The sequence below is a fragment of the Acanthopagrus latus genome, chromosome 9 (assembly GCF_904848185.1).
Source record: "Acanthopagrus latus isolate v.2019 chromosome 9, fAcaLat1.1, whole genome shotgun sequence".
NCBI classification, from domain to species: domain Eukaryota; kingdom Metazoa; phylum Chordata; class Actinopteri; order Spariformes; family Sparidae; genus Acanthopagrus; species Acanthopagrus latus.
This window is the reverse complement of record NC_051047.1, coordinates 6130362-6202450: the sequence shown is the minus strand read 5'-3', so window position 1 is coordinate 6202450 and position 72089 is coordinate 6130362. Positions and strand designations below refer to the sequence as shown.

Here is a 72089-nt window from a genome sequence, read left to right as displayed (position 1 = left end):
ACCAACAATGTCAACAGGATTCAGTATTATCATTATTAGTCATTTGATCAAAATTGACGGTAATAAATGTTCAGTGGACTGACAGACGGTGACTTATAACAGTCAACATGTTTCAACAGCTGTTAAAATGAACGGAAATCTGAGATGAATGGCATCATCATTCCTGTCTCCTCACGCACGGTGCTGACACTCATCCAGGCTGACGTAAAATGATTCAAAGGTTGACATTTGCCCAAGGACACAGGAATTATGTTGGACTGAACACTACCTGTTGCTGCAAGTTAAACATGAGACCATCAGACTACTCTGCATATTCCTTTGTCCTTTCCCATACACTCTCTGTCAGAATACGTGACATCCCAAGTGAATGTCACGTTTCAAAACAGCAGAGCTGGACTGACGGAGGTGCAAAAACAGAAAAAGAAAGTGGAACAAATCACACAGAAGGCAACTATGACAAATGTGAGATGCTAAAAGTGAGAGACAGAAAGAGAAACTAGATAGTGTCTGTCAGTGAAGCTGGCTGTGATGTGGGTTGTGAAACTAAAGCGTTTGCTCGCTGTCACCAGCTGAAACCAACCAAGTACCAGAACTGCACCGTATCTTTAGAGATGCAGCTGACAATTATCTCTGTTAAGATATAATCTACAAATTTATTTCTTGATTAATTGAAAACTGGTGGTTTGTATGTCAAAATGTCTGAATAATATCTGTTACAATTCCAAACTGTGCAGAGTGACACAGTTAACTGGCATCCAGCTAAAAACATAAAATCCTAACATTTGAGAAGCTAGAACCAGAAAATAATTGGCATTTGTGCTTTTAGAATCGGTTAAGAACATGAAATGAATGCCTTATGGCTGATCAATGGTTGCACAAAGGCTCTAATGCAGAATATATGGCATAGTCTAAGCAAGTGGCCTCCCCGTTGTCAACATTTATGTATGTGTGCGAGCGTGTCTATGTTACTAGCAGTGGTGAGCAGATTTTCAGCTGTAACTTCCCCAGTAAACACACCGACCCCTTGGGCTCACAGCTGTGTCTCTGGGCTGGGCTGAGAGGACAGACTGAGTGTCAGAGAGAGACTTCAGCAGCGAAGGGTTGATCCAAAGAGCAGCAGTTGGCTTGTCATGTTAGTCGGGGTGTTTGCTGGGGAAACTAGAGCTCACAATCCACCATATTAGTCCCGCCACTAAGCACCGGAGGAGAAGCTGAAAATAAGACACTACCAAGTGGATCAATCACAGTTGTTGCACTTCTGGGAGGGTGTCCTTCATGCTACGGCATAGACTACGGTGCAGAGTATGCATCTGGTTTAATGCAGAAGCACAAATCAAGCTCGAGGCGGACAAGGGCTTTAGGATGGCGTTTTCATTTTCCATTAAAAAAAATTCAATTTAACATAACTTTGGACCACTGTTATAGCCATATCTGTGTACAAAAAGTAACAAAAGCAGACAACAGATAAGTAACTCCAGTAATCTTAATAATTAATCTGTCTGAATAAATCCACTGAGAACAGGCTACAACCATTAGTACACAGTTCTTAAATTAGTTTGGATCTTTTCCATTTTGATAAATTCATCTGAGGTGGTGCCCGAAACGGTTCAGGCTCTGTGCCTAAACCTTGTAATGGTACTGAAAAAAATGTTTATTGTTAATTAACTTAAAATGATTTTCTTTTTGAGTTGTATTTGAGTTGGTTATAATACATTCACTTATCAAATTATACATTACCTACTAAACCAGGCTTAGCAACTAAGTGAGTCAGGCATCAGTGTTTGGATATCACTTAAACTATACAATCTCAACCATCTGATCTGAAATACTTGAGTGCTGAAAGTCTTACTTAAACTTCAGATTTTAATGTCCCCTGCAATGCAGATCTACATCCTGGTTCAACTTAGACCTACTGTACTTATTACTAATGCATGTGTGCACTTTTACATTACAGTGAATGACTATAACGGGTATTTCTGGTACATTCACTTTTGTTCCATCGACTCTTTTATTTGGGGATTACTAGAATGGGCATGTAGCCATGGCAACAAAAGAAACAGGGAAATAAGAGCCAATTTTCAAACGATGTAAACTCAGGTAAATGGAAATAGCATATGTTAAAAACTGACAATGACAAAGGAAAGGGAGATACAAATCTCCTCTAACAAGCCCCAGGACTTAAATCTCAACTATTCAGCGTGAGGAGCTGACTGGACACCACAACCAACACAGAGACATTTCAGACAGTCTCACAGTGGCAGCTGGCGTGCAAAGAGATGGTCAAGATTCAGCCAACTTCACATGCAGAATCTGATTTATCTGCTCATTTTTGTGTGCAAAATAGTCTAAATGTGTTTGAGCATACAGCAAACCAAACCTGGTCAATTCTTGCTGCACGTCAGACTTTTGTTTTCATTTCCAGGGGAGAATCCATCTATCTCCACAGACAGTTCCACTCTTCATAGAACTAAGACTTTATTTTCAAGTGCATACACAAAGATGAGCAGATAAAGATTCACTCTGGGTCCCTGTAGTAGCCAACAGGTATGACTTCAACTGAATTCAGACCTGCCCCGAGTCTGTAAAACAGCACAAAAACAACTATTAAAGTTCACGTCTGGCCAGGACATGACTACATTCTCCCTCTCTGGTCTGGAGCCATGAGATTATTCAACAGGTTACAAAAAATAGCGCTGCTGGGAGAAATCTAAAACCAGCCGTCAGAGGTATCTCATGTCATGATGGTGGAGCCTCTTTCTCAAATGAGTTGTAACTCGGTCCCCGGAGGAGGCGGAGCCGGGAGCAACAGGAGGATTTGACCGACAGGGATAATAGCCAATGAAGTTACTCCCCCTGCCCTAATGAGGCCAATCAGAGGCTCGCTAATTTCCCTGACGCCGGAGGAGCATCTGTTTGTGCCAGATGGAGCTGCCAGCATCATGTGTGGGCGCCTTAATGTATGCGGCTGTATTCAGGACCGCCGTCTACGTAGAAAAGCTGAACTTGTCTGTATTACACACGGTGCGGCTCTGCGTGGTCTCCAGGACGGAGGGTAGAGCCACTTGTAGCCACCCAAAGTTAACGTAGTAACGAGGAGGGAGACACTTTACATACTGTTTACAACCCAGCCTCAGTCTCCTTCACGTACATGCGTGTTTTTCTTTTGCATGAACGAGCGTCCGACCGGTTTCTCACACGATACACGCGAGTTTGTTGTTGTTGTCTGTCTCAAAGTTGAAGCGGTGTGTGTGTGACTTCAGCCGAGACAGACGCAAAGAATAGCGGAATTCTGTATCGACCACAGGTACTTCAGAGAAGCCGGAGCATAAATATGAACAGTGAGAGCCATGACAGCTCCACTGTGACAGCGTGCTAATCGTGTTAGCGGCGGCTGTTTGTTTGCTGCATTGTTGGGGGGTAAAAAAAAAAAAAAAGGCGCGTCGTCAGCAGCGACAGGGACCACGGCTGAAGTTGCCAACGGCGCAGGAAACATTGTTACAGCCCGGAGCGTCACAAAAGAGCAGCGGGGAGCCAACACAACACTGACCCGAGGAATTCCAACTCCGGAGCGAAATAACGAGCCGCGCGAGGCGCGGACACACGTCCGCGGGGCGGCTGCCCGCGTGTACACAGTTGGTCCGAACACCTTTACACGAGAGCTGGTCTCTTACCCGCCTTTTAGCTCGTTCTGGAAAAAGAGGACAAGCATGTAATTACCCCGACTCCTAATGTAAGCCCCGCTCTGTTGCATAACATCTGAAGTGACACACGGCACCTCGGCGCAAAGTGACACCGGTTCACTCACCCCGTCCTCCCGTCCTGAAACGTGCAAAAGAAGCCGGTTAGAGGAGGAGGTGAAGGTGGGGGCAAACTAGCCTCCACTCCGCCTTCAGCCTGCCTGTCAGATAGGTGAGTGTTATATAAAATAAAGAAGTTAGAAGCGCTGCGGCTCGTTAACGGGCCTGCGTAAAAAAAAAAAAATAGAAACAGCGCGCGGCAGCTCCTGGAAGAGAAAATAAATCCCCCACCGCGGTTGAACGGCTTAAAGGAAGCCAAGGCAGAGATGAAGGCGATAAAACTCACCTCTATAGGCTGCGCCGAGGATGTGTCCAACTGTCAGCCCCTCCAGCTGGCAGCCCTACTTTATATATCCACCGCGGGTAAAAATAGAGCTTCACCTCCCCGTCCTCTCTGCGCTGTTTACCGGACACGGTGCGCACCGGCAGGCTTGCGGTGCTGGAGACTCCTCCGCCAGGCAGCAGGCTCCCACGAGCGGAGAAGAGGTACAGACAGTCAATATGGCTGACGAACTTACCGTACCGAGGCGTGGTGAGCCGAGTCCTGCAGATTCACCCCCTCCCCTCCCGCCCTCCCTCTCTCACCCCGTGACTGACGCTGTGCAGAGCAGCCTGCGGCGGGGTGCACCCCGGGGTCCCAAAACTTTAACAGAGCCACGAGGGAGGGAGGGCGTCTGCACCCGCCCCCGAGGTCCTTCTGGTAAATGTGTCAGGTCACTGCCAACCCCACGCTTACTAACCGCCCGTAATGCGCCAGTAATGGTTTATAAAGTGGTCGGGTGACTGTAAAATCGATACAGAGGCTTCACTCAGTGGTTATTAGCACAGCTCTCTCCACATACAATTTGATTTGAACAGTGAAATTCCTCACTGAAGCAGTTGTGGATGCACACAGACCTGCCTCAGGTTGATGAGGGTTCACTCTTCGCTCTCAAGTTATCCTCTCACCTTCAATGTATTGATTAACTGAGTAGTCATCAGTGTAATGGCGGACTGTTTTTCTGGAGTCACTGGTGTAAGTACATTTTGAAGAAACACACGTCAGTATTTTCTGGTGTCAGTAAGGTGGATGTCTTCGGATTGTGAACGCACAAGACGTGAGAATGTCACTCTGGGCTCTGACACACTTTCAATTCTAAACATTATCTGGCGTTCTGTTGGACAGCATCTCACTGATCAATTGAGAGAGTAGCTGACTGTTCAATGGACAGTGAAAATATGTGTTTGAAATTAATCGAAAATAAAACATTGGCTTCAATATTAAAGCACTGTGAAACCGTGACCACGAGGAAGGAAACAGAAGTGGAGTTGCAGCTCTCTACGCAACTCGCTCGCGCAAAAGCCGGAATTATGGGAAGCAAAAAGTTTCTGGTAGTGTTCAGACACTTTCTGTGGGTGAGTTATGATGCTGTTTAGCACCATGTAACACCACTAGTATATTATATCATCAGATGTATTGATCACACATCTAAGAGGCGATTAGAGGCTCATGGACAGCATTGCAATTTAAAGTTACCATGTGGGAAAATCAATCTGACAGGACTCCTGCAAATCACATAGAGGTGGGGACAATGATGATGTGAGCGTGACAGCTCCACCTGTTTCTTCCTTATTGTGGCAGATGATTTTAGATAAATCACTTTAATACACCAATATGCCAATAACAGAGGTGAACAGTAAGCTGCACTTTTAGAAATATAATTACAAATCGATGCAGACCGGCTGCATGCCTCCTCGTGCTGTGACAGGAAAACAACCAGAATTGACAGATGTGTCAATGCCGTGTAGTCCATTCATTTTTTAGGCTTTCAGTTGCATGTGTCGAACAGGGAATTTACTCCAGCGCTGTATAGAAATCATAACCCTTGTGACGTTTGACTGTAAGAATAAACATCACTGAAAGTGGAGGTTCAGTAAACAACTATGTTACCCACACGTGCCTCACCATGCCCCGCTGCTCATCTCCATCTCCTGAAAAAGCTCTCCCTTTCATCACCGCCTGTAAATGAGAGTAGCCGTGTTGTGAAACAGAGCCCATGTGGTTGTGAGGAGGAGAGATGTGTCATCTTTGAGCTGTGAGTCACTGGCATGCAGCTTGCCCAAACCTGAAGTCAGAATGAGAGAACACACCAGGAAACTCCCACCAGTGGTATACAGTGCTGTGTGCGCTCCCTTAGCTTTGGAGCCAATGCTGATGTCAGAATGTGTGCACACATGTAGCATTTACACATTAATGCCACAAAATGTAGCTTCCTGGAGGAAGATGAATAGATTCTCATCCTCAGGTCGTCAGATACTGACACTCTGGGTTAATGACTGACCCGACCTGCTTTAATAGAGGTGGTTGCAATTTTAGAATCAAACATGGCTGATTTTTAGTCAAAATTAGTACATCTCTGCCAAGAAGGGGATCCATTACTGGTATAAATACACTGCATGACACCTCTCAGCAGCACAGCACAAAAATTGGATTTTTATTACCAACCCACACACAGTGGGTCTGTCCCTTGTTTCTTTCTTGTATCCTCAGTGAGAGGATAGGACCCAGAAAGTGAATTCATCATTTACTCCTCTCATTTTACTCACACAGTATTTGAGATGATCCATTTTTAGGACATGTCTCATATTTTCACATCAGAAGTGGTTCATGTCTGGTTCTGAATACAGACAACAGCAGCCCACAGTAGTGTGTGTGCGTGTGTGTGTGTGCCCTACCGTACTGCTACATAGGATTCCAGCCGCTTCATCACAAGCAGAAAGAGAAAGAAGTCAGTTAAAAATGGAGGCTGGATTATGACGGCACATCTCTTGGGAGGCTGATTCGTCTGTTTGGATCTCTGGCCTATTTTAATGTCGCTGACATACATGTGAGACATTTTGTGGAGAGCGAACAATCCTGCATGGTAATGATTTGAAACAGACCGACGGTTGGATAACTGGATGCAGTTATTCCTACACCGTTACTCCAAAACACGCCACATGATGCAGCAGGTGAAAACGCTGACAGAGTTATCATGTTGTGACAGAGAGGACACAGCCGAGGACACTCAGGTTCAACCTGCAAACAGCTGTCTCCCAGCTTAACACCGAGCATGTCCTCATCTCCTCAGCGTGGAGCTGTCTGTTAGAAAAAATAAATGTCAGCTCAGTGCCTCACACATTAACATATTCTTCACATTCCTCCCACACTGGGTTCCTCTTCTACTTTGCACGTCTTCAAGGCCTTGCCCTCGTCACCCTCTAGCGCGTTTTCACAGTTTTAGGAGGTAACGTAGTACATTAAATGGGATTACAGTAATCTCATGGGTGCATTCCAGAAACACAGCTCGTAGCGTAATTCTCTTCCACTAACACAGGTGAACTGAGGTGTTTCTAGTCTTTTAAGCCTTTTGCAAACTCAACTTATCCCTTCATTGAAAGTGTCTTTATGTTTTCATGGAAAAAAAAAACTGTAACAGGCTGCTCATAGGTATCTGCAGCTAAACTTTGATTTCATCAAAATTTACAGAGCTGATATATTTTATTCTGATGTAGTCTGCTTGCAATTTGGGTAATTTGTTTAATTCGATTTTTTAAATTTTCAATTTGATATAGCACCCTGAATTGTATGCATAATGCACTAAAGATTTTATTGTGTATAATTACTTTGTGCTTTATCGAATGATTATGGTGTGGCTGTTATTAAGAGCCTGGGACATGTTCCATCCAGGTTCCATGGGCGCAAAGTGCCTCACAGGGGGTTCGGACACGTTTTTATTATGCGACACTGACACCATGTGGCCACTTACGGACATGACAACAGTTTGTTCTTCTCCAGGGAAACAGGAGATACAAAGGCACTGCAGTAAAAACTTGGTTCACAGCAGAGCATCACTTACTTTTCTCTAACATGTTCCAGCCCATCAGTCATCTATTGTATGTGAATAACTGTAAATACGTATACACATATAATGAATGATTACTACAAAAATCATTTAGAGGTAAAGATCATTTGGTAACAGTTCGGTGTGAACATTTTTTCTTTGGCAGCTAAATTCCTTATTTCTCTCTCCTTCATGAATGCATTACTGCAGCAGTGTGAATGTGTCAAGGGCAGACTGCAAACCATCCCCCAAACAGAGGAGTCCAATCAAACACTGAGAGGCTGTCCCTGAACTGCACACTGAGTGTAAGCTTGTTTTCACACACTGATCATTATGGGAGAATAAGGTAGACAGGTTAGAGCCGTCCGTCTCTGCTCTCTAGTCCAGCTAAACTGGTAGAATAAGGCAGAAATACTGGGATCACGCAAACACTCGAGGGTGTAGTTTGACGCAGCTCCTTCCCATGATCGTAAAATAAGGTGTTCTCTGGCCTCATTCATCATTTTTAAAAGCGTTTAATGAGATTATGTCTGTCTCCAGAACAACTGTGTCCCCGATAGATGTTCATTAAAAAACAAAACAACAACAGCAGCTCCAGTAACATATACACACATGTTTGGAGAGCAAAGTTGTGATGCAAAGTGAAGTCAAACAGATCAGCGACAAAGCATGTGAAGCCCTGAAGTGTGTCTGCTATCAGCACGCACACAAGGCTTCAACCTCACTGCATTACAATCAAAGTAAGGGTTTTGGGAGTAAGTTTGAAGAGAGATAGATCTGCACATAAGAGAACCTTCTGTTTGCAAGCATAGGTGGACATCACAGGAGGGACAGAGGTGTCCGGAGCCCCCATTCACAGGACCAGAGATCTGTCCTCAACAATCTATATCAGCGAAAACACCTCATTAATTATATAACAATATGCATTAAAAACACGCACTGCTAATTCTAGACACAAAACAGTGTGTTTTTTAAAGATCAGTTCCCCCTCCATATGCCTTACAGTGTCAGTGGAGCGGTCTCTGAGTGTTGTAGCGGTGCCTGGCTGGTGGTGGTAATCAGCTTCTTTGCAAAAGTTCGCTGAAAACAAAAGACGATGTTTATCTTTTGTCACTTAGGGTCGGGTTTAAGCACAAAAACTTTTGGAAAAACAGAGCTCCTGGCTTAGAATAGCTGCCTGTTTGGGACGCCACAAACATGACTGCAGATGGTCTGACTTCCGATTCAAAATAACTTCAGAAATATCCACCGTCCCCTCCACCTCCTGACGTGAAAGTCAGCCAGTGGTTTGGTTTTAAACTTTGCCTGCTACTTTGTGATCTCGCACCTGACCCGTGAGGTACAGATATGTGAATGTCTTCTGTGTTGAACTTCTGGAATGTGTCTAATTGTGTCAAAATGAATGCTGAATGCTGCACTTCTTTGTGAGTGTAATGCTGGAATTATTTCACAGTGTTCAATCTGACACATCTGCCTCCAACACTCACATCTGGAGTTGACAAAACAGAGCTCGGCAAATCTGCTCCTGAACTGTGGCTGCATGCATGTGCTTGCATGAAATCTTATCTTTGAGCTGTCCTGTGGCATTACTCAATCCCAAGGAAAGGTTACAGTGCGTTGACCTTAGTTGAACAGTAGTTCAGGCTAATCTTCCCATGTGATTATTATTGTTGCCAGTCTGCAGGTCTTCCTCTTCCTGGAAGAAATATCAGGGCGAGACCTGCAGGCAGACATCCACCTGCCGCCCCTCAGACAAGAGTAAAAGTTAGCATTCTGATCAAACTCTTTTTGACTCCCACTGAGACTGAAATGACTATGTTCAAACACATTTTGTGAACAAAGCAGCATCGTGAAAACATAAAGGTCCCACCAAACGACAGGAGGAAGAGCGGATACACCAGCCTCACTTACTCTAATGTAAGTACTGTCTGTTCAAAAGGAAGAGGTCCAAGTTATCAGTATCATTATTTACCAGTCAGCACTTGGTATTATGGCTGTATTATAGAACAAGGTTACATTTTTGAGTAACTCATTAGAGAAGAGTGCTTAAATGCTTAATTTTTGCAAATTGTTTATTAAAACAGTCAGTGGATTGACCAAAATTTTGTTGATCAATCATTATTTTGGTCAGGCAGAAATGTTCTAATATTCACTCCAGCTTCTAAAATCAAAAAGTTAAATAATGTTTCTGTTTTATACAATTTAAACACGAATGAATGAATAAATAAATACATACATAAAACCAATTTCTTAGTTACTGGACTGTCGATCAAACAATTTTCATGCTGGACTCCTGAAGGGCATTTTTCACTCTCATCCTCTTCTTTTCATGGGCATCAATTAACTGAAAATGAGTTACAATATACATATGAAGTATTTTAACTATTTTATCTTGATTCATTTGATCTGTCTTCTGTATTCATGATGACTTTTATAACTTTGTTGTTCGTGGTCACCACAGGCTAAACTGTTGACACTGTTGTTGATTGTTTTGGTTGGTTTTGGTTGCTTTCGTGTTAAATGGTTGGGCGAAGGCTGTTCTTTAAAAATGGTCAACTAATCTGGACAGTGAAACCTTTTGGAATAAACAATGTTTTTTTGTTTGTCTGTTTTTCCCCTAGAGGTGAATTTTTAATAACTGGGTTTGAACACATTTCAGTGTCCCTCATAAACTCTCACCTTCCCTGACAGAAAAATGAGAACTGCACAAAAGAGCATTAGATTAGATTAGATTAGATTCAACAAAATGATGTGAACAGGTGAGCTATGTAGGTGAACATTATTGTGAAATGGCCTTCTGATTGTCTTCAGAGGGAAATTCTGGTTTAAGATCTGAATCGAAGCCTCCTCTTCAACCACAAGGGGGCAGCAGCTCACCACCAGCTGTTAGAGACACACCTCTGGATCCCTCTGACACCTGAAGCACTAAACAAACACTGTAACCCTGTTTTGCACGTGGCATTCTTCAGCTATTGATCCCTTCAAGTATAAAGCAAACAGAGGCTTGTCGTGTTTGATAGGAAAATCAATAGAGCGCTCAGCTGCCATTATGTCCTCATTATGAATTACAGTACGGTATGTTACAGCTCACAATAGGCAGTGTGTTTACACATGGAGGTGGTGTGATATTGTGTGTTGGTGTGACTGAATGCTCTCTGACCACCATTGAATTGTGTGGCATTTACACAGCAGGTAAAGGTTACAACAGACTAAGACACGTATCGATTCAACTTGTTCTAACCTCAGAACACCTTTTGAACATTTTTACTCTTCATATCAATCATTGATATATTTGCAGGCATCTGTTGTTTTCATGTGGCTATTTTTCTCTGTTTGGTAACACTGACTGTACCAGATCTACATGTCGAACTATGGATTACAACCAGGAACCTGAATTATTGTACTGTCCTTTAAGACGTTGTAGGAACTTTTTTTCTTTAATTATTATTATTATTATTATTTGGCTCTGCTGAAGCAACTAATCAACACGTTTTAGATTCAGACTGCTGATTAGCAGTTAATTACATTGTGAAATCTTAATCCACAAGATCCATAGGTCACCTAGGAGTCCAGCAGTTTGTGTTGCTGGCACTGTTGTCTTTGTCATTTCAGCTGTGATAGCTGCCACTGCCTGGCACAAAGGAGCTGTGGAGAAATAAAATAATCTCCCATGAACAGACCAAAACCAGCAATAAATTAATCCTGTCAACGAGTACTGTTAGTACTGACATAGTCTTTCACTGTTTCTTCATCACAGTGTTTACACGCGCTGTGGTTTATTTTAACTCTTGACCAATCACATATCATTTTTCTGCTGCTAGGAATAAGCACAGAATGTGGATTCATCTCAAAATGTAGCAATGGAAATAAATCAAGCCTTCTGTCACATCATTTTGAACACAACATGAAGTGAATCCACAGTTACCCAGTGTCAGTCCTGAAGTTCCGCTTACAGTGACTCGTGTTGATGGGTTGTTAGGACATTAACACAAACACACAGGAACAAACAGCAGCTCCACCACAATAAATGCTCAATATTTATTAAATACATGCTGCTGTGGGATCATAAAGATTCATGCTGAAGATGAAGGTGACCACTACTGCAACTTTTAAAATTCAAAATCCAGCAACACCATTTTGAAAATACAGCTCTACACATTAATCCTACATTTATGTTTTAGTTTCTTATTCTGATCAGTTATTCCTCATATTCATCTTACAACCTCATGACTTCAGTTCTAGCATCTCTAATATTTCAGTTGCTGGTTGTTGTGCGGACCGAAATGCTGCCCACCACTTCGCAGAAAACAGGCCAAGAAAATAACCCTGCTTTTATTAATTTTCCTCAACTAGATATTTTCAGATAAACGACTTTAACTCTCATCAGATATCCACTCCTCCATAAATCATTTGGACACATTTCATCTTGTAAATATCCGCCACATGAGGTTTGTTTGGGTGTCGGGCTCTGGCAACCAACCTTAAACAGACTTTGATAGTCTACACAGAGTTTGGTTTCCTCTGCAGGGTGACGTGATGTTTTCAGCAGTGTAGTGGAGAAACTGGGAGACCAGCTATCAGTACTCCTGAATGCCAAATGAAATATTATTCAGGTGGAATAATGTGCTGCTGGCTGGAAAAAAAACATACAGAAATCAAATTATGCCCCTAACTGTGATCAGAATGGGAATTGTAATCCTTGTTATCGTTAATCGCTGTAATATCAAACTGTTGAGATGAAAATGTGTCTGGTATAACTCACTCTTCAGCAGGTTGAAATGGATGCGGAAATTAATTAAACAGACAGTTCACCCAAATGACACCAAATAAATAGAAACTATTTGAAATTACTCAATTACTCAATATATACAATTTCTGCTGTTACAAGTCAAAACAATACAAGTGTTGTGTAGGGAGAGCAGGACTTTCTAGAGGAATAAATACCCAGAGACACATCAGATCCTGATACTTTTTAACTTGTGGATTTATCCTCACTGCTGTTTATCAACCTGACTGCAGCTGTGGTCCTCAGAGAGGGGTTTGTGTGCAGCAAGGTTGATTGCCGTCTTGGTAGATGGAGGGCAGATGTACGTCATGTCTGTAATGTTACAGAGAGAAGAGGAGAACAGGGTCAGAGTCTCCGGTGAGTCCTGAGTTCAGTCATTGACGGGAATGAAACTACACAAACACACACACCCTCTGTCCATGCTGTTGCTTGCTATCTTACAGTGAATGCACAGTAAAGTAATCGGGCTGCTTGGGCGAACAAACAGTCGAGCAAATGGTCAAACTTGCATGAGTAACGCAAGGCCAAAATTTGCTTCATGGGTAATGAAAACATGATTAAACAACTACATTTAATGTTGGAAATCTGACATGACTCAACCATGAACACTCACAAACATGGTAGTGTTTTAAAGTTTAACCCTAACCCCCACAACTCTCGTGAATAGGAATGTGTGAATGGAAATTCATTGAAATCGGTCAAAACATTTTTAAAAATGTATTTTTGAAAGACTTGATATTCATATTGCATATTTATACTATGCAATGTATGTATTTATTTTACCATGCAATAATTTTGTATCCTTCCTTATTGCACAGATGCAGTAACACCATCAGGTTATTATACATCATAGTCTTATACCCTTAACAATACTACTACTACACATTACAATAAAGTAAATAACTGCTGTAAATAAACAGCAAACCCAGTTATTCATTGTCAAAGGGCTTTGTGCCTCAGTGTCTCCATGGCTTTATATGGTGGAATCATCACAACATAAAAGAGCAGAGGGCCAGAAACAGAGAGGTGAAGGGGAAGACGGGGGGGTGGGACGAGGACAGGAGGACAAAATGTGAACTGAAGATGAAATGGAAATTCAAAGTGACAAGAAGCAGGAGAGGAGGACAAAAACACAGAGCTGGAGAGTCAGGGAGAGAGCAAACAGCAGGAGAGGAGAGAGTCGGGAAATGAAAGAGGAAGAATAGAGTAATTCAACAACATGGCTCCTGTGGCTTCCTGATACATGTCTCCAAGTGTTTCTCTGATTTCAAAAAGATCTCATATGTCATGTTGTTTGATCGTTAATCGTCTAACGTTAATAGCTAAGACACAAAAGGGGGCAACAAATGTGAGTGGTCAGTCAATCTATTACTTGATGGAAAAAAAAACAAAACGTTTCAGTTGAAAGTTGAAAAGATACAACCCAGCTGCTGGTAAAGTCAGTTTTTCGAATCTCAGCGCTGGCCTTCAAAAACACGTACACAGATGCTGTTACCAAGGTCGTGTGCTTGTCATGTCCTCACCCACCACCCTGCCTCACTGTCCCACAGCTCTGACCTATTTTGGTATGGGGATGATAACATCGTCTTTGCTGGGAATCTTCAGGCAGAGAGAGAGAGAGAAAGAGAGAGAGAGAGGACCTTGTTTCCCTCCAAAGTCAGAGTCAGCCCTTTGTGTGAACCCCCTGGCCCTGGAGTGTATGTTTGCTTGTTTTCATGAGAATTGGATTTCTAAAGAGTTGATTGTAGATGGTAATAACACAAATTTTTTTTTTTTTTTTAAATGTATGTTTGGGGTTGTTAAGTTCAGGCACCCTTGCATGTTTCAGCTTTTTGCCCCTTGTACTCCAGTTTTGATGAGCTCACTGTATTTGCTGGTGAAAATGTTTATTCACGTGCACAGGGATGCTCATGCTCACAGTATGAAGATGTAAACACTGTGGGTGTACACAGCTTAAAAGATAAAATTCCACTCTTGTGAACTGCCAGAAGATAGGCCATGAGCTCAGACTGCCAGGAAACTCCGCTAGAGAAAACGTGACTGCAGACGTAAACCCAGTATTTTTGTTTGGAGTTGTTTAAAACTGGTATCATGGTGTACATATTTGTAAAGGAGGGCGAGATTAACAAAGTCTGGTCAGGCTTCTGTCATGTTTGGTTTACATTTTCTGGAGACACTCACACAGAGAACCACTATAAAGAACTAGATTTACATTACAAAACTTGTTTTTAACAATTCAGCCACAGAGTATTTTCAAAGAAGATGGGAGGAAATATCAAACTACAGCAGTGGTATCTCTAAGTGGGACACCTTTGGGACGTTGGGGACGGGCCAAGGGTGCTGCAAGATTCACCATACCAGCAGTATCAAGTGAAAGACGGTCCCATTTGTCTTCACCTATGCATGCAAAGTACAAATAGTCATTCTGCAGTTAAGTTGACGATAATAAATATGTAAAATCATGTAAGACTTTTAAAATAAAGCTCACCTAGGACCATTTCAGCAAACAGCCATAGTTGGGTGAGGTTTAGGCAACAAAAGGTTCAGGAATTTTACAAAAACATCAGGATCTTATCACAAACTCATGTTTTCAAGCATATTGCTGTTTGAATACTACTTTTCTAAATTGTTTCATCTGCAGGTACGTTGCAGCGAATGACATGACAGGTCACAGCTGCTGCAGTAACACAACACGACTGACTCAGATGTTTCTTTAACATCGAGGTATCAAAGTTTAGTCATCATCAGCAATGTTTGGCCTCTATGCAGGCGACACCATCATTGTTCGACAGATGATGGTAGTGTCATCTGCAAACTTCACGACAGAGTAGAGTCCATGTCATATGTGATTGACGGGGTTTAGCGCTCAGGCTGTATGTGTTGGTGAGCAAGTCCAGTAGTCCAGCTGCAGAGTGTGGTGCTCAGCTTGCAGTCCCTTTTCATCAGTTTTATGGGTGAGATTGTGTTGATGGGTGAGATTATGTAGCAACAGTTATATTTTCAGGTTTGTGCCGACTGAGTGGGCAGTGGATATGGCCTCCTCTGTGCATCTGCTCTGATTGCATACTGGTGAGGGTCCAGCCCTGCAGGGATGTTATCTTTGATGTGCTGAACATCCAGTTCCTCAAAACACTTAAAGGTCCCATATTATGAAAAATACATTTTCTCTGGTCTCTACATATATAAGCTGGTCCTCCCTGAGCGTGCCAACTCCTAGAATGAGGAAAACAAACCAGTGTTACATGGTTTGTGTTACATATACATCCACCATAACATTAGCGCATGCTAATACTAGCGTAAGCGGCATCCTCTCCCTGAGAGGGATACGGAGCAGACAAGTAGGCATTGACAGACGGAGCTCATTAGCATTTAAAGGTGCAGGCACGGAAACAACCTGCTCTCAGTAGAGCTCACGTGAGGGACTTTTAGACAGCTGAAATTCAGGACCATGGGTATACATATTGAATACAGTGTTGTTGGACCTCTGACAGCTGTGTGAAATTGATGAAAAACAGTATAATGTGGGACTTTTAAGACCAGACACAGCAGACTTTTTAGGTACAGGAACAAAATAGCTTGACGGAGACTGTCTTCTGTGAGATTGGCACATGTATGAAGGCTTTACAGCATTAACAAATGTTACCAACTCACGATTCATGTTTGATTGTAACCCGAATCATCAGGCTGCTCCGGCGACCCTAACCGTTGTCAGAAACAAACAGACCCCATGCGGTGTGTTGAGGCTAATGCTTTTCTATCTGTGACCTTTTATTGCTCTCCAGGCATCCCCGCTATTGTTTTTTCACCGAACATTTGGCAACAGGGTTTGTTATTTAAATGTCGTTCCTTTATTTGACTTGGCATCTGTACAGACCCTGCAGACCTCTGTGTTGGCATTTTTTCTATATGTTCATGAAGACAATCCTAGAGATCTAGGCTTGCTGCCAAGTCTGAAAGCCTCTTGGCTGTGCAAACACATGCACACACCTGCTCTCTTACCTGTATCGTATGTACACCTGCTTGTAGGTATTCAAATGAAAACTGAAATGAAAGAAAAGATAAAATGTTGGAAGCTTGGAAAAATGCATCAATCATGCTGAAATTCCCAACAAAGTTTTGAGTCTTTTATCTATCTATCTATCTATCTATCTATCTATCTATCTATCTATCTATCTATCTATCTATCTATCTATCTATCTATCTATCTATCTATGTAATCTAAAATGTTTTGGAGCTGAGGAGTTACTTTCCACAACCCCATACATATAATTTTGGAAACCTTCAAATAGACCAGAGGCTGAAAGTCAACAGTGAATTCTGCTTTCACTCATTTTAATTAGAAGGTTCCTTCTCTGTCTTCCTCCATCACAGTTCAAACTCTAACCTTTGACCTCTCCTCAACCCTGCCAGGACTCAACACTTTGTGCCTTTTGAACATGACAGCTCTTTCACTCTGTGTCTTCCTTTCCATCTGGTTTTCTCAAATTTCTCCTCCTCCTCCTACCCGTGTTTATTTTTTGCTTTCACATGATCCTCAATTTATATCAAAAACATTCCTCATCGCTCCTGATTTCCTCCAGAGAGAACAGGTGTCACTGTTATTTCATAATATTCTCTCCCCACTTTCACTGAATGATGACTTTGTCATTCCTTGTTTAATGATCTTGTGTCTTTTTTTTTTTTCTTCAGTTTTGTGACAGCACATCCAGTTGTACTGTATCTCACATGGGAGCAGCAGAAAGCGATACATGAAGCATGTGCTCCTATTAGATCCAAGATGGCAGATGTTGAACTGGGAGTGATGCCGTCAGAGCTGGCCCCTTCACAGTGACACGTGAGCTGGAGAGAAAACTGAGCTGCGGGGAATAACATTTTAGCCACAGGCCAAAGTGAATCACCTCACTGGAACAGGGAACTGCCTTCACAGCTGACCTCTGTGACTGACTGAACCCTGCGTGTCCAGGCACAGCCTGCCGGGTGATGTCTTGGCTAAATGTTCTCAGTGTGTCATGGTCCTGTCATTTTCATGTTTAATAGGCGTGTTCTGGTCTTGTGTTGTCTTTTGCCCTTTCTCCAGTCTTCTTCTGTTTTCTCTCCCTCTATGGTTTTCCCTTTCACCTGTCCTTTCCCCACCTCGCTCCACCTGCACCTCATTCCTTCATTAGCTTTGTTTGTTTTCAAGCCCGTGTGCTTCAATCTGTCTTTGTCAGTTTGTTCCTGTGTTGCCACACTGTTTCTCTGTTTCACTGTTTCTTCTAGTGTCTCCCAGTGTTTTTTAGTGTCTCTCTTTGTCCCAGGTTTGCTCCTCTTGTTGTTGTTTTTGGTTCTTTCAGCTTTAGGTATGAAAGCTTGCCTTTTGTGTCTTAATCTCGTCTGCCTCCCATGTGCTTCTGCGTTTGGGTCCTCACCTTTTCACAAAGCATAACACATTAATCGTGTTTACAGAAACCATCTGCAATCAGCCACAGTATGTGCTTCTAAACTTTCCTTGGGCTTAAAATCCCCCTTTTCTGTGCACATATTTCCATTCCTCTGTTCATCTCCTGATTAATATGTTTACCAGGCTTGTCTACTGGAGGGACTCACGACGAATATGTTTGGTATTTGGTATGAGAAGGGTGTAACAGAAGATGAGAAGGGAGAAATTTCCCTGTCATTATTTCAGTGAACTCATTCCCATAATCTTTGAAGTGGTTATCAGGATTATTCTGTTGTGTCCTTCGACAGGCTACATCTTCAAGAAGACGTATTACGCCTTGCTATGCTCGCATTTAACTGGTTGAAAAAGACAAAGCTTGAAGGTTCACGCTACATGCAAATTTTCAGATTTAAAATATGACCTGTCATGGAGGACACACGGAGCAGGTGAGAGCGATCAGTTTGCTGACAAAGGGAAATTATCAGTGGCCATCTGTTTATACCATAAGCCTTGGTGATAATTTAGTATTTCATATGGCTTAAATGTTACACTTTCCTCTATCGCCTGGACTGGACAGCAAACTTTGACAAATGATTTTGTCCGTACCAAATAGTTTTTGCACTTTGTAGTTATGCATTATGCCACCAACAGAGAAGGGACATCAGCAGCTTTGTCTCCACCCAGAGTGTAAGTAACAGGTTGATTTTAAAATGAAAACCTGCCAGCTAACTAATGCCACCAGCATTTTCACTATGCATAGTACCCTGTTTGTTAGCATTTACTAGCAAGTGAACCCTGTTTTCTGCAGGCTTGCAGTCAGGTTTCTAGCACAAGTAAACAGAGCCTGTCCACGTCAGAGAAAACTACCATACAGGTCAAAAATGCAAGCATATATAGGCAAGGCCCATATTTAGTGTTTGGTGTTAGGTGGAGATCTCCAGCAGCTGTAGTATTTATTACAGCCCCAAAGGAGGAAGTGAGGAGAAGAGGAATAAAGAGTTCAGGAGATCAGGCTAAACCAGGAACAACACTAGACTGTTATTCAGGTCGCTTCTGTTTATGGCCAGTTTTAAACAAGAAGTCAATGATAAATTATTCTAAATTACTAACACAGTGAAGTCATGTCACATGGGTAATGCGGTGATTTTAACCCAAACCTCTATGTTTTCTTAAACCAATCCAAGCAGCTACTAGAAAAGTAAAGCACACTGATGACGAAAGGTTTGCGCTAGGTCCTAATCAGGAATTATAGTTTGTAATTACGGGGTATCAGTATTAAAGTTAGTATCATGATGTTTAAATGATATACATTTTGAAAGTAAACAAAAATTTGGTTACGAGTTTATTTAATCTTTGTTCCGCAACTTACACCCAAACAAGTTGTTTCCTGTACTTGAGCGTCAAACCTAAGCCTGTATTGACGCATATACTGTGGAAACAGGACTTGTGTAAAAACAGCAGCGAAACACCCTTGCCATGCTTTAAAAGCTGCAGTTCACATTGTTTTTATTAATTTTATTATTAATTTTATTATTAATTATTATTCTTCAAGGGAATAATTAAAATGCCAACAAATGTTTTAAATAATAATCATATCATACTTTGTCACCAGCAGCATTGAAATCAACACTCTTTGCGATGCAGATTTAACCAAATTTGCTGTAATTTAAATGTCCCTCTCACTCTGCTATCCATCTCTTTCTGTTTCCAAAACCTTTTGGACTGTCGGAGGACGTGTCTCGTTTTGTCAGACGAAGGGAGGAAGTTGCGTGAGGAATGTTGGGTTTGTGAGACCAAGCAGGGAGTGCTCTGGTCAAGGAAGTGGGTGGCTTGGCTTCTGGATGACCCCTCTGCACGCATGCTTCTCCTACTTGATTCTTGCTTTCCAACCGGCGCAAAGTCTGGGAGGCTTCGGGAAGAAATTGCTGGTTTTGATGCCAAGCCCGTCTAACGAACAAAGAGAATTTATTTCCAACACCTGTTAGGACCCCCGAGTAGTAGCATATAGCAGTTAATCCACTTTAAGTCGTTTGATTTTGTTTTAACATGATGTTTTCACTTTATGACACAACCTTACATTCCTCCAGCCCTAAAATAGACTGAGAGGCAGGGTATCAACACAAGGTGACATATTTGTGAAAGGATGAGTCTGAATGTGTGGAAGCTAACATGCAGCTGTCTCTCAAACACACGGAGAACCTTTGGAGGAACCTATGACCTTTCCCTGCGCTTTGAATGGAGGAACCAGTGTAAAACTTCAGTTCCTGTAAGATAGGCCTGGGTGTAGATCAGGTCCCCTCTCTAGAGGTAGCTTTTGGCGATGGTGTGAGATTCATTAGAGCAGAGTTTGCAGTGCTGACTGTCACCATCTTTATTCAGAAAATAAGAAAGCCCTGAGTGACTCCAGTATTACTATTGGGATCCGGTGTGGCTGCTTCTTATTTGTTCACCATTCGGCTTTACAGTTACATAAATTTGCTTCTAGATTATCCCTTTACAGTTTTTGGCGGTGCCTCTCCAGGTAGTTCTGTGTAACAAACCATCTGGTGGTGCGTCAGGTGAGTCACCCTCCTGATTAGATAAGAGGAGCTGGATATATAAAGAGAGTGAGCGTGTGTCCCGGAGAGAGAGAGAGAGAGAGAGAGAGAGAGAGGGAGGGAGGGAGCAGTGATAAGAGATCAAAACGAGTGAACACGAGGAAATGAAAATTGAATCTGCCGACTCCTTCATCGTGGTTATGTTCTAAAGCGGAAAACAGTCATGAAGATTTTAGCTGTCTTTTCAACCTCTGCGTGTCTCCAACTTATTTATCAATTAAACCCAACTGAAATATTTAAATTGACAATAGCTACGGGAAAAGGACAAAATGATGACTGTGCTGGTCATCGGTCTAATTGGCCTCAGCTGCATGGTTCCTCAGATGCAGTGGAAACAGTTCCTAAGCCACTCTCTGTTTCTGGTTTTGTCCCTGTGGTTCCACTGTTGCTGAAGCTTCTCAATTGAACGTGGCTGTTTGACTCTGCTGAATAATTTGTAAAAGCTCCTACTTTAATCTTTACCATAAATCAGAGATTGAAATCATTTTCAACACTGTGTCTCTGAAAGCAATATGTACAGTCAGATATGACCCAGTGTGATTGGGCTGGACAAGCTGGACCTGGCCTATAAACCTGTGTGAACTCACACACACGCACACACACACACACACACACACACACACACACACACACACACACACATGGAGGGATAAGCAGGCTGATAATCACAATTTCATCCCAGCAAATAGGCTGGTGAATGACAGCTGGTCTCCCCCGACAACCCCTGGGCTGTAAGCCAATAGAAAATCAGAAAGTGGGTCAGCATGCTAGATTATACTCCCATCAGTGATGGAAACATGGCTGAATTTTAGTTTTCCTCTCTTATTGTTCAGTTAGTCAGATATGAAGTGAACTGAGGCCAAAGCCTCTTAAGGCCACTTACAATGATTATATTAATCAGATTTGAGGGTATTTGTAAATCAAATCCCTCTGAAGGATTAATTGAGCCGATGAAAATTAGAAATTGCACTGTGATAGCAGCTGGAGATGTCATCTGATAACGTGGTAGCCATTGTTCAGATACAATCTATGTATTAATGGGTCAAAATTGTGATTAGTCACTTAACACTGATGCCGACTCAGTCTCCCAATAAACCGATTTATTTATTCTCTATTTGTTAAAACCAAAACAAAATTCCTCAGATTCTCTATTTTTCATTTTCTTGCATTTCCGTTGTTTACACGAAGTTTTGCTCTGTCTGTGGGCCTAAATGTATTCATCGGTTTCAGCTCTTGAATATAATACTAAGAGTAAAACAATTATGTGTCCAAGTTTTATTACAACTTTCTTTTAGTAGAAATGTATTTTGTAGAATGCACACTTTTACTGGATGGTTTACATGATTATATACATATGTGTTGTTGTCTCTATGTGAGGGTAAAGAGGGAACTAACAAAGAAACACAGTTTGAGCCATTAGTGACATTACATTTGTTGTCTTGGTTTTCTTTTTCGAATGATCATTGAAGTCGAGGATGAGAGTTAGAATAAGAGCCTCGATGCTAATCCAGCTTTAAGGCTGCTCCTGGCTGATGTGGGGTCACAGGAAAAGGAAAAAGTCAAAACTGAATTCAGGCTGGCAAAGCAATGTTACATCAGAGACTGTTGTGCCCACAGAGACTCGTCTCCATCGCAACTTTACACAGACCTGTCTCCACTACAGAGCGCAGGACGACAGCCAGATGAGGAGAGGTGGACTCTGTGTTTATAATATTGATGTTTGGTACTCACACACAGTCAAAGCTGATGGACAGTGTTTCCCCGACATCAAACTTTTGAAGTGTTTATGTTTATTTCTATGTATATTAATAGCTGTATATATGTTCTGTAATTTGTGTAGCATGAAGGAGTCAACTTTGTGTTGTGTAATGACAAATAAATTACCTTGTTTCTTGTCCCCTGTCGTGTGCCCTGGATACTGTTTCTCTCTGGCTACACTGACCTGGAACCTTTTTTTGTGATGGCTACACCTGCAGCCTACATATGGAGTGTGCGTCACAGGCAAGACAAGATGGTGAGCTTTTGTTTTAGGGATCCTGTCTCCAGTGCTTGGACACAGCACCCACTGAGTTTGCGTAGTATGGGTGAGTTAACATCTACAGGCCACAGTAAGCTAAATAAAGCTTCTAAACAACCAGCCACTGCTACTTAATTAAATGCTGGCGAAGTTATCACAACCCCAAAGTGAAAGTCAGCGAGAGTCATTTCCAGTTTACAGGTTTAATTTACCAAAATACTGACACTTTCTGATGCATTTTTGGATAATTCAGCACACCCTGCACAAACAACAGAAATAGAAAGCTCATCTATTTTTACACTTTGCACACTGCTCTCACAGCTGGCTCATTGATTGCAGTGGAACAGTAGTGTTGCACCAGCCAATGGACTTGTTGTGTAGCAACGAGGTTGTTGAAAGGTCACCAGTCTGAGGTCACATGCTGCCAACCATTATTTCATGTGTTGCTGGTAAATTACAGAAACTGCTTTGTGTATGAAACCCTATAGATGATGGTGACAGTTCTCTTTTAGCCTTTTGTTGCAGTCAAACCAAACTGACTAGTTATGTAACCATGATGTCATCTACAGTGTTGACTATAACGGCGAGCTGGGGAACCCTAAATCCTCAGTTGGGGTTGTGGGTGGCTGTGCTTTCTTCTTCATTAACGAAAATAATGTTCTACTGAATTGGAGCCAGACAGTGTGTTACGTCAGTAATTACATAACAAATGGCTTTTGTAGTGTATCAAACGGCCCCTTTAGGCCATGGCAGCATGCGATTGCCCTGTTAATAAAATCCTGGAAGACGAACATGGTAACAATGAAAAGCGCACGAGAAATCTGACTCACCTTCCTGAGTGTGACTCCAAAGGGAGGAGAGAGGTTGAGAGTAAAGCAAAGTTCATGAGGGTTACTTTCACATGCTGGAAGACAGAGAGTGAACATAAGGGTGAGGAGGTTGGATTAAAAATGGGAGAAAATATGGAGGGGAGAGAGGGATTTGGCTTCTAAATCCCAAAATGGGTCACTTGTAAAATGGAAAGAACAACAAAGTCGGATAAAGTCTAATCATCAGGATGATACAGCTCAGTATTCAATTTCTTGGTTCTGATTTTTCTATTAAATAAACAACTATTCTGTATATTTTTCTTCAGTCTATTTTTAAATCTGAAAAAAGGAATACATATTTAGTTTAGGTTTAGGAACAATGACTTTCGTAAATGTTAGGTTTAGGGAAAAGATCATACTATTGTAAATAACTTTGTTCAGTCATGTCTCATATTTAAGGTTATTCACAAACGCTAACTTACTTAAGTCACACAAACCTTACCCTCACACACAGGACATGAACCTCCCCCTCTACTGCGGTAGGGTACCAGACTAGCGGGGACACTGGGGTGACTACAGACTAGAGTTAGGGCCACTGACCAGGCTGTGGTGGGAACAGGCTGAAGCAGAGAAAGAGGAGAGACTGTGATTGTGTGACTGTGACTGAGCCACCATTTTCTAAATACAGACATATGGATTACTGTGCCGTTGAGCTCTGCTGAGACCAACATTTAATCCATCCATCATTTTTTGGCACAGTTAAGTCACATCCCCCAGGTCCTCCTGGGGAATCCCAAGATGTTCCCAGGCCACATGAGATGCACAGTACTATCCCTCCAACCTATTCTCAGTCCGCCCTGCGGTCTCTTCCCAGCTGGATTTGCCCAGAATACCTTCAGAAGGACAAATCCAGGAGGCGTCCTTATCAGATCGTTGCACCATTTCATGCACAATCTCATTCTGTGTTCATTACCCCCCATTCTAATACTCAAGTATCTGTACAAAGGCCCTGTTCGTCAAGAGATGTAGACCTTTTCCTTGTTCCTTCCCTGTGTTGGATCCCTTGAAAGCCAAAAGTGAGTCACTTCTTGGATAGCAGTGCAAAATGAGCTGTTATATTTTGGCCATATCAAACGTTTTGAAACTGTAAAGAGGCCTGAGTGTAGTAAACAGAGAGGCTTATGTAAGAGGGTCGGAGGTCGTGAGTATAATGGCCACCCATGACCAGGTAATAGGAAAAAAAACACACGCTCCTCTGAAGTCCCAGCCATGGTTTCAACTATACCTCACATGCACGCCAAGATATTCCTCGGAGGTCACGCTGCTGAATCTCATCCCTCGCACTCACACAAACATGTTTTTATAGTCAAAAGAGAATGTCGTCCATTCATCTATCTATCTCTACTGAGCTTCAACTCTTGGATCGTGGCCTTTATCTTAATCAGCTGCAGAGACAGGCTTTTGAAACATGCTTATACAAGAGTCAAGTCATTCCTAATGTTCCCTCTATGAAAAGTACATTATATGATGACAGTTACATGATATTTGAGTCAAACGCTGCTTGCTGTCAACTTTCTCTCTCTGTCAATCATATGACATCATGTGTTTTGTGGTTTCACTGTAAAAAAGGGTGTCATAGGGGTCAGAGTGCATTATGTAATGTATGTGCATGCGTGTGTGTGTGTGCATGCGTGTGTGTGTGTGTGTGTGTGTGTGTGTGTGTGTGTGTGTGTGTGCAGGAACACATCAAAAGGTGCAGTTGCTAATAGGGGGTAATAAGTGAGACGGATGGTTTTTGTGGTGTAAATTACACGCTGACTGAACAGGGCAGTGACTCTCCCTGTTGCTTTTGTAATGTTGAAAAATGAGTTACATCAGGCATTATGACCGACCTGACCGGCAGCTCGGTATCTGCTCCGGACAGAAAAATGTGCCTGGAGCAGTCCTGTAAAATCTAAATTCTTGGTAACGTTAGCAGATGTTGCTCAGGCAAATACACAAACACACACACACACACACACACACACACACACACACACACACACACACATATGCCTGCACACCATAAGAACAGAGCACTCTATTGATGGTAAAATGTTGAAGCAACTGTGTTGAAGAAAATGTACTCTGCTGTCTGTTGCATGCTGACCAAAATGGCCACGGGATCAAAACATGGCCGACGCATGCACTGGTCTATAAATAGGAACAAAGGAGAGCACTTTATTCAACAAAGTGCATCCTAAATTTACTTCTCTACTGAGCCACACATGAAAACTCCTGGCTGGTGAGGCAAAGAAATCAATGCTGAGGGAAGGGGCTGTAGAGATCAGGCTGCAGGACACTCCCACACTCCCCTCGCTCAGCCATCATAATCCCGATGAGAAAAGCTCCGAGCTGAGGTGAGGGCTCAGCCAAACAAATGCAGTTTTACCTTCTCAGAGGAGCCGTTTGTGAGATATGGCCAGAATTTTAGTTTAAAAACATTTTAAAGAATGAAGTTAGCCCCAGCTAGCCCCAGCCCGTCATGTCTCCTAATACCACTTTGTACCTGTTGAGGTGACTGCTGATAGCCCCCGTAGTTTCACCTGGGAGATGCATGTTAGTAACAGTCGCTTTGTGTATTTATTTAATTCAAGAGAAGCTTTATCACCTCATTAACTCATCATACATCATGCAGTACAACTCGCCAGCACATTGTTAGTTTGTCTTTCAACAATCACCTCAGGTTTGATCGAGGTAAATCCTCAATTCACAGAGTAAGATGTGAAAATTTTGCAGCTCTACATTTTGCCCTTACCCTCCTGCACACCTCTCCCTTAACTGCCTGCTATCTTTTCATCCCTGGAGTCAAAGTCCAGACCAGAGCTGCTGTAAATCACCTCTGTATCATATTTCCTGTCTTCAAATTGACCTCCATGAGTCTCAAGGCCTCGACATCTGTATGTGGGCATTTCTTAAAACACAGCTTTTTGTATGCATTTTTCTGTACACCCTCAAAAAAAGTGAAAAACATTTTGTCTGTGTATCTTTGTGTATGTAAAACAGAGCGTTTCAGCTTCTCCATAAACGTAAGGAAATATGTGTCAAATAACTCGTAAATCAGTAATTTAGCGATTACTGTTACTGACCACTAATGTTTAAACAGCAAAAGGAAAAATATCCACTCTGCATGCTCAGCATGTTCTTCTCTGGGTTTTTGCTGTGTCGGCGATGAAGACTTTATTGACACCTATTGGCTTAGCATGCCTGTTTCAGCGTTTGTAATCATATTGGAGCAGATCACAGCTGACATCGGGCAGGCTGCGGAGGGCATCCTGGACAAGTCGCCATCAGCTGCAAATGAATGACAAGTTTACTGAAGATGCATGTCTTTAGAATGTGGGAGAGGTTGGAGTACCTGGAGACGCAGATGTAGGGAGAACATGCAAACACCGCACAGACAGGCCCTGCCAGGGCTCTAGCCCAGGATCTTCTTGCTGTGAAGCAGTAGAGCTAATCATGACACCAGTACACTGCCTGCTATTAAAAATCATAACATGAAATCATCAGTAGTGTTGAGATAGGATAGCCAGAGTAACGCAAGAGACAAGACAAGGCAAGAGGCATGTCGGTAATGTCCAGTTGTGCCTGTTTACAAAAACTGAAAATGGCATTAAGCCATATTATCACATCATGTTTCTATTGTTTATATGCCACTGTTGACATTTCATCACAAAGTCTTCCACTTGGTGGATTGAAATGTATATAAAAGTATGGAATGACATTCACAGTTTAGTTTCTCCTGACTTCCCCCAATTTCCTGCCATCAAACTACAGAATCATATGCTCTGCATCTTTACAATGATCAAGATCTCTGAATAAAGGGATTTCCCAAGGAATATTCTGGGGTTCCCCTGGTAGAGTGGGGAAAAAGGGATCTTCAAAGCATTTTGGCATTTATTCTAAGGGAACATGGATGAGAGCATCGGTGGTGATGACAAAGAGGTAGATGAAAGTTTGGCCTAATCCGTTTCTTTTAATGCCAGCAAAGGTCAGAGTCATGTGTCCTCCCACCCACCTTCACCGCTACGCACATGAAAGGAACGTGAGCACAAAAGCATCCACAGCAGCATGTGGAAAAACAGCTGGGAAGCCGTCCGGAGGTTTCCCCATGCAAGAGATAGGAGACTGAAGTGTGAATGTGTGTGTGTGTGTGTGTGTGTCTGTATGCGCGTGTCTACATTGTGAGCTTGTGAATATAAAGGTTTGTTTAAGGCAGAGAGCTACTTATTGTGTGTTTGGTTTCTGTGGCTGAGAAAGGGATGTGTGATAATGTGGCTGTACAGAGAAGACGGAGAATAATTGTTCAAAAGCGAGCTGTAGGCAGGAATCCAATAGAGACTCAGGCCTTTGTAGATGAGAGGAAAAGTCCATCTAATGTTGGGACGCTTTTATCCGACGTGGCTCACAGCAGTGGGGGCGTGTGCCGTAAGAGCAAGCCAGGCCAGCTCTGAGGGGAGCGAGTGCCAAACTTTGATGAGGGCTGTTTCATGGGTTGTAGAAATGGGATTTTTTTAATTTGACACAGTGGACCCCACTAGCTATCGGCAACAGAGCAATACGCAGAAATGGAGGACATTAAAAGAGCTGCAGCTACTCCAAAAAGTGTGCAGTATTTGCTCAGCCACTATTTTGGAGGGTTTTCGCTGGTTCTCGTATTTGAACGTGCATTAATTGCCTGTTGCCTCCTGTTTTACTGAGTCAGTCTTGAAGTGGCTGTAGATTAGTTCGAGCAGAGCAGTGAAGTCATGCAAGCTGTCAGCTACTCTGCATCAGCTTGCTTTGACAATGACCAGTCACATTCAAAATAAGTCACCAAGCGAGGGCGAGCACTAAAATCCCATTTCCATATGAGACCCTCAGCACCACACAGCTGTGATTGTGTGTCATTTGCGATAATTAAATGTTTTTTGTGAATGCAGTGTATCTTACACATTGCTGTGTATTTAATGGAAGGACAGCCCAGTATTGTATTTAATCTTGTATATATCTGGTCAGGAAAGAGCGGTCAACAAAGGTTTTCTATTCTGCAGCGAGAACTGGAGGTATTTTAAAAGTACGTTAGCTAACATTCTAGCCAACTAGCTAACTCCTGTAGTGTTATCCCAGCCTATGTGAGACAGCTGCCAAGAGATAGACCATTGTTCAAGAGACAACTTTTCAATAAGACATCAAGACATTTTCCCAGCCATGTTTGTGGCAACAGTAGCAGGAAATTATCTTTTCAGGACCCTGACCGGATGGCTCTTTGTGTCAAAAACCTAGTCAGACCATATACACAGTGTTGTCACAACATAAATCTTAAAACTGAACATAAAGAAACAGAATGTTGTGACACAAAGACGTTAAGGTGTTAACGTATCTGCTGTTTGCAGAAATGTACATTGCCAACATTTATTCTGGCAATTGAGTTCAGAGGAAACATGCAGTCCACACGCATAAAGTACGTGCAGACCTACATGAAGAAATACAATGCATACATAGACACAACCATGCACAGAAAGACACATTTTCATGTTCACAATAGTACAGAAAACATGACCTCAAAGCACACGTATGCTATAGGTATGCACACACACACACATACACACACTGTCTTCATTGTCTCTCTTACAGGTGTCTTTGTCCCTCTGCATACCCTAACTTCAGTTGACTCCATCGTCCCACATAAGTCTTCTCTTCAGTTATGTAACTGAACTCTGTCGGAGGTCTTAAATTCTTCTGTGCTGCGCCTACAATGTGCGGTATTTAGATGTAAAAATGTCAAACAGAAAACTGACATGTTTTTTCTTCAAATGGTTCTGTGCAGTACCTCCACTCCTCAGACTCCTCCAGAGTCCCATAAACCACCACACAATCATATTTTGTGGGTCCCAGCCTGGACCAAAACAATGCTTTAATACACTGGGTTCTTTTACAGCAGCCACTTCCATCATGTGGGATAGGACTGTAAAATATGATGCAAGTTGGCACAGAGATATTTCTCTGTCAGTGCCATTATTCTGCGATATTTTATGCATGGAAACTTAATCAACATCAGATGCAGGTTCCTGTGAGGCTTAAAGGGGGAATTTACTTTTTGCCTGATTTTCATTGCAGCGTAATTGTTTCACCAAAGCTGCGGAATGTGTGTCAGAAAAAACAATATGTGGGAATATCACCAGGGCTGCTGTGAAGGGAGTAACATGCTTTTCAGAGTGGGTCAACAGTATCGCGTAGGGAGGAAAACACGACTAATTGCTGTTTTGACTGAAATTCACAAGCGGGGTAGATCATATCAGCCGTGACCTCATTGCACAGAGAGCTACGAGCTGGCAGAGGAATCTGGCTGAGTGGCCAAGCGGCCCTAAAACTCCCTTAAAATCCTTCTGAAAAACAAAAGCTAATGTAAATGTTGCCAAGAGGGCAGCTGAGGTTCTGAGAGTGTGAACTGCACCTGTAAAACCAGCAACAAGCCTTCAGACAGAAGAGACTCACATGAAAACACACATAAGAAAGAAATGCTGCAGCACAAACCTATGTTGTAGAGGTTGAAGGCAGATCCTAAATGTTTGAAGCTTACCTCTCAGTGGAGGATGGCAGCTGAAGTCAGGTTAGTCTCTCCATCCGTCCTTTGATGCTCACAGAAACAAACCCAGGACTTCATGGCTTAAAGGCTGCGGTGGTTACAAAGGAATGTGAAGGTGACCCAGATTCACAATGCAAGTACTCTGTAGAAAGTTCTTAAATCACTCCTGCAGTGTAATTAGCTTATCTCTCTGTCTATATATCATTGTTTCCCAAAGCCATTCCCATTCCCACTCATTTTTCTCAGTAGTCAAGGGCTGACAGTTTTATACTCAGAACAGGATTTGGGTGTAGAACTAGAAAAGAGCACAAAGAAGTGGCTGCTCCAGATGCAGCTGGTGGAGGTGCATTGCGGATCAGGTACAGGGTTCAGCTGGTGACCTACTCTGCGATCTCAGCAGCACATAATAGGAGACATGGGAATGTTGGTATCTCCCAGTTTATCGAAAGCACATGGTATCCAGTTGTCTTTGGTTTTCGGATACCCTCGGTGGGAATTGAACCCCTCACCCTGGCGCGATTTGCTTTCTGCTGGACCGGCACAGGATGGGAACCAGAGTAGAAACCAGGCGGATGCAGCTGCACGTAAACCCACAGCTGCTGCAGATGCACAGTGTCTCTGTGGATCAGTGTGAAGTTTGATTATTTGGGAGGTGATTGACTGCTCACACGTGCCCCAACACAGGATCCGTGCAGACCTGGTTGATATAAAAGTCCTCACATATGATTTTGTTTTATTCCAGACATACTTTTATGTTTAATGTCTCTTTATCGTTTAGTCATAAATGATATATTAAACTTTTTGTTTTACTACATGACCACTGTGCTTGTTTTAAGTTTGACTGTTTTGGGTTTGACAAATCAAGTTGGTAAATGAGAACTCACAGTGTGTTATAGTGCTGTAATATTTATTGAATCTTGGCTTGCACCATTACTAAAGAGTAGCATTGTTCTAAGTGTGTAAAAGGCCAAGAAGAAAAAGAAAACTTTGTTTAGTGATGATATTTACTGCATATGTGTACAATAATAACCTACAGTATATCTCTGGATATTGGTGGACATGGACCAGCACTGCTACAAGACATGTATGTGTAAAGTCTGTCTGCTGAGAATTTTCTTCTTAGAATATGAAATATATTACAACAACACCTTTGCTGATTTGGCTGTGTTTCCACCTGCTAAACAGAGCCCCAGCTCTGAGGTTTAGGCCTAAAATGATTATATACTCTGCACATCCTGAACCCATCCATAGAGAACATATAACCAAGAGAGCACCAGACTCTTACAATTGATCCTGACATATCGACAAGAGTTTCCTGCAGACCCGTACAGCAGGTACTGTAAACCGCCAGCCAGGTATGTTGAGCTATAAATACCAGCGAAGAAGCCAGTTCCCCTCCCTGCTTACATCATCTTCCAGGTCCCAGGGGACACGGAGAGAGTCGACTCTACCTTAATTGACTGTCTGCAGACAATGTCTCAGAAGACATCTTGACAACTCTGGTACGGTTTGTTCCCGTCAAAGTGTTCCCCTTGAACGACGCAGCAATCCTGTGTAACAGCTGGTTGTTAACGTTTCAAGTCTAGCATTAGATCTGAGGCCCATACATCATGAAAATGTCTTCGTGGTTTGTTTCAGATGGTGTTCCTATAGGTGGAGAGGATGCCCTCAGACTGTGAACTCCATCACCCTGAGGTGTTCAGAGTTCAGAGCAGCAGACTTTTGGGTGTTAAACTTGCGAGGATCCCCGTACTCCCTCCACTTGATGAGCGGTTATTGTCATGGGCCAGAACATCAGTACGGTCCTTGAAACTTCGCTCTAGCCTAAATTGTGCATCGACAATGTGTGGGTTACACCTGAAGGATTCTTACTCCCTAGTTATACAGGAAAATAATCATCACATATACTAAGATCATGAAGTGAAAAAAAAACAGCTCTGCCGTTCATCACATCATTTTTGCCAGTCAGACTGAAAAGACTGCCTGCATGGTCGACATGGTGTTTAAGGTGTGTACCAGTACTTCCTCACCCTCTGTGGATTTTTATACATTTGGAAATCTGCATGTAAAGTGGTGTAAGTACATTTTTGTATGCATGGTTCATACATTTGGCCCCGGGTCCTGCGGGCAAGCTGAAACTACTTTTTTCTAAGAATTCTAGAACTACCATCACCATGATATGTACTCAAGCTAAAAGTTAAAAGCAGGTCACAAAGCAGGTTTCAGAGCAGTTAGGGCAAAGGTTACCTGTGCTACACTTCGGGTACATGGTTGTATGAAGATGATAGTGACAGATGAACAGAAAGTTTATCACACATCATTCCTTCCCTACCAAAAAAAAAAAAAAAAAAAAGAACTCTTTTTATGTGTCTGTTCATTTTGAGGATTCATAACTCATACAATTAAATGACAACATCACCAACATTAACACTTGTGAACACTGTGCTGGGTGCAACAAGTATTATTGAGCTATATAAATAGAAAATCACCTACGACCTGTACACAGTGTGTAGACAATACAGACTCTACAGCAGCTACAGCCCACAAGCACACACATTAAAGTCAAAGGAGAACCTGCACAGTTTCTGCATATCAGGGAGTGCAGGACACACACATTGTTGGTGTCCTCTCTGCCTGTTCCACATTCATCACTGGGTTTGTTACACTCAACAGCCCGAGTGTCACACTTGTGCACTGCAAAGCTTCACAGTCTGCCCAAGGCTGCTTCTCTTTTCCTCATGTTCAATACACAATACATCCAGTCCAGTGTTGATTAAAACCAGCCATGTGACAAATATTGTCATTTTTTCATGAACAACATTTTAACAGCAAAACCAATGAAGATGGAGATTTACAGGTAGATTTATCTGCTCTGATTTGCTACCTCACTCTCTCCTCTGTGAAATATTATTTGCATCACTTACAGGTCCATGTAACTCAAGGGAGACAGGAGGAGTTGAGGTGTCTAGGAGCAGACATACTGTTGTGAGAGGCAGACCCCTCACCAATTATTTAAACATCTCTTTAAAACACATGAGAAATGTTCAATTGTCAGCTGTCTCCCTGCTCAGCAATCAGCTTCACTGCCTTCACCTGCCCACCTGTGATTCCTGCCTCTCCCTGGACACCGAGTGAGATCACTCCGCTTCGGCTCCCAGCTAACGATGTGCCTGTAGATGTTTTAACACACACATACACACTCAAGCACACACACAAATTCTCATTACGCAACAAATTTGTGTTTGGTTTACATCATCTAAACTGCTGAGCTGCCTTCGTGAGCAACATCAGGCCAGTGGAGCCACAGCAGTAAACAATATGTACATCTTAATGTCCCGAGCTGGTGGAAAATACCAGGAGAATAAGATACGCTGGTGTACAAATCTGCAGGCTTTTGATGAGTCCCTCTATATTTCTGCTGGTTTTGACATCCCAGAATGTGGTTTTGAAATAAACGAGTGGACCCTGACCGCTGATGTTCTGTTTCTTGTTGTGCTGTGTGCTACCGGCTCTCAGGAAAGCCTATAAATTAAAGGTTAGAGAAACAATCGTGAAGCCACAGTTGATTCCTGTGTTAGTAAATTTTCGCTCTGAAAGTTTCCTTGCAGTAAATATGCATATCAGGTTAGCACTCATAACTCAAGGAGCCTAAACAAACCTGTCTGGGAGGCTGCAGACTGCAGTCAGAGGGGAACCACACAGAATCCCTCCATAAATTGAATCACAAACCTCAACGAAATTATGTAATCCTCTTAACTTATCCTGCCGCACCAACCGATGATGATTGAACAAAACATGCACAAGAACCTACAAAGAATCTTATTTGAAATTCAAGTACGTGCCTAACAAGGCTGAAATCACAGAAAATCAGTGCATAAAATTGTTTTCTTCAAACGTTAAAGCAGCTATAATTGATATTTTTTTTAACAGGGGTCATTTCAAGGGATGAACCTACAGAGATTTTCACTGATTCAGGAAATCCCCTTTGATTTACAGTGAGAAAGATCATCAGCGAGATGTCCGGTTTGCAGATTCACTCATTTCAGCTTCCAGTGGACACGGCAAGACCGGGACAGAACGTGACCACAGAGAAGGTCAGTGTGATGACAGTAAATACAGTACTGCAGTGGTTTTCTGGCCAGGTTTAGCTCCTGGCATCGTATGGCTGAGTCAGGGGCTACCTGCAGCTAACGATACATTTGGCAGCAGTTAGCGCTTAATTTAGCAACAAAGCTACCTGTATCTGTCAACCAGGAAACTCCATGAATCATCTTGATACTGTGATTGGCCTCTGTCATCATACAGACTCCGAGTTCTAACCTTCCCTGACCTATAGTTTTTGTCATCATATGGGTTTAAAAGAAAATGTTACTCCTGTTTTATTCTGTTATTCTATATATGGGATAAATTGTAGGGGAACGTTTTTCATCAGTTGGCCGATGTTTCCACCTATGCGTAATTTCTGCTACTAGAGATCTTCTAAATGAAACAACAGGAAAGTTGTTTTCTGAGTGTTGAGTGGACAACCAGCTAGTGATGGGTGCCTTTGCTAGCTAAATACGACTTATGTAGGGTAAGAGAATCTGGCTGCTTTAAGCCACTTCTTACATATTATATCTGTAAGTGACTATTTATTTTACGAAGTTTAGAACACATTCTTTCATGGTGTTTTATGGCAGGTTACCGTTGACAAAATGAGCCTGAACATTACTCCCAAGTCTTACCCTGTGACCCTGCAGAAATATTTCCTTCACTCTTCAAGTATCAACACAAAGGAACCAAGTCAGTGAAGTAGTTTCACAAGAGCAACATTTATTAAAATCAATGATACCTTGTTCTCGTGAGCATTGGACATCAGATGTACACAATATACAAATGGTGCGTTTCGTAGCAAATATACTTTCTATAGAGACAACAGCAGCAGAATTGGCATGTACAAAAATACACATTTGATTTTCTCACACAACACAACATACCAAAAATAACAAGGTAATAGATTTATATATAATTATATATTTCTGTATCATAAATATGCAGAACTATACACGTTGGACAATTCACTGTAATGAAGATAACAATTTCAATATCATTAATACAGGGTAAAGTACTTTTCGAGACCATTTGTTCATAATGGCAACACTCAACATGACCTTATTCCAGTGGAAAAGCTATGTTAAGTTCATAATAACACTGTGTTAATACTCATACAAGGTACAAGCTTAAGTTCATGTCAATTTTTAAACAAAGGGTTTAAAAAAAAATGAAATAGAGTTTGAACCCTGCTACATCTATTTTGATCATGAGAACTGATCTTACGTTGTGCTAAGAATATATTATCTACGTTTTATCTTTCATAGCAGTGAATGAACACTGAGATAAGGTCAGTTATTAAGTGTCACCAAAGAAATCAGCACTGCAATGGCCACAGCACTGGAACAAAGAAATCCTGTTTTTATAGATAACGCATACAACAGTTGCAGACGAACACGTACACAGACTCAAACACAGACACACACAGACACACACAGACACACACAGACACACACACACACACACACACACACACACACACACACACTCAACAGGTAATTTGTGAGACTGAATGTTTTTTTCGGTGACAGAGTATTGATGGGTTATAAAAGCAAGAATACACGAGATTTCTCCCTAAATGGCACAAGTTCTCTCACATTCCTGCTCAGGACATGCTGTCAGTGATCACATCATATTCAGCAACAATCTGACTTTCTTTCACACACACACACACACACACACACACACACACACACACACACACACACACACACACACACACACACACACATATACTCAACCGTTATTCCTTCTTACTCCCCCTCCTGTCCCCTCCCTCTCAGGTCACAGCGATATAAACCAGAGCTTCAGAGGACAACACTGTGTGCTGTGTGTCTGGAAACTCGGCTCATATGAATAAATACCGGTCCTATTCTATGGTTCAGACAGACAGACAGACGCTTCACCCTCTGGGGAAGAATGTTTCACTATACAGATGCACTTGGTCATAAAAGGTACAAACACCATTACAATAAGACGTCTAAGATGTTTTCATAATGAATAAGTATGTACAGTGGGGGCACATGCCCTAAAACTCTCCTCCTCTGGCACACAGGTGGTGTTGTAGATACAACTAGAAGCATGTTCATAGTATTTGCAAGAAGACAGCAGCATCAGGACCATACTGTTGTCATTACTGCACCAGGGAGCAGCATTAAGGTTTGTTGTGTCTGAAGTATCAATTTTTATACAGATTTTGTTGCATTTTTTGCTGTTAAAAACAGACCGTAGCCTGAATTTCTCATTGGTCTGTATGGAATTTGCGTTGATAAAAACGTAATTTGATTTTCTGAGTTTCCAGAAAATGAGCAAAGACCTCTTTGTCCTTTCTTTTTCATTTCTGAGGAACTCCTCTTCCTTCATTTTTTCTTAAGAGCTGAAAAAAAGCATCGACACATTCCAAAGGCAAAACAAGGAAACACTGCCGGAGAAAAATATTTTTCAGAGGAACCAGATTTTGGCACAAGAGCTGTGACGCTGACCTCCTTTGACAACACCTTCAACGCTTTCTTATGGATCCAGATGTCCCGTTAAACTCCATCTTCTCTGTACTGAATCCATGTAATGTGGCATCCACACTGAATACTTTTTAAAGTAACTTTAATGTCGAATAAATGAAAGCTCTTTTAAACTTAACTGTAAAATATTGTGATGTGTAATCAACTACTTCACTACACGGAGGTTTGAAGCGTATCTGTACCTTACAAAATCGTACACCATGGATGTACCGTTACAGTAACACCTATCTGGACTGGACTCATTATACTGCTGCCAGAAGGAAAAAGAAGGTATGTGGAGGAATATTATCACATCAACAATGAAAACAGTTGACACAAATGAACACGTCAGATAAGAAGCAGTCTCTCTCACACACAGTCTGTCTGTACAAAGTTATTCACACGTACGACTCTTCTGCAAAGAACAGCTGGTCGAACTCGTCCACCCGTGGGTCACTGCAGCGCCTGCTCTGCCACTCCCTCTTCCCCTGCACAATAGCCAGCGCCACCTCCTGACTCCTCCTCAGGCAGGCGTCTGCATCCTCCTGACCCTGGGAGGAAAAGTAGTCCCTTACAGTCTGGGTGGCGGAGGGAGACAGGCAGAAGCGCGGCTCGGAGTGGTTGGGCTCTACCTCTGACACTCTCAGCCCGCCATCTTGGGGCTGGGCTCTTGAAGTGCGGGGTCTGTCCAGGGTGACGTTGGAGGCGGGGTTTGCACTGACCTTGGCAGGATCAGATGCTCGCCGTGGAAGGGTGAGGGTCTTCGTCCCTTTCGGTGCCTCCATGGCTGGAGTGAGGGAGTGGGACTTCTGCCTCTGGAGGACCAGAGTGGTGGCGCTCTGTCCGTAGAAAACACCCTGTGGGGGCTGCATGCAGTCATTTCTAGCCAGCCTCTGTGTGACCTCATTTCCTGTGTGTGGTTTGGGGTTGTTAGGGGGTTTGTAGGTGCAGACCTGGTCGTGGAGCTGCCTCAGCTCTCTGACCGTCAGAGGTTTCTCTGTCCCCCTGTAGAAAGGAGAGCGGCTGCGCTGCAGCTGCAGCAGAGCCTGCTGGTAGGACGGAGGGCTGCTGGATCTCCGCTGGCAGGTTTGATTCGATGCAACAGCCTCCTGGGCACCGCTGGAGTGGCCGTTACTGGTTGTGTGGGTCTTCCCATTTACCACAGGCAAGTCCTCCTCTGTGTGTCCATTATCAGGCTGCCTCAGCGACAGCCGGCGCTCCCTCTTGAGCCATGTGTTAGGGTGGAGGCCATGAGGGTGGGAGGGGGTTTGGCTGCTCCGAGGGGGCTGTGTGGGCTGTGGCCAATGAGGCGGAGCTTCCCTCTGAGGTGGGGAGCCTCTGGGTGACAGCTGGGGCCGACCAGGAGAGACGGGGGAGAGAGGGGCCGGCTCAGCCACCGGAATCACCCCATTGGTGGTGTAGTCAGTCGAGTACTGTGAGAAGGCGGAGTCTAAAGAGCTGAGGGAGGAGCCTGTGGGTGAGGTTGCCGGTGACGACAGACTGGAGAAGCTGGCATCCAGTCGCAACGGAGGCGGAGGGGCGTGCTTCGTCTTCCTCCGCCCGCCATTCTGGACTTTGGCTCCGCCCTTCTCACATCCGTCCTCTTCCTCCTCCTTCAGCTGCAGCCCGCTCAGCCGCTGCTCCAGAAACACCTCGTCCTCCTCGCCCTCCATCGCAGCATCATAGCTTGCCTTTCGCACTGGCAGGCAGTGGTTATCAACGTGCGCAGTAACTGTGCCTGATGGCGTTGTGATTGCCAAGGCGGGCTCTGAACTCCTCCTCAGCCTCCTGGGACCCTGTGATTGGCCGTTGGCCTGGCGGGTGCGGTTCTGTCTAACTGCAGGACTGAACCTCCTGGGTCTGGCCAGCGGGGGGAGTTGCAGCAGGAGGTCGGTCTCAGGGTCGGGATCAGGGTCGCAATCACTGAGCGTGATGACAGAGTCGCGGCTGCGGCTGTCCGGCTTGTCTTTGTCGCGGAGGGGCAGCTGCTCCTGGTAGGAAGACTCGGGGTCGTCGTTCAGCTCGTTCTCCAGACTATCGTAGGATGAGTCATTCATCTGGAAGGATGACACATCTAGAGGAGAAAGACGGAAAGGAAAGGAAGGGAGGGTAACAGATGAGTAAAGGAAGAGGAGATAAAGACCATTATTATGAGATTTTGACCAAATAAGCTGACAACTTTGGAATCATCAAATTAAGATCAACAGAAAAAACAATCATTCAGAAGACAAAATACACAATGCCTGTTTTACGTCACCATTACATTTCCTATGATGGTAAAGAAGTCCTCGAATTATACAGCCTCTGCACAGATCCCCTTTCATGCAGCTATCCCACAATTTGGGGTTGTTCAGCCTACCAGCTACCTAAACTAGCAATCTAGGTCGAGTCAGTGAAAATGTATTTACACAGCATTCTCACTAATAGAACTGTAACTCACATTCTGTCTCCCTCCCTCTCTCTCTCTAACAGTAACAACTTCATCCAGAGTGAGAGCAGTCTGAGGGAAACTAAAGAGTCTTGACCCCTGAAGCTAAACGGACAAAGGCACGGTTCACCGCAGGAGCCGAGGAGAACAGCGGACAAAGAGTCGTCCTGCTGCGTGCTCCTTGACCTCCGGTGGTTATTTATAGCGCCAGGAAGAGAGTCCGTGCTATTTATGAATGAGGAGATTCAGTGGTGCGTGAATCAGCACCTGTGACCCTGGCAATCACTGAAATTACCGCAGGTCGGTCTGCTGACCCCAATCAACAGGCCCGTTGAAGAGCCTAGGCCATTTAATTACACAATACACACACAGTCAGCTAGTCGGCCTCCCTTTTTAAGACGTTCTGAGGCGTGAAACTGAAAGAGCAGCAGAAGTAAAAGTAGCGATTGTTTACCCAGGCAGGCTTCGACCTTGATCGTGAGCTTCAGTAAGAACTACATCTGGTCCTCAGCGTTACATCTGTCTGTTGTACAAACCGCCGCCTCACTTCTGCTCCTCCTTTACCCCCTCCATGAAACATTTGCGAGTGATCTTAATTTCCTTGGCTCTCACCTGATCCGTGGTCGCTGCTGCTGCTCTTCTGGCTGAAGCTCCTGAACAGCGAGGTGACGTCCTCCCCCAGCACGCTGCAGCAGTTCTCTATGAGGAAGCGAACCAGCTCACACACCTGCGGGCAGAGGAGCAGCACCGGGTTAGAGCGCGAACCCTTCTCTTTCTCTGCAGCTGCCGACCATTCATTTTAACTGTTATACAGCTGGGTGGAGGTGTAATTCTGTTTACGCAGAGCTTCATTTGCTGAAGTAATTCTCAGGGAATCAGCCAAAGTTCAGCAGTAATTCACAGAGTAGTTTCCAAGTATCGGCACAACGCGTTGAGCAAACTCACAGCTTTTTCTAGCTGGCACTGGCAACACACACACACACACACACGCACGTACACACGCAGCTTCATTTTGTGGAATCATGACCCGAAAAATTGTAATGATATCAGATCAGACAGCTGTCCAAAGTTGTGTTTTTTATGTGCGTGTCCCATTAAATCACTCTGAGAAAAGTTTGTGTTCGTTTGTTTGCGCTGATGTCGACCTGCCAGCTACAGAAGTATTCGCATTCCGCACCGACCAAGAAAACATCAAACTCCCTCTCCCTGGTCCTGGATAATGTCCTGATAATAATGTATGACATCATGTATTGGATTTGATCGCCACTTGCTTAAATGCTCGTTTAATGACTAAGACAGGCAAACACAGTGTAAGAGTTTCTGACAGCAGCTTTTCTAAAAGGACAAATTTGTTTATCCTCTAAGAAAATGAATTACAAATGATTACTGTATCTGTCATCGTATTAACAGTAAACACCCAAAATCCCTGTCAACAATGCCAAAGACAGGATTTCTCAAAAGTCCTGCAATATGAATTGTTTGCTTCTTAAAGGTACAGTGTGCAGGATTTAGTGGCATCGAGCAGTGAGGTTGCGGACTGCAACCAACTGAACATCCCTCGTCTCACACTCCCCTTTGAAGTTGAAGTTATACACTGATGAAAACATAATTATGAATATTAAATTCATTTTTTTCTTCCTGAATATTAAATTCCACTGCTGCAAATCCCCCTAAACCCTACACACTTGACCTTTCAGGATCTGGCAACACAACCAGCTGAAGCTCTGAGACACGCAGACGGTGTCAGTGGTTTTTGGGAACTATCAGCCCAGTTGGAATCGGTCCTCAAACAAATCACAGTACTTGGCTGAAACCACCGCCTTTTTAAAACTAAGCAGACAAAATTGACTAAACACTTATGAAGTCCTGTGACACAAACAGTCGGTTAACGCCAGAGCCACTCAGAAACGCTGGAGTCATATCCTCCCCGGCTTGTGGAAAGTTTCCACTGAATTATGCCTGTTGTGTTTACAAATGAGTTGTCTTCCCTGCTGTTGCTCTGCCGCTGTGACACTGTGAAAAACAGAGACAAACACACTTCAGGGCCTCCCTGTTTGTTTGTTGGTTGGTTGAGCCAGATGTTCATTTGTCTGTATGGTGTCCATATGTGTTACAGGACTCAGTGTTCAGAAAGTGTCTGTCTGGCCGATCAGTACACAACCAGAATACACTGTGAAGTATCTGCTTATTATTAATATCATTATTGAATGCACTACAAGGAGCAGGTTATGAAACAGTGTCAATTTAATGCTGGTTCTGCATTTCAAATGAGATCAACAGCAAAAAGATCGGCTATGACTGTTATTCTTGATGCCCATCATATAGCCTACATGAGTCCTACATGAGTCTTATGGCCTGAGGGAAGAAGTCCCTCTGGTATGGCACTAACACAAACTTTATTCATTTCACCAGCATCATCTTTCATCCCCCGGGCTGCCAGAATCAACAGAACAAAGGAAAAAAAAGGAATGTATTTCCTCAAAACAAGAATCTGATTAGATCATGAAACATGTTTCCACTGCAAACTATTGAGTTTTGACAGAGCAGCACTTGAAACTAGACAAACAGGTCATACATGCACAAAATTACACACAGCAGAATCTTTTCCACACACACACACACACACACACACACACACACACACACACACACACACACACACACCACGTTAGCAACAACTGCATTTAGGCAAAATTAAAGGCAGGGAGTTTGAGTACAAAGCAAAGCTGTTAAAATGCTGAGTCAGCGGTCACAGAGCCATGCTGCTTTTAGCAAATCTTTCACTTTGGGCTTTTAAGCGTCCGATTCTGCGACCCTTTATTTCATCTCGAGGAGCAAATGAAAATTGTTCCCGTGATGAGTGCTGTGTTTTCAGTAGCTGCATAACTTAATAACTCCTCTGACAATCAGAGACACATAATCTCCTGCTTCTTTTACCAGAGAACAAATGCAACATTAACCTTTTTCCTTTTTATCCGCTCTGTGCACACCACCTCTCCTCAGATGCCACGTGTGCTAACGACTGCTGTGTCCGTTTTTATCAGGCTTACGGATAATTCTCCATAACCTGCCATGACATTTAAGATACACTTATGCAACAAGCTAATATGACGGTACAGATGCCTCATCCGTCTGCCATCCTCCCTCGTTGCCTCCAACTTTGCTGACAGCGCTCTGCAGGTAGATTAGCCCACAGCTGCACGCCTCGCTTCAACCTTTAAACTGCCATTAAAAACACACAGAGGCATTTCAGTGCTGTGCTTCAGGGAGGGTGAAACTGCCCAATCATCCTTAAGAGAATTAAACCTGTTTCTAATTACAGCTAATACAGCTTTACCTCTGGATACAGTTGCTATCAGTCTGCTATCAGAGCACAATGACATTCCACTGTGTCTTTGCTGAGCAACTGCACATCACTCACTGACAGTGAAAATGGCTAACAAGAAAACCAGTTAGCGTGTGTTTATCACTGGAAAACAGTGCGATCAATGGTGACAATCACCTAATCAATCCATTGTGCACCCAAATCAGTGTTTAACAGATTTAATGATTTACAGTAGAGGTCAAATGGCTGCATGCCTCAATAAGAAGCGGGCTGAATTCATTAATAGATGAAGCACAACCTGGCTACAAGCTGAAGGAATCCACTGAAGAGGGCATAGTGGACGCAAATATGTAATTACAGAGAAAAATATACTGAAATAAATAACGAAATCTCACTCTGTAGCTGCTATGCAGTATATCCCCCACTACTGCATGTGAGTTTTTGACACATTCTGAAAAAGAAGTGTTGTCAGACTATGTATAAAATCCATGACTATCAGCAAAGTCAAAGCGTACCAGTAACAGGCCTATAATAATGAGCAATCCTTACAGTTTTGTTGATGATACTGCTTTTTAAACCACTAGAGTTCTGCAAGAATGACATGGCATCACCCTGGTTCCCTCGTCAAAAGGGAAAAGCATGTTTTTTTATCAGGCTTTATCAATTATGTTCAGCAACATAATTCTCACAGATGAAGCTTAAACGCAATCAGCAGAAGTTAAAAAGCCCATGTTAGGCTTTTAAAAAACTACGTCTACTCTTCGTACGTGATACTACACACACGGATCAATGTACAAGTTTTAAAGTCAGAGGTAGAATAGTAACTGAAGTCGGCCTGTAAAGACGGACTGGTGATTAGATGAGCAACCACTTTACTTTAAAGACGACCGTGGGATAGAAGAAAAACATCTTAAGCTGCAGCCCGGCCTGTGTTATCGCACAGAAATGTCTGATTAAAATCATTAAAGGAAACACAACATGTTGATTGTGCAACTCATGACATGGCTTGCTGAAATACGAACCTTCTCAGCACCTCCTGTCTATTGTTTTCACACTTTCACCCCCGTCATGACTCTCGTTTTTTTTTCCCGTTGTCTACTTCCCTCTCTTGATTCAGTCTTTTCTCACCTTTCACTCTCTCCCTTTCTTCCAGCCTTCCTGCCTTCCTTCAATCACTCATGCGGCATTCCTCTCTGTCATCCTGAGTGCGGCTACGTGACACACGGCACTGTGAGACGGAGCCTGTGGGCATCCAGGAGACTTCATCTCCATCAACAGCTCAAGAAACAGCTTTTTTCTCCTTCTTCCACACAAAAGGATGTTATCTTAATTTCTGTCTCAACACTCAGACTGCAACAGTATAGTACACCACAGCAGGACACGTAGAGCACGCACTATCTGCACATCTGTGTGTGTGTGTGTGCATAAAGAGGTGTCACAGCTGTGTGTTAGTGGGTCAGAAGTTTGCAAAGGAACATCTATCAAGCAGTCTGTGTTACATATCTCTATCTTCTATCTGTTACTGTACTGTGGCAAAGTTCCTGTGAGTAAAAAAAAAAGAAATCTAAACAGAGAAGAGGAAAAGTTTGGTCCGCGTTTTTAGAACCAAGCTGAAGAGAAAAACAACATTATTTTGAATGATTTGTCTCTCTGTCTCCATCCTAAGTGATACACAGACTAAAGCTGTATTTACCTCAGGAACTCCTAAACGGCTACGTTCGGCCAAAAACATTTAAATTATATGCTGCATGAAAGAGGCAGGGACACTGAGACTCAACTGAATTGGCCCAAACGGAGCGTTTACGTGTCTCCAGACGAGGTTGGAAACCAGCCATTACACGGCCAGGGGCCCGCGCTGGCTTAAATTGGCCCCGGGCTCCGACCGCAAGGAGGGAAATGTTGAAATCTCACTTTGTTATTTTTCAAAGTTTTTTCCCAGAGAAACGGCCGCCTGCGCTCAGGCAGCACACACAAACAAGCAGTGTGTGAGAGGGAAAGTGTTATCAGGGGGGTATTTGTGAAAGAGATATTTAGGTATTTGTGGGTGCTGAGGGTATCTGTGCTGACAAGTGTGTGTGTGTGTGCGTGCATGTTCGCACGTGTGTCTGTGGAGTGAAAGGGGAGAGTGTTCCAGCGACACAGTTTTCCGCTAAAGCACACACTTGGCCTCAGGATTCTGTAGGCAAATTCTTTGCGTGTTTTCTCAATGAACCTCAACCACCTTAAGCATATGCACACACACGCACACACACACACACACACACACACACACGCACACACACACACACACACACACAAATACACACACATACACGTTTTTGAAAAGATAAGCAAACCAGCCACCCACAGAGATTGTGTGCAGCTCAATTGCTGTGACTTTCCAAATAGGCCACAAATCAAAAAGCTTTGTGTGCTCTGTGTCTTAGCCGCTACACAATGGGCGAGGGTGGGCGAGGGGGCTTTCCTCTGTGGGCTCTGGCAGCAGCCAGCGCTGCGGGAATTAAGTCATTTCAGGTTAACCTGGCAGGCTGAGATATGAGGGAGAAAGAGAGCAGAAGTGTTGCTCCACTGCTAAATTAACTCCACAAAAGTATGATCACAGTAAGAGATTCTATGTCAGAAAATATTCAAAATATCCATATACTAAAAGCTGTTCCATGTTTTAACTTCAGGAGCACTCATGTCCAATCTGTCGGCTGCCTGTTATGATCAAGTGTCAGGACATCTCGATTGGGTCAAAGGTTCTGCCGACATATTCAGGAACAGCTTGACTGAAGGATGAACATAAATTAGATCAGAGAAACAGCCCAACAGGTGAGTAAAGAAAGGTAAATCAGTAAGGTTGGGAGGACTAACCCTTTAATGGTGCCATAATCTACTCTAAGTGGTTAAGTAGAAACAAATATTTTCCTGTGTGCTTGTTGAGAGTAAGTCAGCGTGAAACTGTGAAGCTTTTCCTCTTTCCTGTCAAGTCTTGCTCTAAGCTCGGGGATTTCAAGCTCAGCGGCGTGTAAGAATGTTGTGATTTCAGCTTACGAGTGATCGTCAGCCATGACATGTGAAAGTGACTCAGCGTGTGTGTGCGCACGCACGTGGGTGAGGCTGGTTGGGTGTGTGTGTGTGTGTGTGTGTGTGTGTGTGTGTGTGTGTGTGTTACAGCTCCTCCTGTGTTAGTGGGTCATCTCCTGCTCGGAGGTCAACGCTCACATCTGCAGGGAAACCTTCAGTATGCCGACAAACGGATCTCAGGCTGACAGAGGTTGAGTGTGCATGTGAACACGTATGTGCTCACACACAGTCGACTCGCCTCCGTGCAATCTAGACTTTCTAGCTCGACTGTCTGTCTCGTCGCGTGTGTTTCAGACATCCCAGCAGCACGTACACACTCACGCTGAAGCTGCCTGCTACGACTGTTCCACTGAAATGTTAAATTCCTCAGAGTGTGCACACCGCCTCAGCAAAACTCTCTATAACAGATACACACACACACACACCTGTTCAATACACCTATTTGCTTTCTTGTCGAGACTTAGATGACAAGATTGATACGTGCGTTCATACATGTACATTCAACAAGAAGCTGGAGGCAACAGTTGTTTAGCTTAGTTTAGCAAAAAGACTAGAAACAGGCTTGCCTGGTTCTGTCCAGAGGCCACTACATCTGCCTACAGGCATCCCTGAAAGTTACACATTTTCACATTGTATGTCATTTGTTGAAATCTGCACAAAAACTGAAAGTGGAAAAACAACAATTTGTGGTTTTACAGAGAATCATCTGTGGGCCTCATTTTTCTCCATAAGCAAAGACTTCTTGGAGCCGCCTCCTGTTTCTTTCTTTTTTTTTCTTTTTTTATCGGCTGTTGCTCAGGAGTTAGAGCGGGTCATCTAGTAATCAGAAGAGTGCTGGTTTGATACGCGGGTTAGGATTTGGGTTAAATTTGAGTTCACAATGTAAGTTGTGGCTTTATTCAACATTTGATAAATTGTGTCACTGAGAAAAAGATCAGTGGATTAATCAATGACGACATGACTTTTGGTTGCAGCCCTATTCACATCGTACTCTACAGAGGAAGCCTGTTTCCTAAAATGTCGAACAATTCTACTTAATAAAATCATCTACAAGATCCAAGATTACATTTTTAGCACTAATAGCCAACAACACCCTCTGCGTAGGTAGGTGTGTGTGTGTGTGTGTGTGTGTGTGTGTGTGTGCGTGCGTGTCATCCTCCTCACCTTTTTTGTGCCCTCCCCCTCCATCTCGGGGGTGCTCGGTGCCGGAGCCCAGAGCATGCTGGGTGCGATGCAGACGGACAAGTTGAAGGCGTTCATCTGGTTGTCGTGGGCATTGCCTTGGATACAGTGCAGCACGGCGATCACGTGTCGCAGCAGGAGCAGGTTCTCGCTGGGCAGGAGGTGGAGCAACCTGAGAGAGAGGAGGACGGAGAGGGAGGAAGCAGAGCAGAAGGATGGTACATGACTACAGCGACCGCAGAAAACATCCTGAAACACCCTGTGTCTGGTCTTCTCTCTCACAGTGTGTGTGTCTGACTGTGTGTGTGTCATGTTTTCTCCACAGGAGTTCCTCCGCAAGCATTTTCAGTGTTGCTTCCATGTTACTTGTTTTTTATTTTCCCAAGCAGAAGGAATTTAGTTTGTTGTTCCGAACCGATGCCCTCTCTCAGTCTGTCTGTCTCTCTCTAGACATTAACTGAGTGAAATTAAAGGGAAAAAAAACCCTGCTGTCGCAGTGAGGTGCCGGGCCGCCACAAGACAGACCGACACAAACAGTAACATGTTGTGAGTCACTGTTCTAAAATTAGCGGAGGGACATTCATTTGGTGCCTGGCGATGAATTTCCTACCTCTGGACAGCCTGCATCCTCTCCTCTGCCGCCTCCCCGTCCATCACCTCCATCCACTGCTCATACAGATCCACACTCAGCACGCTGCCCGGGACATTTCGCAGGAAGTCCTGTGTATCAAGACACATCATGTCAGTTTATTAACTGAATTTAATGACAAGCTCAAACACGCCATACAGCAAATGGTTATTTTCTTCATCAGATACTTACTCTGTATTGGTGACGGCTGTTCAATTAACTGTTTGACTTTTGGTATTCTAGTTGGATTATTTCACTCAGGGCTGACTGTTCATGTGTCGGATTTTTGAGCTCACATCATGCATTATATGAGCTGTGTCCAGCAAATGTTTTTACATTTTTACTTTACCCACAGTGCCATGTACAATTAGGTTATCTGGGGCATGAGGCACCTTGAGGAATTAACAGAAATAGCCATCGAGGTAAAAAGGTCAAAAAGTAGAAGAAGCATAAAAAAAGACTGTGGAAATGAGAGCAAGGAAAATATATATATATATATATATATATATATATATATATATATATATATATATATATATATATATATATATATATATATATATATATATATATATATATATATATTTATTACACCTTGACTGGGAGGTTGCTTTCCATGATACATAAAAAGGATCCTCCAACAACATTATTATAACAGTGTAAAATAATTAGAGATCATTCACTGTTTTGTCTCTGGTCATGTGTCCAACTGTGCAGGTAGCACATAACAAAGCCTGAAGCACCTCAGATGCTCCCTGGATGCCCGGCGCTGCAGTGGCTCTTTGGCCTGGATGCTGAACAATGAGCACCTTGTGTGTGTGTGACTGGCAGCCTGCCTGCCTGTGCACAGACAGATTATCCTGTCTGGACTTCTGTGACTTTGGACGCACATCAGTCGCTGCTGCTGCTTTCTGTTGTCTGGTTTCAAACCAGTGGAACAGGGCAGAGCTGTGTGTGGCTGACTGTGTGTGTGGTTTGGACTGTGTTACCTTGAGGACAGCGGCGATGACGAACACGGACTGGTGTGAGATCTCTGGGTCTTCGGCACCACTGTCCAGTCGGTCCCGAAGCTCCCGACAGGCTTTGGCCCCAGCTGACCTCCTGAAGACGCCCCTGGTGTACGGCCCCTCCAGGTACAGGAACACCAACATGTCCTAGAGGGCAGGCAGAGGGAGATGGAAGGTTACCCTCCGTGAAGGTCTGGACATTATATTTGTCAGTACTCTGAAAGGGACAGAGGACCTTAAGTTTTCAAACAGCACAGAGAAATGAGCAGGCTTTTATCGCTGACGCCTTCATTTAATGTTTGACACCAAAGGGCTTCATTTCTCAGAAAGCCTGCCAGAAGTCCAGAGATGTTTCACACCAAAGGAATCAAAGAGACAGGGATTAAGTGAATTTAGCACCCTCAGCCCCTGCTGTTTCTTTTTGACTCACCATTTCCTAGAATCGGAATCTGATTTGAGCGAATAGGGTGAATCTGTCTGAGTTTCTGCGGCTTCAAATGGGTTTTCATTATTACGCAGTGATTCGTCAACTTGGATTAGAGTTGATCCAATTGTAAACTACCAAACTTTTTAAAAAATAAATACTGTAGTTTATTTCTTTCTGTCTTCAACCAGTTCGGCCTGTCTTAAAAGATTCTTCAAAGCACAATATAGCACAATAAAAGAGGAAACATTTGTGTTGATTGTGGAATCAGGATTGCTTAATCAACAGACTGAGGTTTCACTTCTCCACTACCTCCAGCACGTCCATTACTTATTTCATTTGTTGTTCAAAACTTAAACAATCTATCTGAGACATAATGTATTGCAAGCAATGATAATTCTGACAGAATCCACTTCCCGACACCACTGCATCTCCCTTTCCCCAAATACACCGCAAACCCCAAATCATCCTCCGACCCCTCCAGACGGGGTCCTGACCCCCTCTTGCTGGCCTGTGTGACCTGCACCCGGCTCACCATGACAGGCTTGGGCAGGCCGGGCTCTGCAGTGCAGACGGAGCTCAGGGGTCGTCCGAACAGCCGTCCCTGAGTGGGGGAGAGCGAGGTCGGGGACAGGGGCAGGCCGTCCAGCTGTGTGTTGGAGCCTTTCCAGAAAGGCCAGTTGATCAGAGACCTCTTCCTCTTAAAAGTCTTCTGCTGACCGGGCTCTGTGGGGAGAGAGAAGGAGGAAGAGGTGAGCTGCGGTCTCAGACGGAAGCGAACTGCTGCAGCTTGAGTAATGCATGTTGAAATCACTGGAATGCAACTGCCAGCTGGAGCCTTTGAAAATGGCTTTGTAATATTTATTTTTTGCGCTCGCGGAGGTTGTGAATTGTTTAGCAGCCTCAAAGTCCCCCGACGGCGGACTTCATCCACACTCACATGAATGCTCGGTGTGTCCACGCAGACACAGAGGGATGTTGTTAAAGAGAAAGACACATTTAGAAAGAACCACTGATTCAGAAACATGTAGACGAGGGAGAACCATTTGAGGTTTGAGTGTGTGCGTGTGTGTCTTTATCCATACGTGTGCTTTTGTGTGTGAAAGCACATATGCATCTAAAGGGCTCTGTGTGTCTGTGACTGAGTCTGCCTTGTTGAGCGTTCGCCCAGCGTCACAACGTCTACCTGTGTTGTCTGTCGCCTGCATGTCCTCTGTGACATAACCGCTCAGCGTGTCCCTGCCGTTATGAAACTGCGTGCTGTGCGTGTGTTGAAGCATATGATAATGAAGACGTACAGCAGACACTGTTGCTGGTTAAACTAATCTAGATCTAACCAACAGGGGGGACATACTCAAAGCTGTGTTGCCCTCAGGTGAAATACTGTGGAGAGCAACGATGTTTAAAGACACAACTACATGGTGAACTTTCTAGTTCTAGTATGAATACCTGATTCAGTGTTGTGCTGACGTCTACATTAATCAATCGATGTGTGAGTTGGTGGACAGAAAATTAACTGATTGATTAATAATGAGGGTAATTTATCCCATACTATGCCCTTTTTTAGGTTCATATTTGGATTCTGGGTGTCTACTAGAAAATGTTTACTTTATTTAATGTTCATTGAACACGTTATTTTTCTCATACTGTCCATTGCTGCACCACCTCCATTCACCCCCCGACTGAATGTTTCATCTCAGCTCCTGCTTCTTTAAAGCCCCCCTCCTAGAAAGCCCAGTCTGCCCTGATTGGTTGGCTCTCAGACGCCTGAGCAGGTGCCATCCACCGTGTTTCTGCATCAGCTGCATCACAATGTTACAGAAGTCCCGATGGCTCGTTTTGAGGTGCAGCTTCTCCGTGGATCCAGTGTTTGGACACCTTTACTGAAATCTCACTTCCTTAAGCAAAATGACGAGCATTTGCTGGTTTCAGTGTCCGAATGTGACAAATTGCCTTTTTTTAATATCATTTGGATGAGAAAATATTCAACAGATGAAGTGATAATGAAATCTTTAATTACAGCACTCCTCTGGACTGCCTGAGCTGCTGGTGAAGTCTGTAAATTTACTAACACTGCAGTAAATCTTTTAAAGGGCCATTGTGGTGCAATGGAATTGTAGCAACTCTGATCTGCAAACAATCATGAAGTGATAACATTTATGTTATTAAGCGACTGTGATTTATATCCGAGGGTGGGACTCTCCTAACAAACGAGGAATTCTTTCAGTGGGTGGAGGAGCCGACTGCACAAAAGGCCAAAATACATGGCATACCTCACATAGATCCATTATTTGACGCTCTCTGCTGTGGCGTCTCGCCCAAATACACTCTGGAACAAAGTTCAGCATCAACAGCGTTGCCGGGGCTGCTCTGGCACTTCTCAGCAGGCCTCGCCATCATTGGAAAAAAAACACGACCTTGCTGTAAATCAGGCGTTACATCATTACAGCTTTCTAGTGAGGGAGCAGCTTGAGAGAGGGGGAACGAGGAAACAGAGACAGACTGGGTGGGCAACGTCTGTCATCCTGCTATAATCTTCTGCTGGCGCGTTACAAAAACAGGTGGTCGATGCAGTGTTTCTCTTCATGGCCAATAAAACATAAGACTAGGTGGGACTTGTTGAGGAGCCTGGGTTGTAATCATTTAATGGGAACTTCACATGATTAAATCAGTGTGAGCGTCTTTCCTCACCTGAACCAACCGCAGTCATGTCACAAATAATAAGCATTTCTAATAAAGGAAACTAATAAACACGATCCTGTTGATAGAGAAGCCTGGTCACAACATTTTGCCATGGTACCTTCACCTCCTGATCGTTCTACTCCACCAAAATGAGTCAAAGTAAGATCTGTTTCGAGAAACAAACCAAACCTTAAATGCTCAGTTCTTCCACACTGACCTCCATTCATTCATTCCTTTCGCTCAGTCAGAGTCTAAATGTTAAAGAGGTTTGTGTTGGTGCTTTGGGTCCCCTCACATTTTTAGGACATGGACTGATTCGGAAGGTCAGAAAAACATTCAGTCTTCACGCTGCCTCCACAATATGCCACAAAATTGTAGCACTTTGGTTAGGGATCGCCAGCGATGCTACCACAACAGTGGAGGTACGGAAACTCAAGTCAGTCTCTGAAGCAAATGCAGCCTGTTGCAATAGCGTGTCTTGCAAAAAAATACCGGTGGGAAAGAAAATAACCTCACCAAAGTCTCGAACACTCAGGAGAGAATTGCTTGCAGGGATTGTTTGAGAATGTATCCCATAATAGAGGGCTTCTGCCAGGGCATCCACTCAGTAAACACACATGTTTGTTAGTGTTCATGTTGGGTGTGAGCGATCGGGCTTTCATTGGTGGCGGCGGCGGCGCTGCTATGGAGCAGTTATGTAAGACGCCATTATGCTCAAGGCAAAGCTTGTGGTTGGCACACTGAAGCCTCCTTGACTGGAAAACACACATTTTTTCCCCTCAACCTCTCCTTTTTCCACCTCGATCTGTGTCCCCATTACTCATCCCTGTTCCTGTCCACTGTCCTCACTGTTTTTCTTTCTCCTGCTCCTCATCGTTTTTGTGTCCCTCTCTCTTTTGCCGTCCCCTTCTCATTCTCTCTCTCTGTTCATTTTTTCTCTCCATGTCTCAGTCTGATGTTTCTTTTTCCTTCTCCTGTGCTGACCTTCAGGCTTACTCAATAGCTGTGTCATCTCTTTTCACTTTCCATCTTCCTATTCTCACTCTCGTCCGTCCCCTCTGGGGTTTCTTCCTCTTTGTCTGTCTGGTTGTTATTCTTGTTTTGACACTACGTCTCTGCTAACCCCTGCTGTAACCTCTCGTCCGCTATCGTCTCCTTTCCCACCATTCACATCGCCTCATTTTCCTCCCGCTCACCTACTGATTCATCCCCTGCACCAACAACACGACTATACGTCTGAGAGTCAAGAATTTGCACAAACAGAGTGAAATGGTTTATGTAAGTGGAACAAATTCAGAGGAAGTACTTTCTGTTCTGCATTAGTACTTCTCCATCCTCATATTTCCTCCTGTGGTTTCATAGAGAATTAGATTTATGGATGGATTCCTGACACTGACCAACCATCCACATGAAAACCTCAGCTGTCATGCTGATGGAAAGAACGCCATCATTATTATTATTATTATCATTCTGCTACTTGTGACGGCGCATACCTTCAGTGCTCTCACTTCATCTTCACTCGGTGCATCAAGGTCCACGAGCAGATGGCCACTGATCAGAGTAGGTATATGATCTGTTTTCTCGCCCTTTTTGCTCCTCGCCTGTGTTAGTTATCACTCTTGCGGATTTAAGTCCTTGTCTTCTGCTCTGTCTTCGTCTGTTCTGTCATGCAGCTCCTGTTCCTGCTCCTGTCTATATCCCTGTTTCAGTCAGTTGTTGTTTCTGTCCATCTGCCATTTTGTGTCTTTGGCCTGGGATCCCTTTTGTTTAAACTTTAACAGTCCACTGGTCTAACATTGCACTGTTCAACTCATCACGGACCGTTTCACAACGAATGGTAAAAAGATCAGATTTTACGGAGAAGGTAAAAAGCAAAACTGTCACGGTTGCCTTAAGAAAATTCTGGTGCCTGCACTCACTCGCATGACAGATCAATCATCATCCGTGTTATCAGCTGTTTTTTCCCTTCCACTTAGCACCAGATATAATCCCCTGATTGTTGAAAGTGCTTCAAAACTTTTACCTCGCAGTTATTTGACGTCACATGCAAACAAAGTTGCCTTTATTTCTGAAACACTTATTTGTGTTCTGAAGAATGTCTCATGACTCATCCCAAAATGCCCTCATGTGATCTCATGAAAGGGGGTCTGACCCCCAGAATGTGAACTACAGTCATGGCTGACGGTCTTACCTATGAGCGGAGACTGCACTGGGACGACCTTGCTGGGTTTGAGGATGAACTGGCACTGTGTGTCTGGTGGGAGACACTGGTCCAGCAGCAGCACCCCTGGACAGTCTGTGGGAGTTGATGGATCCCTCCCTGCTCCTCCACCACCGCTTCCACCGTCCCGAATGTGGCTCATCTTGATGCTGAAGGGAAACTCGTGGCCTGAATGGGAAGTCGAGGTCCAGAGGTTAGAGGTCACTTGTATGTGCAATCGGTGCATGTGCCATGAAGGCGAAGCAAAAATATGACACAAATGGGGGCAGACTTTGTGCCATGCAGCCACGAATCAGCAGTTTTGAGTTGGGATGCTCAGAATTCAGTGTAAACTACAGAAAAAAAAAAACATTATAGTGAGGGACTGTAACAGAGATTCCACTGTGATAAAAGATTAAGTGCCCTGAAACGCTCCCAGATGTTGAGTTTTTGTTGCACAGCAGACGCTCATAGAGTACTGACCCCTGCTGTGGTATTCCAAAGTATTCATCATTATCTAATGAATTCACGAATGATAGAATAGTGCAAATACATGCACACTGATATGAACTTAGCGCTAGAGTCAATCAAAAAGGTAAAATTGTAGTTTTTTCTAAACAATTCCAGACATATTTTACATAATCAGTCTATGCCAAGTGTGCTCACCAATGAGAGGGTATGGGGGGTCGTCCTTACTGGAGCTCACCCACAACCGGTGGTCTTTAACGCAGCCCTAGACAGAGAAAAGAAGAGAATCGGGTTTAATAAATGTGTCCCATATCTAAAAGAAAAATTCTGCCTCTTTTCCTGCCGACATTCATTCATGCACATCTGCGGTGTAAAAACGCCTCTACAAATGCTGTTACAGTGCAGACTGGTTTGGATCTTCAGCCACTGCTGTTTGCTGATACTCTCAGCAATCAGGTGCAGATGTTTAACAAACCATAGTCTACAGTCTAGGTTACGTTTTACATTGTCTGCGACTCTTTAGCGTCACATCAAGTATAATCACTGGATATCAGACACTTTAGTCATTTGGTCCATGTCTCAAGCAAGACCCAATGTCAAGTCAAGTACCAAATCCAGTCTGCCCTCCTCACTGCAGTCTCACCAGTGGAGAAAACCTGTCTAATACAGATATCATTTGCTAATTTATCAGGCCTGATCCAAAATAACGACAAAGAATTGAATTTCTACAGTAATTAATGTAATAAATAAATAACATAAATACATAAATAAATGCAATCAATCAAAAAAAACCCTCCAACAGTTTTAATTCGTGAAATACAGTACTGACTTTAAAACCGCCATAAAAATACATTTAAAAAAACATAACACATCTGGACACAGACAAGCAAAGTCTCGTCAACAGCGGTCAACGGTTACTCACTGATATGCCAAACTGCAGCAGAGCCATGCGGATGACATCGGTGGTGCTGTCACTGTTGCTGACCGCAAGCGTCTTGGCCTGGTGGAAACATTTTATGGAAATGTCTGGTTGCTTGTATGTTACATAAATGGGAGCGAGCGAGGTCATTAATTACCCACTTAGTGACAGACCAGACGATTGAAACAATATTTATTTTTGTGCTGATTGAAGCAATAAAAAGGAAAGAAGAGGCTCTTACGTAAGCACAGTTTCCAATGTCCTTTGCAAATATCTTCAGAGGAACAGTCTTGGGGTCGTCCTTCTCTTTACCCTCAACTATCCGACTGTGTTGGGGAAAAACAAAGGAAAGATGTCATTTGAGTATAAATGAAGTTCATACGGCCCATCCAGGCCTGTGAAATGGGAGACAAACATTTAGAGCTGCAAAAAAATGAAATTGTTGTAGGTATATGTTTCCACTGTATCTGATGAATTCATTGCATAACGTCTGTTTGGCCAGCCAATTCCTGTTTATTCACACCGTGTTTATTCTCATTTATGATAAACAGGCTTCTGTCTAATCACCACTGTTCCATCCAAATCAAAACGCCCCGTAAGGACAATTTGATTTGTAAGATTATCTGTGAGCTAATCACCAAAACAAACCATTGCAAAGCAGCAGGGGAACAACTAAACATTTACCTTTTGATGAGTGCCAACCACTTGTCCTTGAGCTCCTCGGAGCTGGGGAGAGAGTGACGGGAGATAAAAACATCATCAGAGTAAATCATTTTAAAAGCATCAGTCTGTTGTGCCCTGTTATGTAACTCCGCCCGTTAAAACCGCAGACTTCGCCTCGAGCTATGACTGGATTCCTTCTGATGGAAAATGTAATGAGCGGGTGTGATTAAGGACGAGCGCGCGAACGTCATCGACGAACTTCACATGTACAGCACGGCATATATGAATGTGTTTTGCATGTGTGTTGCATGCTTGTGCTTGTTGCGCGTGTGTGTCTGTGCTGCCTTACTGCAGTTGGGTCGCGCAGCTTTACAACTGGGAACTGCCTTTGCGCTTGAGGGTTTAGGGATTTTGTGGTTTTGTGTTCAGTTCTTAGTTCCTGTCCGTAGCGTGCATTACCGCCTCAGAACACAGTGTACTCTTATAGAAGTGCACTGGAGTGACTCAGATAGGAATTTTAGAAATACATTTCGCGAGCTTGGCATTAACAACTGTCAGGCAATGCGAGCAGATGTACTGAATGGAGTTATATAAGAGGAAATGAAGTGGTATTGAATTCCTCCTGTTTGATCAAATTAAGATAATCTTACAAAGTGTATTTCACTTTCCTGGAGTTGCTCTGTGTGTGACTGTGTGTACCTGAAGCTGGCCACATAGTTGCAGGTGGGCCAGCCCATGACGAAGCTCCTGTCTGGGCTGGTGCTTCCCTCACACACCTCCTCTATGCAGCTGGCCATCCACATCTCGCACACTCGGACTTGGGCCTTCACTTTGAAATGAGTGGGAGACCTGCAGACAAAACAGTTTGATACATTGTGACACCAGACTAGAGCTCCATCTAAGAGTCATTGTCATTGTCTGTAATTTGTCTTTGTCTCTTGAAGCCTAAGAAAACAGTAAAAGAAAATACCCAGCACACTTTCCCCTTGCCTGACATGACATCTCCTTGTTGTTTTTTAATTTAGTTTCATTTACAGTGATCAAAAACAGAAAAATGCTCATCACATTTGAGTGAATGCAACCAGCAGTAATGTCGAATGGACTTAAAACAAAAGAAATTCATCAGGTTTCGAAATTCTTCCATCTGTTCAATTGAAGCTGCAGTATGCAATAACTTTACTTAAAAGCATCCAAAAATTAAGTAAAATAATCAGCAGAATGTGATTAACAGTTCTGACATCCATGTATCATGTTGCACAGGTATAACTTAGCATGCTAACAAGCTATCTCCAACCCATCCCAGCCTAAACACCAGCACTACCCTAGTTCTCCCAACCAGCTATGGCCAGTAAGCTGTTACTCTAGCCACTTGTTTCCTTGCATTCATTTTGAGTAACAATTTGATTCCTTATAACTTAAAACAACTAGAAATCTTTGCATGAGAGAAGCCCTGAGAGTCTCTGTAAAATACTGTAAAAATACTACTTACACTACTTATAATACTTTGTAAAAATAAAAACCTGAAACTTCCTTATGAAGGTGTTCCACAGGGAACAAACTGGGGTCCCCGTCTATTTCAACCAAATTTTCTTCGTAAAGCATTCTTCAATTTGGTCATCCCTCAAAAAATTCTTTATACAGATTAGAATTATTAAAAGAGCTGGTTTTATTTTCAGCACTGTAGCCCAGACGTCAGTAGAAGTTTATTTATCACCGGCTGCATCTGTGATTACAGAGGGACAGACTCCAAACGCACACATGTGGCGTACACACACACACACACACACTCTCCCTGCTGTTACCCAGATATAAAAGCACACAAACACACATCATTTAACGTCTCCTCTTTCTCCTCTGCAAACACGCACATACCAACACATTCCTCCAAGTCACCCTGTGTTCAGCCGCAATGTAATAGCCAATTATACAGCGTCTGCTCTGCGCTGGGAGAGGTCAGCTCCGCCCACTGGCACATGACCACAGAGGTCCTGCTGTGTCGTGCGTGCGTACAGTAAGTAGAGTACACAGAGCTTTGTTTCCCTCTCCGCATGTCTGTGTGTTTATATGTGTGTGCTAGTGCATGCATGTGTGTTTGTGGACTTCAAAAACATAAATGTGGTCTTTAAGTTTCTATTTTTGACGGTGTGTGTTGCAGTTTGCGGGTGGGGAGCCCCGTGCTGCAGGCCAGTGTGGCTTTGATCTGGGCCAGGCTTCATATGGATTTAATTGGCTGAGAAATAATTATATAGTGGAGAGGGAAAAAAAGGAGGGAGAAGTGAAAGAAGAGGAGAAGTGAAGGGAAAATCGGAGAAGGACAGACAAACTGATTTTTGCTATCAGCTTTTTAGAGAGGGTTATTTTTCCTGCTTGTGTCAAACAACCACATGCGCAGACGCTCGTCCGTTCTCTGCCATTTCACAGAAGGACACTTACTTGGCCTTGGCGACGAGCAGAGTATCAGTGAAGAGAAAGAGGTGCCTCTCCTGGGTCTGCAGGCCCGTCTTCAGTTGTGACTGAGCATGACCCAGGAACACACGGCCCGGACACTCAGCCAGGAAGGCCTGGACAAGGGGACAGGACTCTGGGCTGACTGGCGTCAGGCAGCTTTCCCTGAGGGACAAAAAAACAAGACAGACACACAACGGATGAAATAAACTGGTGATCTCCAGAGAAGCGGTGTGAGCTCTGGATGTGTTGTCGAGGCATGCTACCAGACAATTGTTTTTGCACCCCAACAGTGGATGTGACTGGACTCAAATGAAGGACTATTCTATTTATATAAGACGATATTGCAAATTTGCTTTAGCTATAATTTAGCTATATAAGGGAGAGAGAGATGGCTTGCAAATAATCACGTTTTCTTCATCATCCTAAACAACCACTACAAAATGTCTCTTGAGCAAGGCACTGTGCCCTTATCAACTGTGACGGTACTGCTGCTGAGTGACCATCAATGGAAGACTAGAGCAGCTCTGTAAATTGCAAAACTGTGTGAACATGCAATAAGTCACCACAGAAAAATACATCTCAATACACAGCTGATGTGAGTCAGCTTACAAATTGCAGTCAACGTTCAATAATCTAAAGATTCGGTGGTTGCAGAGGAAAATTTTTCAGCAAATTCTAGAAAGAGCTGTCAAATCAACACGAATAACCTTGAACTTTTCGTATTTGACTCTATGTACCTCAGTGTTTTTACGGTACCAGGGGATTTTCCGAGAGTACCGAGAGAGGAGTAGCAATGCAGCAGCGACTTAAAAATGAAGCCATGTTGTGACGAGCCAAACTTAGAAAGGCTGCAAGACTTTAATAACCAAAATAGCATTGGAGCCTGATTCAAATCCCCATCACAATATTTACCTTATCATTTCCTGCATTTCCTGGGCTGATTCCTCAGAGTTGCAAATGCACAAATAATCAAGACTAAATTAAGGTGGAATTTTTGGACCTGCAGCGCAGTCGTTTGTCTGCAACTGTTTGATGTATTATTGTTTGCACCATCAGTGTCTCTGTAAGCTCTGATCATCCAAAAAAAAAAAAAGAAACAAGTTTGTATTGTTTCTCTACATTGTCCTGTCCTGTTTACTTTTGTTTCCTCTTTTTCTTTTCCCCATTCAATACAGCACTGGCTGTTCGAACTCAAATTGTCTGCCTCGTATCTGTTTCCCTGCTGTCAATCTGAGCCGCTGACGGACAGATGAAAAGAGGGCAAATGTTGGGAGGAAGAGGAAATAGTTGGAGGGCACCATCCTTTCCTGTTTACCCAGATAAAAGAGCTAAATCTCCACTTACACTCACATATACACATTTCTATCTCCGTCTTGGCCTTTCTGTGTACACAAACATGCGCACTCTCACGCATGTACACACCCACGTCTTAGCATAGTTTCTGTCTCGTTCCCTCCTCTTACACGTGAACATCCTCAGTACCCAGGAGGCCCGCACACAGCCACACACAGTCCCGCTGGTAACACTTCCAACAAGGCATCCAGAAGTGGTCCAAGTCTTTCTGGGAGGGGGCTTGGATTCTTTCATACACCAAGAATCCCTCCAGCTTTGTTGTGTAATTGATTGGTTGCGCAATTAATTAATGAAGAACAGACCACTTCGCTGGAGTGCTTCCCTTTTGTGTGTCATCCAAAAATAAATCCTAAGAGACCCGAGTCAGTTCAATTAACAGAGATGAATGCAACCAATTAGGTGCCGATCCTCGGTGGGACGGGTCGCCCTGCAAGAGGCACCGTCTGGGGGTAAAAAAATGGGTGATGGGTGGGACGTGAGGATCGCATCTCATCGTTTTAATGCTTCATACTGTATTAAAAACATCACACTGTGTGGCAGTAACAATTGTGGAATCTACAACTGCAAAACAACCAGCTATTGTTCCTGGAGAACAGAAAATATTTTCCATTTGGCATGCTGTACATAAATCACGCACCCTGCCAGTGCTATAAAATAAGTATTCCTTTCTTTCTTTGCAACAACATGCAAAGATTCATTATTGGTGTGACAAGGCTCCATATTTTTCCCATCACTTTTGTCCTCATCTATCCTAAGAAATTCTAGTTCAAAATGAGTCCTCTCTGTTCTCGGCATGTGAAAACATCTATGGGTTTTCTCGATACGGCAGTAAGTGCCCTCTTAATGTTGTGTCACATGCGAGTGCAGGAGGATTGCACAGGGCTGAAAGACCACCGCAGAGGGACGCTCGGAGGATTTTCAGGCTCACCATTACAGAGCAAAAGTCTCAGAAATCCCCGCTCAGTTCATCAACACGTCTTCCTCTGTTCTTATTGTCAACGCGGGACCGGGAAATGCTCCTGTCACCAGAGCCCACACACACACACACACACACACACACACACACACACACTGATGCAAACACACAAACCTTTCCTGTAAAGCCCTTTTCACATCTCGCTGCCCCTAAAAAGACAACATCTTCCGTATTCACCACGCATCCCTCCCTCCTGAATGGGAGATTGACAGCTGAGCCGGCCGCCCTTTGAATCTGATGGATGTGCAGCTAATGGCTCCATTGTACGTCATGTGATGTTGATAAATTGAGTCTTCAGCCTGGCCGCGCATACATGGCCACCTTTGTAGAGGCACGGCTCTGTGGGGAGAACTGTTGACTTTTTTGGAACACAACGAGGGGCCAGTGTACAATGAACCGCACAACACCGCATACTGATGTCCCAGCATGAATAACCAATCGGCATCAGGCATGATTAGTACATAGAGGTCGATACATCAGACGGTTCTCTATCCTACGACCAGCAGTTCCTAACCCTTTTAATAAGATGCACACCCACAGATCCATCAGACGACCCTACTCTCTCATCAACACTGCCAGTTTTTATGTGCATACGTTTGAATTTCTGTCCAGCTGGATCTCATTTAACTATTAATCATATTAAAGTTGATGTAAAACTGGATGTGACGTCATTTTCAGATGATAGAACAGTTGATGTTTGGTCGAGATTGCATTTGTTCTACCGCAAAAAGTGGTGAACCAATCATCCGTCACTTTTAGTGGCCAATTTCAACAGTTTATCAATTACTTTTAGCTAAATGACTGTCCTATCTGCTCTTTTCCTACTAGTTCTCATGCACTTTTAAGGCTCTAACATAATGAGGCCTCTTTTTCTGCAATTAATTTGCATGTTGGTGTTAGCGTGTCAGTTGCTCCACATAGAGAGCAATCGTTACACACTGAAAAATCATCATCATCTTAATTTTTTCTGAACAAGGTCGTTTTTCTGAGCCTTCCCATAGTGAGACTGGCCTCGACCGATCATGTTGTGTGGAATGGACAATCCCGTCACAGCTCATGACAGTGACGAGTCTGTCTATGTTGTTTAAGTCAGCGCCCTCTATTATATGACAAAGGACAGAAAATTATGAAAACAATTTCCCAAAGGTGACTTGGGACGAGTGCTCTCTGCTGCTGCTGCTACGCTGGATTTACTGACAGAGAACTGAAGCTGATGTATCCATCTGTGTTCTCCGCTGCATTGATTGGCTAGTTTGTTTGTGAATTTGGCGTTTTATTGTATTGACACATCTTAACGGACCCGGACCGAGCCACTCAGTGATGCGGATGAGAATAAGTTTTGATGCAACATATTTTCAGGTGAGTACTTGGCATATTGTTAATCTGACAAGTGGATGTTTTTTTAAACTCAAATCATTAATTCAACTTTTTAAATCAGTTGAGCTACTCCACAACCTTCTCCCTGTATAGGTATGGTCTAAGAAATGATACAAAGTTACAAAATTAACAAAGGCATCATCGTCACTTAGAGAAACCACTTGAGTGGTGGAGACAAGTAGACTGAGTGAGCTGCACCATTCATTAGTACTCAAGCACAGCTGAGTCCTCAACGACAGAAGGATGTGTGAAGGGCTGGGATGACCGAAATAAGTGAAGTCTTAGTCATGGAGAGAACCATGATGCACACACACACACACACACACACACACACACACACACACACACACACACACACACACACACACACACACACACACACACCTGTAAGCATACACCCTGAGGACAACAGCTGGACAAACAGCTGCAACTTTCCCTCGCTCCTCTCTGTCCCTGGCGATCTTTTCTTTAGTCTGTTGACTGCCGACTTTTCCATCATGCCATTTCTGTTTTTTTGTTTTTTTTTTAATCTCTCTCCAGCCGTCACTCACCCATTCAACTAATGTTTTCTCTTTCTCTCTCATTCAGTTTCATCTGTTAAGACCTTGATGCAGCCAACAGCCAGACTGACATCACCTCTAGTCCAACCGAGCAGACTGAGTCCCTCAGGGCAGCAGCGACACACGCTTATATAACTCTGTCCATCTGCTCGGCTTTATTAATAACCCCGAGAAGGACTCTGTGTGTGTGTTTGTGTGTCTTTCTGTATCATCTGTTTGTCTGCAGCTGATGTGCCTCCGGTGGTAAATCTGACTCCAACACATTTTAAGTTTTTATGGCATCGATCCAAGACGAACCGAAAAAAAAAAAAAAAAGAAAAAAGAAGTGAATGAACAGAGGGCTGCTGGCTGGAGAAGAAACCGTCAGTTCGCGGCTTTGTTCCTTACACAACATGTGAACTCTGACTGGGATGAAAACACAGCTAAAGAGGAGAGTCAGAGATGTGACAGTGATTCATAGATGGTGTGTGTGTGTGTGTGTGTGTGTGTGTGTGTGTGTGTGTGTGTGTGTGTGTGTGTGTGTGTGTGTGTGTGTGTGTGTGTGTGGCCAAAAGACACAGAGGACGGCATCGTCAGTAGTTTGACCTCTTTCTCCCAGATAAAGGCCCTCCAGACAAGCAACAATTGGTGGCTCAGTGTGTGTGTGTGTGTGTGTGTGTGTTTGAGAGAGCGAGAGAGAGAGAGAGTGAGAGAGAGAGAGAGAGAGAGAGAGAGAGAGAGAGAGAGAGAGAGAGAGAGAGAGAGAGAGAGAGAGAGAGAGAGAGTGAACGTGTGTCATCATGCAAATTGTAGAAGACATCATTTTGCAAACCAATCTGTACCATCTCCTGACCCACAGAGGAGGCTTTTGTTTATTACTGCAACAAACACAGCAGGAAATATGACAGTTAAGGGATATATTCATATCTGTTTACACTTCAATAATAACGTTTTTTCTATCTGTATATGTTTTCTTGAAAAAGAGATAATGAATAAACTTTGGCCTGCTGTATTCTTCAAACATAGATACATAAGTTAACCCAATTTTAGTGCTGATGATTTGACATGAGTCTGTGTTTTTCTGTTCTTCTTACAGAAATCCTCAAGCTAAAACCTGCAAATAGTCACACTTATTCATATTTGTTGAAAACGTAGGTGCTGCCACTGGAAATTAGATTAATAATTTTTTTTGGAGCCGGAAAACCACAAAACGCACTAAAAAAAGCTAGTCACACGTTTCAAATTGCACGCATAATTCATTGTTACTGAGAATTAAAATAATTGGTCTACAAAATTTTTACTTTTTTTTAATGTAAAATCCAAAGATAAATGCCATCATCCTGCCTACGCTATGTGTGACCGGAAGAGATGTACAGAAAGACTGAAGTAACTAAAGTATTATCGAGCATTAGAGAGATTTTTTTTTAATCAAACTGACTTCACGTCTCCTTTACCGGCCGTCTGTGTTCCCTGGTCCTACCTGACTCCCCTCTGGCTGCCCAGATAATTTCCATAGGCAAACTATACTGTCATCGCTGGCTGACACACAATGCTCTCTATATAGCCAGAGGAAACACACACACACACACACACACACACACACACACACAGAGGATGAGGTCAGAATATTGAAACCTTTCCCTTTTTTCAGCCAGTAAAAGAGAAGCGACCGCGGGCCGTCAGCCATGATATCTATAGCAGAGCTCATTATCAAAACCAGGAAATGTCTTTCACATTACGTGTCAGTGGGTGTGTGTTCGTGTGTATCTTTAACATTTGTGCCTCTCGAACAGAGAGGTTGTTGCGGTGTATTAAAATATGAATGACATCTATGACATGTGTGTGTGTGTGTGTGTGTTTGTGTATGTGGACATTCAGGTGGCTTTTGGATTTGTGTGTGCCGGCGTGTGTGTGTGTGTGTGTCACTCTATGGCGACACCGTGGCTTACAGAGAGTGAGAGTGTGAGGTCAGGGGTGTCAGCCAATCATATGTTTTCATGCTTTATGGTACGACCACTTTCCTCCCTGCAGTATAGATTTCAGTGCCTGTGGGCGAGGGGACCGATACTCCAGCCTGAACCCATGACACCCTGCACTGTAAACCTGGAGGCTGAAGGATGAGGTTATACTACTGGATGAGGTGTGTGTGTGTGTGTGTGTGTGCGTGTGTGTGTGTGTGTGTGTGTGTGTGTGTGTGTGTGTGTGTGTGTGTGTGTGTGTGTGTGTGTGTGTGTGTGGAGGTGATGTAAGTGGCTGAGCTGAAGACCAGAGAGCCTTTCATCACCTCTTGGCCTGATGAGAAAGGCAGGGTGCAGGGAGCAGAGGAGGGAGGCATCTCAGAGATGCTCAAGTTGAAAGCGGAGCAGAAAGAAACGGTGAAAGAGAAAAAAGAAGATAAGCATTTTCCTTTCAAAGCGGCTGCTCCTCAGTGTTAGCTGCTTCGCCTTGCTAACACAGAGCTAACACTGCTAGCAGCCAGCATGATGGTGTTATTGTATCGTATCATCGCTTGTTTCTTCAACAAAAACCACTAATCAAAATAAGTCCCTCAATCTTGAGTCTGAAATTTAACTCTGATGATGAACTGACTGCTGACTCAGTTCTGCAGGCTTATTACCGGGAATGAAACAAGAGCATCACGCCAAAGTGCAACCACTGCCACGTGGCCGAAATATTACCCAGGTCAAGATGAACATATCAGCAAAGATTACTTGTGTTACAAAACCACAATGTGGATCCACCAGGCCGACCGCTTGCTCTGTGAGTCGGCGCTACCCTCGCGAAGAGAGAGGGCCTTAAAGACGTTGAGACTGAAAACGAGGAAACCAAAAAGCCCTCCTGGTTGGGCGAGAGAGGCAGAGCTCGCAGATCAGCCGTCTGTGATTTTTGCTTCTCGGTGGTTCTCAGAATAACACATAGAACAGCAAAGGATACACAATAATATATTAGTTACTTTCCAGCTTTTGCAATAAAGCCTGAGCCAGTGATTTATTTGGGTAAAGAGCACAGCGAGTAAGTCGATGCCAAGTATTGCTGGCAGAACTGATACATCCATTAAAGCTGCATTAACAGGACTTTGGGGTGTTGGAGGTAGAGAAGCCTGGAGAGGGTCTGAGAAGCTTTCACAAACATTTGTAAGTTCATTACAGGAAAGACCAATAACTTCACTAATCGTCCCTAAAACTATGGATCTCAATCTTGATGAGAAAAAAGAAACTTAAATATAGTCACCGCCATGACCTCTCACCTTCACGTCCCATGAGGCACCAGACCACTTCAGTTCACTCTCTCGCCCGCTGCACACACACATCCGCATGCGGACATTAATGAACACCTCACACACTCACTTGGCGCGGGAGGTGTTGACCCCAGGTGCTCCACCCCCGGGATGAGAGGTCAGAGGTTAAGGGTGACAGCTGAGAGTGTCAGGCCCTGGCTCCACACATCCTGAGACACACACACACCGGTCAGACTAAGCAACTTTCACCCGACACTTCGCCTGTCTCGCCTGAGCCTGAGACGTGAGTTGACTATCTTACTTTTTTTTTCTTTTTTTTTAGCGCGCCACACATTCGCGCACAAACACACACCCGCACTGCCCCGAGAGCACTGACCCACTTAACGGCGCCGAGTGTTTCCCTCAGCGCTGGTCTAAATGGTCCGGCCTCACACTTCAGTCGGCCTGCTCTCCCTCTGCAGCCGCTGTAAACTGCCACCAGCTCGCACACACACACACACACATCATAAACATGTCAGACAGTCGCACCGTATCCAGTCTCATCCCCGAGCATTCGCTCTCAAGCGGTGATGGCACAAAAACCTATATTTTTCTGGAGCGTTTTGAAGAGTTTCAGCTAGCGTCCATATGGAGGTCCACCGCATTCCTGAAGGGCTCCTGATGCACTTCCTTTAAAATTCACTCCTGGCTCTCGTTTCTTCATAACAAGCTGATTTTATTCAGACACTGTGACAGTCAGTCAATATTCTTTTTCTCTGAAATCCCCCCCACAAACGCGGCATCTCAAAGACATACGAGACAAAGACTCTAGTAAATAAAGACCCTCCCTGAGGGGCTTGTAATGGCTCATTTCCGAGCCTGTTAAAGGAAGAGGAAGGGGTTTGTGCGATACGGGGGTGATGAACAGCCTGATAACTCGGTGAGAAGTAAGCATTTAAAGCCCCTGTAAGCCATGAATGAGTCGGGGAGGTCGGGCTCTGAGTTCTGTAAAGTCACTCTGAAGTGTTTTTAGTTTGCAGTCTGTTTTAGTCTGTGAACACACATCTCCGAGTCACTCAGAGGAAGCATAGCCATCCTCAGCACTTTCTGGACATCCAGTGTGATGATTTCACAGAGAAAAATCTCTGCTCCGCTCAACAATGATGTCAGAACCACGGCAGCTCTTTGTAGTGAAAGCAGGTTGTGTGTGTGTGTGTGTGTGTGTGTGTGTGTGTGTGTGTGTGTGTGTCCTCATACCTGGAGGTGCTTCTTGATCTGGTAAGTGCTTTGCTGATGACCAGAGAGGGAGCTGACTGTCGCCTCTGGGCCAAGGTCTTCATCTTCTACATGGAAAGAGAGAGGGGAGAGGGGTTCAGTGCATGAGGTCAGCGGAGGTGATGGTTTGCTGGTTTGCATCCGATGATGAATAAAGTTGAGTGTTTACTGAGGGGCGGACAGAATGGTTGCAAAGCTCACAGTAAGCACCGAAACAGAGAGAAAATTTAAGCAAAAGGAGAAGCAGTAAAGAGGAGAGAGAGGGGAAAAGAGGAAGTGAGCGAAATGTTTAATGACTGCTGCTGACTGAAATATAAGTGACAAAGAGCCACTGAAGTCGAGAATAAGTGGCCAGAAGTTACACAAGGTTTATGATGAATCATATATCCTCGCTGTAATATGATAAATGGCGAGCTCCCTCACAGAAAGACATGCCTGTGGCTGTGCAGCTATTTCAATTAAAGTTAATTCATTTAAAACATACCAAAGCCACGTGAGCCCTAAACGTGCTGCAGCTGCCCCCAACATACCCATTCAGCGTGGAAAAGGGTCAAAAAAAAAAAAAAAAGCTAATGGTCGCAGCAGAAATTGAATAAGACTTTGCTTCCGAAACTCATTTTGCAGTGACTTGTGGGTAAATTCCTCTCCTCTTGGAACTGTTGAAGGAAGAATTTGACTCGTGTTATTCCTACGGGCCGGGGTTACTACAGTGCAGCCCTGGACGGAGAAACTAAAGATGGATGGACTTCACTTTTCTTCCAGTCACAGAGTTTCAAAGTGAAAAAAAAAGCAGTAAGTCGTCGTCCCGACTGACAGACAAGTTCATAAAAACAACACATTGTTGAAAAGCACACATTCTCCGTGTTGCGACACTGCTATCAGGACCGCGCAACGTAGGTAAAACACACATATTGTGATTCATTTTGACAGATATTACAATTGCGACATAAGTGGGAATGGCCATTTTTACAGCACAATTCTAATTTTAAGTTAAAAAAAAAAAAATGATGATGTGACGTCTGTCTGGATCTGCACGGAACCAAAATGTCTCCACCTGGAGAAGAGGTTCAGTAGGCCAGGACATCAGTGCAGCACCACAGAACTTATTGTGATCATGAGGCTGTGTTCAGCCCTGATTGCTATGATTCTTTTCAGATCTGGCGCATAGCCATGAAATCGCCTTGACGACAATCCCATCACATCTTTGGGTCAGTTTGAGTGGGTTTTACGGTCTGTGGAAAATGTCAAATCCAGAAAGAAAAATAAATCATGAATGAAATAGACAGTACATATTTGCTGTGAAATCAGGGCCCTAAAGGTGACAGTAACATCTGTAAGGGGACTTCCTTGTTCCTGCCGCAGGTGTGAGGCGATTGACAGGACACAGGAAGTGATGACATGGTGACATGAGACAACAACGAGGCTCCTTGTGAAATTGAAAATAGCGAGGGCCCCGGTGTCTCGCATTACACCGCCGTCTGCAGAATCCAAATAAGATGAACTGACCCTGACTTAAGACTAACTGCACCAGGGTTGTCCAGAAGTCTCAATAAACACCTGAACACAAGCGCCTCCTGAGAGAGAGAATGCATGCATGCAGAGTTTCTGCATGCCTCCTTGAAAGAAGGCATGCAGAAACTCTCCTTGAAAGGAAGCATGCAGAAACTCTGCATGCATGCATTCTGTCTCAGTCAGTGTCAGCACAGCCTCAGTTTTTCTCTCCTCTCAGTGGACGCCGCACCACACTTCACAAACAAAAGAGGGGCCGCAGCATCAACGTCTCGTAGACTCACGAGGCAGATTTTCACTGACTAACAAACACTCCCGGGGATGGAGGAACTGCTGGACATGCTTACAGAAACTTTTGCGAAAAAAAAAACCCCAACAACACAGGAGTAACTGCTTTCTGGTGCCAAAAGTGATGCAAGGTTTACCCCCAGAGCGGTGCTTGTAGTGCAGCAACCGCACTGATTGTGATTCGCCTTTGGCTCAGTTTACAGGAGGAAAAAAACAACTGGTTCGATTATTTTGTGCACAAAATCTCCTCTGCCTTCCTCATCTTTATTCATTTTTTTTTTTTTTATCTTTTTTCTTTCTTTTTTTACAGATAAAGGAAAAACAACAAAAAGGCATTTCAAGGCACAAAACGCAGGCTTGGCGGTATAAGAAAAGGTTTATCTGGGAGATAACAGAGGTTGTGTCTACTTCAAACTGCTGCTGTTTTCTGCCCGCTGAGAGGTGCAGTGACACTGTTCGAACACGCGCTGGGTGGGGGCGCTGTTCACTGCACTTTGACCGACCAGCCGGGGCAGATTCACCTCTCTTTATCCATCAGCGCCTATCAGTGTGTGAGGGACCAAAGCATGAGGGGGGGGGCACAATGCAGAACTGTGACAATGCAGGCTGCATTTACATGAAAGTCCGAGATTAGGAGTCAAATTTAGAAATAAGGAGCTACTCAAAGATAACCGCAGCGGAGGAATCACTGACTCCACTGTCTGATGAACAGATAGTCACAATCAGCACATTATCTGCTGCGTTATTTGGTGCCTTTTCCGACAGCCGAGCCCGGTCACACACTCCTTCATTCTGGAAAACGCAGACGAACTATAGGGAAGTGAAATCGCCTGTCAAAATGGAGATTCTGGGCGTTTTAAATGGTTGTTTAATTTAAGTTTGGGGTTTATTGGAAAGCATCGAAAACCATCCCAAAGGCTGTCTCCTTGTTTATGAAAACCCTTGAATTTAAAACTACTCAAGAAGAATCCAGACGAGTTTTCACCGAGCGACATTCGTCAAATAAGCCGACATCCCGCAGAACAGTCGACAAATGATCAGAAGTAAGGTCTGAAGGAAACAGCTGCTTTCTAATCAAAACACAGCCGCGACAGAGTGACAGCTCACACCGTCAGCCTCGTCAGTAATCCAGTCCAAACTGACCCCGACCTCAAGCACAACTGCAGCCTTACGAGAATAATACAACAACAAAAAACTAATTGATAGAAAATAACCCAATAAAAGCAAAACGGTGGAGATTTTTTATAAAGAAACACACTGGCCTCAGGCCTGTAAACACATCATACTGTGAGGTTACAGGACTGTGATTTGAGTTTACAGCCCCTGAGAGAGTGATTGGAATTATATTAATGCATCCTTGATGAGCGCACCGGGCATCTCGGTGCGTAAAAACGCACACCGTGTCCACATACATCCACCAGCACCGTCAGTCCTACACAGCAGCGTCTGTGGTACCTTTTTGTTGCTTTCTCCCGTCAGAGAGTCGGACCTGTTCTGTCCCATGGTCCCCTGCTGCGGTGACATGGTTTCCATCAAGACAAGTATAGATCCACGGGGCCGAGCGCACGGACTGCAGCCTTACATTCCCAATGACACGAGGGTAAGTCCGAAGTTTATCCGGCGGAGAGGAGGGCTCGAGCCCGAGGACTATCCATGGCGGAGAGGAGCTGATCCGGACGGAGGACGAGGAGGTGAAGCCTGAGAGCTGCGGGCTCCTCGGTGTCTCTGCGTCTGAGCGCTGTTTGATCTGAGCGCGGACTCTCCGCTCCGCCTCAGCTCACCCTCACGCCGCCAAGCCAGCGGCGACGAGACACACGACTTCCGCTCGGGCTTTTCAAAATAAACAGCGTTTGGCGTTTCGGTAGTTTGAGTAGTCGTGATCATTTCAGCGAAGTCACAACGGAAGCAAATCCCGCGTCTTTATTACAGGGAGCCTGTTTCAACGTCTACTTTTAAGAGGTTTATTGTCGTTGTTTATATTGGGCTCATTTGATGCTCCTGCCAAGAAATGATGCATGTAAAGTAATTCCACCAAAAATCACAAATGTGAAGTAGATTCCATTGGAGGAGCTCTGGTTGCAGTGAGCCTGGTGAGGACTTGGAGGTGAGTACACATGCACGGAAGGTGGGAGGTGGGGGGTCATTAGGGGCCAGGTTTGCATGGGGGCAGTCATCTTGGAGATTTGCTTCATTTGGCCCGTAATTAACAAAATTATGACAGCAACGGGATACTTCAAATGACACTGTTACTATATAAATGTAGCCCCTTTTCTCAGCTTTTCCTTCTTTTAGTGCACTGTTTAATGTAATGTACAGTAAAATGTTTGATGCTTTCTGTCAGATTTTTGTTAGATTGAGTTTATTTTGCATAAACACATATATTTTGCAAATTTCTAGTCTTGTATCTGCTTTATCTGTGCTGCATTTCTTTTGACTTTAATCTGAGTTATTTTTTCTCTTTCTGTCATAGTGTTTTTTAACCATAAATATCAAACAAACTCCTACCCAAACCCTGACCCTAACTTGATTTAATATTGCAGCAGAAAGGGCTTTAGTTGGGCGTGTTATTATGTGTTCTATAGAAGTTGGATGCTGCAGCAGATTTTTGCCTCCTCTAAGGATGTTCTGTTTTTGCCCCATGTCCACTTGTTGGTTTGTCGGCAGGTTTACATAAAAATGACTGAACAGAATTTGTGAAAACTTGGATGGAGGATGAGACTTGGCCCAGAATAGACCCTACAAACCTTTGGTGCAGATCTGGACAAAGGGATGGATCATGGATTTTTTTTTTTTTTTTTCACTTGCATTAACATTGTGAGATTGGGAATTCAATTTCAATAATTTCTCAGACAATACTGCATGGATCTTGGTGATAGAAATCTGTCTTATATTGGTGGCTGTTAACTATCAGTAAAAATAAATTTCTTGGTCCCTCAGGGAGGTTGTAGTTAATATTTCTGTCTGATTGATTGTATACCTGATGCACATGAGTCTTACCTGTGGAATCGGGTTACTTGTCTCTAAGATAATATGTTTTAGGTGCGTACCTTCACGCTGTTCAGTGACTCACAGATGGAATTAGAAGTTGGGAGCTAATCTCTACACTCTGGTCGCATCGTCCGTTTTCTGCCTCTTTTATTTTGAAGGCAGAACTAACGTCCGGTCGTGTCCTGACTTAGTCTGCATGTCTTGATGCAGCTCAAGTATCTGAAAGCAGGCATTGGTTTAAACTCTAGAACCTGTCTGTGCACCTACAAGTGTGTGTGTTTTTATTTAAAGGACCCATCATGTGTTTTCCATGTCTGCCAGTCAGAGCCTTATAGAAGGTGACTGTTCTTGTGCGACAGGAAGGCGGTTTGCAGAGGGTCCGGGCCAGGTGTAAGAATGTTCTCCCAGGGCCAAGAATAACATGACTGATGAGGAGGAATGTCCACAGTATTTTTTCTTTAAGCAGGCATGACGCATGACACGGTGGCCTAATAGCTGCAGCTACAGTATACCTCACTGTAGGATCACTTCCTGAGCTGGTGGGAGTGTTTGCTTTTAAAAGTCTGAAGGCAAGGCGAGCGCAGCCCTCCATCAAAGCTGGAGGTGAACTGATTTGTTGACCAGGCACACAGAGATCGAGCC

At 43.7% G+C, this 72089-nt stretch overlaps 2 protein-coding genes and 1 long non-coding RNA gene across 7 annotated transcripts in view; all 3 read right to left on the bottom strand.

Annotated features, from left to right (window-relative positions):
• LOC119026307 (radixin) overlaps nucleotides 1–4361 on the bottom strand; it is a 39955-nt gene extending 35594 nt beyond the window's left edge. For 4 of the 5 annotated variants that reach the window (XM_037110579.1, XM_037110578.1, XM_037110580.1 and 1 more), the window contains exon 1: nucleotides 4084–4361. The gene's annotated coding sequence lies outside the window, so the exon portion shown is untranslated. Of the gene's footprint in view, nucleotides 1–3805; nucleotides 3859–4083 lie in introns of those variants that run through there. The other variant, XM_037110581.1, reaches the window with a different exon arrangement.
• A 22114-nt stretch (nucleotides 4362–26475) lies between these two features.
• On the bottom strand, nucleotides 26476–32896 carry LOC119026278. Its single transcript, XR_005077095.1, has 3 exons — nucleotides 32820–32896; nucleotides 29890–29983; nucleotides 26476–26621 (listed from the first exon to the last, which is right to left on the bottom strand). It is a non-coding gene; the product is annotated as an uncharacterized LOC119026278 (long non-coding RNA).
• A 1791-nt stretch (nucleotides 32897–34687) lies between these two features.
• arhgap20 (Rho GTPase activating protein 20) lies at nucleotides 34688–70217 on the bottom strand. Its single transcript, XM_037110523.1, has 15 exons — nucleotides 69915–70217; nucleotides 66645–66730; nucleotides 57911–58087; nucleotides 56177–56326; nucleotides 55499–55540; nucleotides 55056–55140; nucleotides 54818–54895; nucleotides 54094–54160; nucleotides 53419–53616; nucleotides 49081–49271; nucleotides 48104–48268; nucleotides 47097–47206; nucleotides 46469–46658; nucleotides 39523–39637; nucleotides 34688–38556 (listed from the first exon to the last, which is right to left on the bottom strand). The coding sequence occupies exons 1-15, from the start codon at nucleotides 69990–69992 to the stop codon at nucleotides 36881–36883; spliced, it is 3408 nt and encodes a 1135-aa protein (XP_036966418.1). The 5' UTR covers nucleotides 69993–70217; the 3' UTR covers nucleotides 34688–36880.
• Nucleotides 70218–72089: the final 1872 nt, after the last annotated feature.

Coding starts and splice junctions, on each gene's coding strand:
- arhgap20 (XM_037110523.1), bottom strand. CDS start 69,992: ATGGAAACCATGTCACCGCAGCAGGGGACCATGGGACAGAACAGGTCC. Junction 58,088..66,644: donor AGATCAAGAAGCACCTCCAG/GTATGAGGACAC, acceptor TTTGTCCCTCAG/GGAAAGCTGCCTGACGCCAG. Junction 39,638..46,468: donor AGGGGGAGGGCACAAAAAAG/GTGAGGAGGATG, acceptor CTCTGCCCGCAG/GTGTGTGAGCTGGTTCGCTT.